This window comes from Phragmites australis, chromosome 1, assembly GCF_958298935.1.
Source record: "Phragmites australis chromosome 1, lpPhrAust1.1, whole genome shotgun sequence".
Taxonomy (NCBI): Eukaryota; Viridiplantae; Streptophyta; class Magnoliopsida; order Poales; family Poaceae; genus Phragmites; species Phragmites australis.
Genome location: NC_084921.1, coordinates 26,000,857 through 26,072,945, shown reverse-complemented (window position 1 = coordinate 26,072,945; position 72,089 = coordinate 26,000,857). Strand labels below are relative to the sequence as shown.

At 44.6% G+C, this 72,089-nt stretch overlaps 2 protein-coding genes across 2 annotated transcripts; both read left to right on the top strand.

Annotated features, from left to right (window-relative positions):
* The first annotated feature begins 3,678 nt into the window (after nt 1-3,678).
* Nucleotides 3,679-4,756, top strand: LOC133913371 (uncharacterized). The gene has a single exon (XM_062356506.1). The coding sequence runs from the start codon at nt 3,694-3,696 to the stop codon at nt 4,444-4,446; it is 753 nt and encodes a 250-aa protein (XP_062212490.1). The 5' UTR covers nt 3,679-3,693; the 3' UTR covers nt 4,447-4,756.
* A 24,403-nt stretch (nt 4,757-29,159) lies between these two features.
* On the top strand, nt 29,160-49,687 carry LOC133913360 (pre-mRNA-processing protein 40A-like). Its single transcript, XM_062356494.1, has 31 exons — nt 29,160-29,390; nt 30,160-30,258; nt 30,342-30,410; nt 30,508-30,816; nt 31,217-31,345; nt 31,489-31,550; nt 31,665-31,734; nt 32,288-32,340; nt 32,437-32,494; nt 32,574-32,902; nt 32,998-33,100; nt 34,469-34,567; nt 34,656-34,724; nt 34,790-34,867; nt 34,987-35,073; nt 35,150-35,184; nt 35,295-35,400; nt 39,642-39,722; nt 39,804-39,896; nt 39,969-40,022; nt 40,098-40,214; nt 40,296-40,394; nt 41,470-41,517; nt 41,634-41,726; nt 41,830-41,937; nt 45,006-45,070; nt 45,718-45,820; nt 46,481-46,810; nt 48,333-48,487; nt 49,094-49,214; nt 49,325-49,687. The coding sequence occupies exons 2-29, from the start codon at nt 30,223-30,225 to the stop codon at nt 48,462-48,464; spliced, it is 3,015 nt and encodes a 1,004-aa protein (XP_062212478.1). The 5' UTR covers nt 29,160-29,390; nt 30,160-30,222; the 3' UTR covers nt 48,465-48,487; nt 49,094-49,214; nt 49,325-49,687.
* The last annotated feature ends 22,402 nt before the right edge of the window (nt 49,688-72,089 follow it).

Below are 72,089 nucleotides of genomic sequence, written 5' to 3'. Positions count from 1 at the left end.
TGAAGCTAAGAGGGACTTGTTCGATAATATCATCAAGGAGTATTTAGAGTACCCTAGAAACATGAGCGAGTGTCAAACGATCTCCATGGTCAATGCAGCAATGAAAGCGATAGCAAAACTTCACCGAAGCTTTAAGAGCAAGCTTGTGAATCGATACTTGGATAAAGGGGTGGCGCACTTCGAGAGCTACAAGCACTTGAAAGAGGAAGATTGGGATGCTTTTGTGCAGATGAAGAACTCAGAGATATTCAAAATGGAGAGTGAGGAGAAGAAGCAACTTCGGGCTAGGAGCAAGCACAACCATAGAACCGACACAATTAGGTACGCTAGGAAAAGGCCAAAATGGCATGCAGAGGATGAATAGTTAGCCAGAGAAGGCTATGAGAATCCTTGGATGCAATTCCCAGGACGATCGCGGTCATTTTTGTGTCCAAAGGGTGAGCTATTCGAAAGTGAGGAAATCATATTTAGAAATAGCGAAACCCAATTAGTTGCAGAAAAAGTAAAAGAAAAGGCAGCCGAAGCTAGCCAAGGTTCTTTCACCGGGGTCAAGGAACATGATGTTCTCTTAGCGGTGCTAGAAAAACCAGAGCACCTAAGTCGAGTGCGAGGTGTATCAAGTTCACAGGGCTGGAAATACGGCTTTCCCAAAGACCTCAGGATGTACAAGAAAAGGAAGAGGTCTATAGTGGATGTGGATGTTTTGACACAGGCATTGACATAGGACATCACCTGAAAAGTTTACGCAAACGTCATGTATCAGCTTGCATAAGAGGGAATACATATTTCCATGCCAGCGGCAGCTAGCCTCAGAGCTATAGGGAAGAGTATTTGCGCCTCTAAGGAGGTCGATCAACAAGTAGCTACTACAAGGACTGAGCTAGATATGATTGACCTGCTAGAAGGGCCCATGCCCTGCAGCCTTGTAACCAGGTCTGATGGGTATCACATCGAGGTTGCAAGGGGCTAGGTGCTTTCAGGCGTCCGTATCTTACATATGGTCCCAATACATGTATGGTTACGGTGGACATGGTACATAGCAATGCCACTGATCACGTGTTGGAGCTCCCCCCAATGATGAAGTCACAACTCTAGGTGAAGCTGTTCGTCAGAGGATCCAGTGGAAGAGAGACAACATCGTGGTCTCCAGTGCATCCTAGTCTGGACAAGCTCTAAGTGCACCGCTGTCGCGCCCCCACTTCTAGAGAAGGCAGCTTCACTGCCTTCTCCTCCTCGAGAGAAGCTGGCTTCACTACCTTCTCCTTCGTATCCAACAACCTTGCTTCTAGATCCAATTCTGTCTCCTCTAGAGAGTCCAAAGAAGAAGGAAAAGGAGGCCGAGAAGATGGGCTCTAAGAAGCACCTATGAAGATGTCGAAGGCCATTGTACCGGCAAAGAAGTCTACGAACATTGGAGCAGCGTGGACTAGTGCCAACCCGAAATTCCAATGTGGGAAGCCCATGATGATGGTAGATGGCTTAGCAAGGACAGGAAAAGCATGTGTCGACCTGTATAATTAATACAAGCAGGCTTCTAGAGACAATAATACCACATCCATAGTCATACAAGACAAACGACGACACCTCTTAAGTAATGACGACAGCTACTTCGTTGTGTGTTTCAATAACTTATATGATCTCTTCAACCTTGATGGTCTGGACGTTTAGTTATTACGAATCTTCATATTATAAGTCTCTTGAAACTGAATATTCATAAATTAATACCACTAAGTCTTGAATCTAACTATATTATTATCTGTAGACATTTGATGAAAGAAACAAAGAAGATCAAAGTTTCCATCGCATGTCTTGACCCTAAGGCCATTACAATATCGGTCATCCAACTTCACCCCGACTACGTTGTGGACCTTGTGAACAGGGAAATGCAACAATATTCTAAAATGCAGTACCTGATGGGCGTCCATAACATTGGTACCCATTGGATCTTACTTGCCTCAAGTGGGACTTGGTGTTCTACCTCGACTCATCAAGACCAGTAGGACCAAAAGGCAAACTTAGACAGTGTGATTACAACGCTGTAAAAGTAATCCTCGATGCGTAAGTTCTGCCTGACTTAGTTTACATATTTAACTTTGCTAACATTCAAATGCTCTCTAATTGATCCATCTTTTTGCATGGCTTTTGACAAGTACTTTTGAGCTCAACCTGAGTATAATGAGAAACACGGCCGTAGACTGACACACAAGACCGGCTTTGCGGTAAGTGCTACCAAACAGATTAATAAATGTTCTTTGTTGCTATTTTTTCCTTTGATCTAACACTAAATTTTCTTTCCAGTAGTGCCACCAACAACCATTATGCAATGCTTGCGGATTCTATATTTCGTGGAACATGCTCCTCACACTCCGTGTGAAGGATATCAAATCCTCCGATGTAAGTTCAATACGAGATTATTCGTAACTAATTTCAGTAATTAGTTTAATTCCATGATAATATGGCATTGGTTACGTGTCAAATTATGCAGAAATTTGATGCTCTTTTTTCGACGACGGTGCACTCCCAGAGATTCGACGACAGATCGCCGAGTTCTTGGTGTCTGAAGTCATCAGCCCACAGAACGAGTTCCACTATAGAACCCCTAGGTTATGAGATCTTATGTAATATGAGTTGATTGGAATTTTATAATATTTGTGATTCTGTAATGAATTGATTGAAACTTTGTAACATTTGCTATTCTGTGATCAATACTATTCGAGCTAGTGTTTTTCGATATGGATTTGGATGCGTTACTGTTATTTGCAGTGAGAAAATGGCTGCCAAATCCTAGCTATGCTCTAGAATGGAGCCAGGAAGCAGGTCAATCTTGCATGATAACCTACACATAAGTGACGAATAACCTAGGTTACCCGTCACTTATATATTCCTCCATAGCACATGGGCGACAAACATAAGTGATGGGTGAAGAGGTTACATGTCACTTGTCTCTATCAACCTAATATATGGGAGACGCTTATAGGTGATAGCCGATGACCTTATTAGTGATTGATCTTTATCCGTCACTAATGGCTAATCATCAGTGATGCGTTCGGGATGACAGGTGTAGGACCCGTCACCCATATCCATTATGACATGTCACCCTTGACGTTTTTTCAGTAGTGACACTTGCATCCCTAAACATTACTGAAATCGGGCTAGCTACATATATGGCACAAATTAAGAATCCATTATATTTCACAAGAATCAGACGTGGAAAATATATAGTAGATGAGAAGATATATATACATATGCACATTGGACATGCATGCAGGTATATATATATCTGTCGATATATCCCTACGTACCCTGTACCACCGTACAAAACTTGAGTGATCTGAGACCAGTGACAAAAAGCAGAGGAGAAAAAGGTAGAGCATAAAAGTTTCCAGGATATATATACCAAGTGGGAGCCGCCATGCCGGCTGGAATGGTCCCAGGATCGTCCGTATCGCACATCGCAAGGCGAGAAACGCTTCGTCAAAAAGGTGGCCGGAATATGCTCACCTTCACCGACCTTGCCCCACAACTCCACATCTGCACACTAGTGCTTACTCACATCAACTCATCCGATCACGATGCCTGAAAGGAAATCTCTCTCTCTCACGCAAGAAACCACTTTGAGATTGATCTAGAACAGCAGTGCACATGCACTACAGTACCCCCTGTGGTGTCTATATATAGACGGCCAGCCTTTCGATGCCACTACTACTCGATCTTCCTCTTCTTCCTGCTCCTAGCTACCAGAGTCTTCTCGATATAATGATCATGGAGAAGAAGAGGCAGCTCCCATCACTAACCCAGCTGGCCAAGATAGCCGTTCTCCTCCTCCTCTTCCTCCTCACGCCCTTCGTGCCTTCCTCCCTCAGGTCCCCCTACCTCTACCTCCTCTTCAACGTCCTCGTCGTCTCCCTGGGCGTTGAGGCCGGCTTCCTCGCTGCCATCTCTGGTCCACGCGACGATAAGAAGCCGCCTTCGTCGTCGACCACGGCATCAGCATCCAGAAACCTTGTCAAGCCAAGTGACAGCCATGCTGCTGTGGCCAACGCTCGCTTGGTTAGTAGCACTACTAGTCCTACCAATACTCAAACCCTGCCCAACTCGCCCATCAAGCTGCTTGCAGATGCCGTATCGGCCAAAGACGTTGTCGTGGCGACCAGCACGGCATCGACGGCAATGAAGAAGAAGATCAAGAAGTGTCCATCGAGGGCGAGCATCTTCTTCATCGGTAGCGTGGATGGGGAAGACGTGGACGTGACGGTTCATGAGGAGGAGGAAGAGAAGGAAGGGAGGAAGGGTGCCGGGGAGCTGATGACCAAGCAGGAGCTGTTCACCAAGGCGGAGGCGTTCATCGGCAACTTCTACAAGCAGCTCAAGATGCAGCGGGAGGAGTCCTGGAACAAGCTGCAGGATCTCTACTACCACCACCACTACAAGGCCAAGGCCTTGTAGCTAGGCTTTCTCTAGTCTCTAGCTTTCAAGAACTCAAGTAGCTCATAATAGATAGCATATGCATGCATGAATCAGATCAGTACTAGCTCATAATTTATATATTTGTGATGTATGTCTGGTGCAGAGCATTAGGAAACACATGTTTGCATTTGTTGGAAAGAGGCATGCGCCTGTAGTGGAGGAGCAGAGAGGAGCCAACATATATTTTGTTGTTGGGTCTCCCTCATTCTTTCCTTCATCCATAAATTACTTTGGATGATCCACTAATTATTTTCGGGTTAATTACAAGGTTAAAGGAGTTCTTCTTTAATTTCCCCTTTAATACAAATTCATATATATAGGTCCTCATGGCATACATATGCATGTTGTACATATACATACATACATACATATATATATATACACACACCTATGTCGATCCAATGTCGCATTAAATTAATGGTTATGCATGGTTTCTAGTTTCAAAATTGTACTCATTTTCATTGTAGCCCCGTCAGATATCAGATAAGCAGATCTAAAACTTCATCATTCGAGCTTCTTAATTACCTCTTTGAAGTAACATATAAGTACTTGAAAAAAATAATAAAACTTGGAATGCTCTATACATGGCTTGATTAACCTTTGCTTTCATAGATAGTATTATTTCAAAGAACTTTTTTTTCTTTTAAATAAAAAATTGCAAACATATACGCCTATTTTGAAAAATTACAAATCTAGACTCCTACGCCCGTTGAAAGGGCGACAAAGATCTATTGCACTTCCAACAAGCGATAGGTTTAAAAATAAAAAAAAATCGCGTTCCATTGCTCTCAAAATTCAAAATACTATTGAAATAGTCATGAAGAATTCTAAAAAAACTTATGTGCTGTAGAGAATGCCATCATCTAGGTCTCTTAAAAAATTTCAACTCAAACAATTAATTGTGCAATGAAAAACAAAAAAGACAAATTTCAGGATCCCTAAATTTTGTCTTTTTTGTTTCTCATTGTACAAATCATATTTTTTGTTTAAAAACTTTTGGAGAGCTAAATGATAGCATCCTATGTACCACAGAAATGTTTTAGAATTTTTTATGACCATTTTGATAGTGTTTTAAATTTTGAGAGCATTAGAACATAATATTTTTGTTATCTTGTATCTACATGTTATCCAAAGCAACAAGAAACAAAATATTGAGGGAGCTCCCTCGATAAGTACTTAATTTACCTTTCAATTATTGATGGAGGACTCAAACACTATTGGATAGTGGCATGCCTGATTAACGACTTCTGAACAATCAGACTGATCAAAGGAGATGGGAACTTCTACCCATTTATGGTCCTTGGGAACTATTGGAGTAACGGTAAGGATCTCTTGCTATGCACTCTTGATTTGTCTCTTGGACTTGTAACTAGATGACCCCCAAAGATACGATTTACCTAGCAAGGGCCCTCTTGAAATGGGATATTATCATCGTCACCCCCTAATGGCTTGGAATCAGAGACCTTCCCTGAGTGATGGCCCTTATGTCGTTGCTGCTCGAGCTATTTGAGCCAAGTATGGCAGAACTCTATATCGTGAGTGTCTGATTCATGGAAGGTACACCATATTTTCTTTGAGTTATCCCCCAATGCTGACTTATTCCCACTACTATAAACCTCCTATCATTGTTGGCTCCAAAATATTCTTCATTGCCGGTTCAATATTCTTCATTATCGGTTCCAAAACCGGCAGTGATCAATGGGCAGTGATAGTCCCGGATTATCGCTGCCGGCTTGGGGACCAGCAACTATCACTGCCAATTGAAGGCTTCAGCCGACAGAGATAGTCAGGCGTCGAATTGATGTTTTTATGGCCAGAAAAAATGAAAAAAAAATTGCACCCGAGGAACCCTCACGCCCGCGCCGTCGCACATCACATGATTTTTTTGTGTGAAATATGCACACGTACGGTTCGCGAAACTCAAATCTGAAACCTCTCAACTCGCGTGATACGTCCTCACCATCCCACCATAGAAGTACTAATGATAGTATTAGCATATGCAATCCTTTTGACATCTTCTGTCTAAAACTTCAAACGATTATTTGGATATCTAAATAACTTCAAATGAGACAAAATCAACTACAAAATTGTAGATCTCATCGAGGGTTATAATTTTGGTATAAAGTTTGTCCTCATCTGACTTCCATATGAAAAAAGTTATGAATTTTTTTAAATAAATTATCATCCACTATCACTAACAGCTCTAGCTACGAACCAGCATTGTTGGCTTGTAAGGAACCAGCAGTGATGGGCCAGTATATAAGCCTATTTTTTAGTAGTGTCCCCTTGTTGTAGGTCTTGCGGGAAGTGTAAGTCTTGTCGTAGGATGTGGCAATGATGTCGTGCTCCCCGGTCTTGTTCTTCTTCTTGGCTCGTACGACTTCTTGTTAGACTTGCACTTCTCAGTCGACTTGGAGCCCTCAAGTTCCTTGTCCGATTGAGACAATCGGTCACCTCTATTTATCGACTAGTACTAGGTGATTGCCTCTTTGGCAGATGCACAGTTGTTAGAGAACTCAAATAACATCTCAGGGAGGTTGCATGGCCGTGTCTTTGATCAACCTAAGACTTGTACACATTATCTAAAGGCACGAATTATTGAAGAATTGGTAATCTCCGAGATCGTGTTCGTTATAATACTGAACCATTTGATGAACTCCCGGAGCAACTCTTTGGGTTCCTGTAGGAGGTAGTGGAGATCGTCCTCCTTCCCATGGCATTTGTATATCCCCTAGAAATTGGCACGGAAAATGTCACAAAGTCGTTCCTATGAGTTGATAGAATCTAGAGGTAGATTTGTCAGCCACGAATAGGCCGACCAGTCAAGAGCTATGGGGAGGTAATTAGTCATGACATGTTCATCCCTAGCTGCTTGGATAGTCATGGTGTAGATATGAAGAAATTCCATTGGATTAGTACTTCTGTTGCATTTTTCATTGGAATCAGGTTGTAATTGGTGCGACCAACACACAGATCTAAGTTGAGGAGTGAAAGTCCAACAACCGGTAACCACAAGAATTCTCTGACCGGTGTCATCCCAGCCTCCAAAATCTAGTCGAGTCTGAATTCCAAGTAACTAGAAAAGTCTTTTGGAGGGTTCTCCATGATCCCTTATCTTGTTATATTAATTGTTGACATCACGGTGTGCGTCCTCCCTCGAGTTTTTTATAGGGGTTGTAACACCCTGAATTTTAGTATATTAAAATATAGCAAAATTTGCTCCAAATCAATTTTTTTAATTATTAAACTAGTATAAAATCGAGAAAATATATATTTGAATGTGTATATACTTGTATGTATATATTCAAATATATTATTTAGGCTAAGTATTCCAAATAGCACCAAGTTAATCTCTCCATTCTCTCCCATGCTCCTCTCTCTCTCTTCTCAGATCTTTCTCCTCCCTGCTCTCTCTCATTTGCACCAGCAAAATATCTCACCATGCCCATCCCCCTCTCTGATCTTTCCATCAAGCAGGCCAAAGCAGCTTTGCTCTTCTCCTCTCAAGCTTCACCTGCAAGCAACCACCACTCTCATACATACACACAAGCAAGCTTCTCCACACACATACACAAAGCATAGCAGCAGCACCTTCATTGCTCCTCTCTCACATGAGCATACATACACGCAAACATGCATACATACACACCAGCATACACACAGAGCACAACGCCAGCATCTGCTGCTCCTTCGCGCCACCGCTGAAGCCACTCGACCGCTCGCCACCCCGCGCCACCGGACCGAGCACCACCAGCCGTGATGCACTCAGTCGTGCTTCGCCGCCCGCGCGTCGGTCCGCCTCAAGCCGCCTCATCGCCGTGAGCCCTGGCCGTCTCCGGTGGACACTTCCATCTCCTCCGGTTGCCGTCTGCTCCACTCCGGCCTCCATCTCCGTCGCGCCGATAGCAGCTCGACTGGGCATGCCATGAGCACGTCGTCTCGTGCGTGCCACGTACGCGCCTCTGAGCCATTCCTCGCGCGCCTCCCCGGCGTAGCCCCCCATGTGCGTCGCTGCTCGGCCAAGGAGTCCGCCGGCCTCCACTCTTCTCCCTCGGCGGCGCCGCCCGTGCTGCTGACCGCCGCATCGCTCGGCCACCGTCCGCATGTCACACCGCAGCCTCGTAGTTTCCCTGCGGCCGCGCCGTGCTGTCCTCAACCCCTCCTTCACAGCGCCGTCGTGTCGTAGCCGGCCCGCCGCTAGGGCATCGCGCTCCCTTTCTCACTCCGCCGGCACATCCTCCCACAGCCCGACCTCAAGTCGACGCGCTATCATCCTGCGCGTGCCGTCTCGCCCTGGCCCGCGCCTCCACCGCGCCTAAACAGAACGCGCAGCGCCATCGTGAGCGCATCCGCGCTACCCCTCTGGCCTTCTCCATCTCCCTGCCACCGCGCTGCTTGGCCGAGAACCTCGGCTGGCCATTTCTCTCCCACGCCGCCCCTGCGCATCACCGCTGCGCTGCGCTGCCGGCTCGAGCTGCCACCGTGCCGACTACCCTTTCTTCCTCCGGCACGGTGTGAATCTCCTCCGGCCTCTCTTCCTCCGCGCTGTCGGCCCGAATCCGAGCCACCGTCGCCGAGCTCTCCATCCCCGGTTGCCCCTCACTCTGGTGCTTCCCCTCCCTTTCTCCGCCGACGAACCCTCTCTCCGGCCGTGCCCTCCACTCCCTCACTCCGGCGCCTCCCTCTCTCTCTCCTTTCTCTGGCTCCCTCTTGACCTCCCTGTGTGAGCCGCATGGGCCAATGACCCGGCTAGCCTTATCCGTAGCCCCCCTCACTTCCTTGTGGGCCCACAGGCTGGTCCACCAGCCACGGTCCGTGGTGGACCGCCCACCGTAAGCCCCCCAATCCACAATCCCCTAGAACAAGTCCACAAATTCGGTCCATGGTGAACTCCCTTTACATTCTCCCTCCGGTTCACCAATCCCGTAGACCAAGTCCACAGAATAGTGCTTCTTTTTAATTTCCTGGAATTATTATTTTTGGCAAATCTTCCGTTGTCCATAACTCATCCGTTTTAACTCCGATTTTGGTGATTCTTTCGCTAATATTCCTCTAAAATCATAATCTATCTTCCGTCCAAATCTTATAGTTTTTGGAGTTCATTTATTTTCTCATCCGGTATTTATTTCGTGTCGCAGCGTTTAATCTAAATTTAGATTTCGTCTTTTAAAAATAAAGTCAAGTTAGATAATTCGATAAATATGTTTAGCTTGCAATCATGTATAAGTTGCTTATATTACTCTCGCTTAAATGTAGATTAATCATCATATGAGTTAAAGGGTAGTTTTTAGATTAATCTTTTAATCAATGTTGCAATATATTGTTATTTCATGTGATTGGTTATAAATTAATCTTAGCTCAATTAAGGTAATAAATTAACCCATGTAGCGGTTGAATAAATAAGTACATGTTAATAGAATATGACAAAATAGTTTAACATTGGTAATTAATTAATTGAATACTCTTTTAGTAAATAATTAATTATATTCAAAGGATAGATTAATCTAATTAATTAATTGCATACATGCTTTTATGATAGCAATAAATTGTAACTTAATTTGTGTGGAAATTAAACAACACTAGGTAATTAAGATTAATCACTAAATAACCATATTTAGTGCTATAGATTAGAATAATTAATCTCCACACTTAAGCACGGATAATCATCTAGATTTATACTTACGTATATATGTATACATGCCCATATACATATAGACGTAAGTATTACATATATATTCATGCATGTACACGTGCACTCACCTACACGTAGAATCTCTAGCTGTCGTCTTTCGACAGTTAATCTAATAAACACTCACCTAGTTAATCGTGATTTGTTTAGGTTTTCTCTTAAGTTGATAAAACAACTAGTTTAATAGCCTAGCCTAGCTTCGCTAGATGATCCCGCTATTCTCTATGTATTAGCTTCGTATTGCTTAGAGTTGCCAATTGTCTTTTCGCTAGGTTTAGCTTTCGTCTTTTTCCCTCAGTCTTTCTTCTTCTACTTTGGTATTTCTTGTTTTTATTCTAGTGTTCATTTGCTTAGTCGTTGTGCGTTTTTTGTCGTTAATCTGCATAGGCTCGAAGTCAAGGTTCTAAGCAAGAACGCGAGGAAGGAACTGAAGGCAAGGTCCAACGATGAAGAAGAACCCCGGGAAACTCAAGCTACAAGACCAATCATAAATTGACCCTTCAGGAAGGCATGTCCTATTTCCTTGATCATATTGAACCTATGTTTTCAAATAATATACATGATCAACTAAAATTGGACTTATTATCACATGTGCTATATATTGCGTTTTCTTTCAAACTACTTGTAGTAGTTAATCCTATCAACACTGCCATGCCTTACATGTCCTCACCTAGAATACATATCACCCTAGGAATACCTATTGTTAAATATATAAACGATAGACGACGCCTTGATATCTAGCATGCTTAGGATGGAATACGTCTCCTCGGAGACGTCGCTTTTAAAAACATTTCTCTTCGGAGGAAAGAGTTACAGTTATCAATGACAACTCATATACCGTGCCTCCTTGATGGTTGTGAATTCCGTGATGATCATGAAATCCTTGATGCCATGTGGGACATGGTTGGTGATGTATAAAAATGGGTGAAAATTGTTTTGGCGCGGGCAGATAGAGTAGTCCTTCGGGGAAGCTCTTGGGGGATTGAGTTACATGATGTTATTCATTTCCCATGAAGATACCTAGCCCGACCGCTTAAGGACCGAGTCATTTCACCACCATGCCTTAGCGACCCCGTGCAACCATGCGTCCTGTATGGGCAGGACTTGACTTTTCCTTCACCGGACTAAGTTGGGTATCATACCAGGAGGCTGAGAGCAACGAGCAACCAAGGGTTTATCTGTCCCACTGTTTGGAGGTTTCAGGGACCGACTTAGGCTTAAAAAGGGAGGCTGGCCTTCGGAACATGCAGCTCTAGGACTTGGCGTGTCTCGTGGAAAAGCCCGGCAGGAAATATGTTTGGAGAGTCTCGGTATGATTCGCTCCTCCACTAGCTACAGTTGAAGGCTGAGCATATCGCGTGGGTAAAGCTGTACAACCTCTGCAGAGTGTAAATCTATTCGAATAGCTGTGTCTAAGGTCATGGACATGCGAAGGCAGAACCTTTTTTACTAGACTTGGGAGCGTGTGTCTTGATGAGTGAGTGTGTGGACTAAATGTCCGTGTGATGTGGTTCCTAGATCAATTCGCCAAAAACTGTGTGGTACTAGAGGTACATCAGATGTGATCAAAGGGACTGCGGAGTGAGGTATAGCCCCTCCCAGGACTGAAAACCCCCAGATATAACTTGTTACCCTGATTTTGGTTTTTAAAATATTTCGACAGCTTTGTTACCAGGTCACCTTCTAATGCGTTGGGGACTTGAGGTGATACTCAGTACCAATAGAAGATGCCTGCAATTGTTACCTTTAAAACCGTTTTGACAGCTTGTTACCAAGTTACCTTCTAATACGTTGGGGACTAGAAGTGATACTCAGTACCAACAGAAGATGCCTGCAGTTGTTTTCAAAAGTTTTGTTACGTTTATTTTAAAAGGTTAACAATGGATAATATAACTAGATACATGCATAAAACATGCTTTACGCTTAAAACTATGCCATAAAGCCTTATCCTTAAAATATCCATTATGCATCTATCAACCCCTTGAAGTAGTATAGGACTTGTTGAGTACCTTCTATACTCAGTCTTGTTGCTTTCAAATTGTTGAATTGGAGATCAGCCTCAACCTTGATGAAGTCAAAGAGAAGAAGTCTAAGGTCACGTTCGCACCTGAGTTGCGTGTGGCATTGGGTTGCATCGTCGTTTCGCTCTGCTGCGCTGTAGGCTCTTCTGCCTGGCTGGTCTGCTGTGGATTCTTATCCACCGGACCATCTTTTCTCTTTTTAGGTATTTATTTTACTTATTTGTATTTGAAGTATGTATTTGATATCATTCTATTGAATTCTGTGCGTATCAGCTACTTGATACAGAGACTGATACAGGAGGCACAGGGGAACCCGGGTTCGGGGTCCTGACAGGGGTCTTGCGACTAGGATCTCATAGGGGGGAGGAGAGAGGTTCTCAAGTGCACTCCTCGACTCACCTCCTTTTAAAGGGCACTAACTACCATGAGGCATTCTGCTCTTCAACTGAGCAAAAGCCTCGGCTAGCTGCTAAGCTCCAATGATACATCCAATGCACAGCTCCAGCTTCACCCAATCCCTCGGGAGGGGCGGAAATTAATATCCTAGCATGCTCCACCAGTCTTGCCATATTGGATGCGTACTGAGTGTAGGAGAACTAGCCGAACATGTTCCTAGGGATTAAAGTGGTCTTGTTGCCTCGACTTGGAGTCAAGACAGTCACCACAAGGGGGTTCACCGGAGGAGCTGGAGTGATGAGTTGTCTGTTTACTATGGCAGGAGTTGTAGGAAACCCCCTTGTGGTGTGATGGTAGCAAGTTTGTTGCCCGCCCATGGCATAGGGGTTAGATGGGATCTCAGGATTATCCTTGTCCCCTTGGTTCCCTACTTCCAGGGTGTTAACCTCACGATGTTCCTCCTCGTCATTAGATGAATCTGAACAGGAAGCATCGAACTCGGTAAATCGAGGCTCATCCTATGGAAAACCCTCATCCAAGCCCTAGATTCTTCGGTAGCTTACATCACTGATAGCTAAAAAAGGCACAAAGGTCAAGTGATTCAACCCCGCTACACGATCGCTTGGGAGACCACCTTGGTCGACTGTCGGAGGGTGAACTCCTAAAGCAGGGATCCATAGGGACCCCCTTTGAGATTCGACCGGGGGAATGATTCTGAATCTGTTTGTGGGGGAAATAAATGGGCATAAATGCGATGGCAGGTGGGATGGAATGATCGAATGCAGGATGAAGTAAATGCACTGGAGGTTTTTAGACAGGTTCGGGCTGCACTGAGCGTAATACCCTACTCCTGTGTGGATGCTATAAATGCACTTAGAATGTCTCTCAGGGATGTTGCTGGTTACAAGAATGTTTGTCTATCCTAGAGCTTCGGGCTCCTTGTTCTTCGGTGGTCTCAGCTTCTATGCTTGTACTGGGGTGCTCTTCTGTCTTCGGTCTTCGTTCCCGTCCGAGAGAGAGAGAGTCAGAGAGCTCGATCTGTCTGGATTCGGCCTCCTCCTTTGTGTCCACCGGCTCCTCTTTAAATACCCGCCGGCGGTAGCGTACCCCGAAGGGGAGGGCACGAGTTCCAAGGCGCCATAAATGGAAAAGCAGCCATTATGGGCTGCTGCGCGAAGTGACGACGGGGTTGAAAACGCGCCCCCCGCCCGGTCTCGGTTGTCATGATGGCATTGGCAACGGGCGCCGCGGAGCGGGCCCACCGGGCAGCCACAGAGCAACCCAGCGTGCCCGCCCGGTCTTGTTCGCCTGACACAGCAGGGTGGCAGGAGAGGCGCCTTGGGCCTCGTGATGCTATCCCGAGGCGCGTCTGATGACGCGGGATGAGACCCGTGCATTAAATATCCACACACCTCTCTGCCAAGCCGTGGCAAGGGCTGACACCGAGCGTGGCAGGAGCAGTTGGAAGTGAAAGACCACGCGCCCTCTTAAATGTGGCAATGTGCCTTTCACTGGTTGACACCTCACCGCTGGGCTTCTGTGGGGGCCACCGGTGAAGGACTTCTTAGGCCGTCTGGGAACCGAGTACTCGGGGGGTCACTGTTCACAGCCCCGAGCACTCTCTCCCGGATATGCCCTTTCTTGGTCCTCGGGGAACCGAGTGCTCGGGGGCCGCTGTTCACGGCTCCGCGCACTTTCTCCCGGAATCGACTGTTTAGATCCTCGGGGAACCGAGTGCTCGGGGGCCACTGTTCACGGCCCCGAGCATTCTCTCCCGGAACTACCTTCCTTGAGTCCTCGAGGTACTCGGGTGCTCGGGGGTCACTGTTCGCAGCCCTGAGCACACCCTTCCCGGTACTCGGCTTTTCTGGTCGTCGGGGGACTTGGGTGCTCGGGGGACACTGTTCATGACTCCGAGCACTCTCTTCCCGGCACTTGGTCTTCGCATATCATCGGGGAACTTGGGTACTCGGGGACCACTGTTCATGGCCCTGAGCGCCCTCTCCCTGGAGTTAGTCTTCTCGCACTTCGGGGAGATCATCCCTGCGGGAGGTCGCCACGTGGCAACCTGCTGGTTTGGCCTCGGGACTCGGGGACCCCTGGTTCCTGTGTCATCGACATCGACCGACTCAGAAGTCAATTGGTCATAGATGCCTTTGGAGATTGGATAATCTCCAATAACTCATTTGGCATGATATAGATGTCGGGATAGAAGTCGCTAAAGGACCCAAAATTGGAATATGCCATGCCAGGAAGTGTGATATCTTCTGATGTTAACTGATCTGCTCGTATCCCCACGGATGGTGCCAGTTGTTGAGGATTTGTACTCGATTATCTATAGTATGTAATGAAAATAAGGATACATGCGTGTAGTCATTGAAGAGTATCGTAAAAAGTCACAAATTTATACATGTCCAGACCTTCGAGTTGGATAATAGCCCTACATCCTATCTTGCCTTGATTATTCTTAGGATCACATAGTACAATAAAATACATGGATGGATCTAACCCTAATAATTAGGCGGATTTATGTGTATATACTACTAAAGACCTAGTCTGGACATGGATTGCTTATGCTGTAGATCTTTAATTTCTATTAGACTATACTTGATGATGGGTTTGGGACTTTGGATATCTGAAGGTGTGAGTTGCTTGTTCTGAGGCTTGTTGGCTTGATTTCACTCTTGTTGATTTTGCTTTGGACGTAACCGTCTCCCTGTCTTATATAGTCGAGGGAACCTAGGGCATCTTACTCAGACTCTCTCGGGAGTAACCTACCCGGATCTTTAGACTCTCGAATATCTAGGAATCCTTTCGAATAAGGGATAACTTTCTTATCCAGGACAATTAGCTTTCAATTATGTTGTCTCTATATCCTACTCCATGGCGGCTACGTCTAGCCCCATATCAAATAAGATACAGATCATCCTCACATACCTTTTACAGATATATGATATTTACATAATATATATTATTAATTATCTATCCTTGTCATGAATGGTTATATTTTTTAACTAGATATCACACAAATCATTTGCATCAAAACCTGTTTTATGCTTAAAACTATGCCTTATAGCTCCGTATCAAGTAAGATACAAACCATCCTCACATACCTTTTACAGATATATGATATTTACAGAATATATAATATTAATTATCTATCCTTGTCATGAATGGTTATACATTTTTAACTAGATATCACACAAATCATTTGCATCAAAACCTATTTTATGCTCAAAACTATGCCTTATAGCCTTAATCGTTGTTATTCCCTTACGTATCTATTAAACTTTTGAGTAATATTAGGGCTTTTTAGTACCTTCCGTACTTATTCTTGCTTGTTGATCAGATAAGAAGCCTGAGTTTGACTTTGTCGAAGATGGAGATGATGAGTAGCAAGCTAAGGATGCATCCACACCCAAGTTGCATGTGGCATTAGACCATTATTTTAGTTTCCATTATTGTTTGCTTGGCCAATCGGCCATGGATGTAGTGAATCATATGGATTAAGACTTTTGTATTGGTAGGCCTTTATGTTGTAATCTTATTCGAAATATGACTATAATATTATTCTATTGTAATATATGTGTATCAGCTCAAATACATGGATTGATATATTAACTACATGGAAACCCAAGATCAGGCTCTGCTAACACTAATTAAGCAGAAAATAAATTCATCTATGTGCACATTTCATGATATGTAATATGACCAACATAAAACTTGATAATTGCTCAATGATCATTAGAATAATACATAAACATATGAAGTAATAGATGGCTAGTGGTATTAACAAATGCGGATAGAGAAATTGCTTATTTGCTACTAGATTTAGATAGATAAATTTGTTGCAGCAGCCTTCGTGGTTGAACCATTTTGACATTTTTTAAATTAAAAAATTACAAATATATTTGTCTATTTTAATTTTTTATTTTTTAAATTAAAACCTAAGGCTTGTTGGCTTGATTTTGCTTTGGACGTACATGTCTCCCCGGCTTAAATAGTCGAGGGAACCTAGGGTGTATCTTACTCGGACTCTCTCGGGAGTAACCTACCCGGATCTTTAGACTCTTGAATATCTAGGAATCCTTCCGAATAAGGGATAACTTTCTTATCTAGGACAATTAGCTTTCATTTATGTTGTCTCAATATCCTACTCCATGATGCCTACATCTAGCCCCGTATCAAGTAAGATACATACCATCCTCATATACCTTTTACAGATATATGATATTTACAGAATATATAATGTCAAAGATTAGTTCGCGACAATATATCCGTAAATTGATTGGGTACCTTCGAGTGCAGGGATTGATCATTAAATGAGACACACGATGTATACAGGTTCGGGCCTCCGATTGGAGTAATACCCTACGTCCTGTGGGGGTGTTGCTGTTGTATGTTGATGATCTCGAGTACAAGCGATGTGGCTAAAACAATTACAAGGAGTAGATCGGATCTAATCTAATCTAGGGCTAAAGTTACCGAGTATCTCCTCTTCTAGGGTCTTGATGCTTGCGTCCCCTCCTCTTTCTTCACCCCCAGCCTTTCCGCCTTATATAGGGGTGATGTACCGACTCCTATCTACTCGTAGCCGATAGGGAGTTATCTTCCTTGGCGTCCAAGTAGATAGATCTATTTTGGATACTAATCGTTCTGAGTTGGGTAACTAATCTGGACCTTCCTAGTATGTACTTCAGGTACTGCTGATTCAGTTCCGTGATATCTGGAGCTGCCTAATATGTGTTGTTCATACCCTGTCTGTGTATGGTATACTCCTTATGCGCATATACCCTATAGCTCGATATTCGACAGTAGCCCCCTAACTCTACCTAGGAGGAGGGGTTTCCATAAGCGGCCACTCGAGTGCCACCAAGTTCAAGCTTTGTCGAGTAAATTGGATCAGGCTTATAGTCAAAAGAATTGAGCATCGACGGATCCTTCCTCAAGTATCGAGTCGAAGCTCAGTCAGGTCAAGCGCTCTGTTGCTAACTGTACTCGAGACTCAAAGAAAAATATTAAAGAACTCAACTGATAGACACACGACTCTGAGTATAGTTAAAAATATTTTGAAATTTGAAACTATGGTATAGGTGCATTTAATGCGGGCAAAAGGGCATGCATAGATTCACATGTCGTCATCATACCTCTTTTTGTGCCGCTTGAAGCGTTGTAAAGATGGGAGTGGTTGAAGAGACGGTAATTTTTTTATTATTTACCTGTATGAACCGGACTTGGATCGGCCATTCCTCGCCATTGTCACCGGTCTTCTTGCACAAGCTCCTCAGCTTTCTCCGCCCCTTCATGCACCACTGCCAAAAGAAATTCAGATTCATGGATCCTAGTTCTTCTTCGAAGATCTCGGCTCCCTCTTCGCTGGAGAAGTGGTCAGATGCAGAAGCCGCTGGTGCCTTGCCCGATCAGTACGACGAAGCGTGGTTCATGATCAAGGCCTGGACACCCTCGGCGATGCAAGAGTCACGACTGGCGGAACTTGAAGTAGAAGGAGTGGTGCCGACACGCAGTCTGGTTGAATGGAGGATGGCATATGGTGAGAGATTCCCTTCCTGCAAAATTGAGCATGAGTTTTTAGTTTTTGAATCGTTCTTCCATTGTGGATTCAACATCCCTCCTTCCAAAATTTCTTCTCAATGTGCTTGATCGGTATCAAATTGCGCTTCACCATCTGAACCCCAACTTCGTCACCATGCTTAGTGTTCTTGTCCATCTGTGTGAGGCTTTCCTTTGCATCGAGCTAAGTTTAAATCCTTTCTAGTACTTTTATAAACTGAAGAGGATTACGAAGAATAAATGTGTTGGGGGTGTGGTTTCCCATTGAGGAATGGAATGAAGAATTCCTATATCTTGGTTCCTCTAACCTCCTCGTGGTCGAAGGATTGGAAAAAACTTTGGTTTTATGTCTCCAATCCCGACCCAATTGGTTCTCCTTTAGTTTACAAAGGCCTTTTCCTCGTCCAAAGTCTATCTTGGACACAAGAACACCGCGAGTCCGACCACACCACCTATTACGCCAACAGAATTGGCATGCTAAGGCAGTTTGGCTTAACCAGATGGCATGTGGCTAAAGATTTCATTAGCAAGAGATTGAGCCCCTTGAAGGTGCAGACACGCTTGACTTGGGAATATAGTGGAGATGAGGATGCCTCGAGGGACGTGACCGAATGTAAGTCTTAGTCAGCACTTTGCCCTTTTCTTTTTGCCATGACCTTCGAGCTTTATCGAATAACCTTTCTTCTCTTTTTCAGCCCTACTTGCACAAGATGTCACTGCTCGATTAAACAAGCTATTCTCTACTGAAGCATCGAAATGTGGCATTCTGCCTTATTCCCTTACGAATCTTCGACCAGATGTGAGGATTTTCTTAATGGAAAAGCAGGACCGATCATTGTCCATTTGATCTGATCTGTCTGTATCAATGCAGGCTCCAGTCTGACCACATCCTTTCGAGCAAAGTCTTTGATCTCGATGGCACTTCTTTTGCTGACGTTGTCGGCAAGAGGAAAAGATCAGCCAATGAGGAGGCTGAGGGGTCTCTTCGACCGAAAAGATCGTCCTCATCTTCTGACCAACTGCATGACCCGAACCCTCTCAAGCGCAAGCGAAGGAGCCCACAAGCACTAAAATTGAAATTCCCATTACCTTCTTATTAATTTTCCTTTCAAATTATCAAGTGGATACTTGAATCCGTTCGGTTTGGATGGGTGGCCTTTGTTAGGGGACGGCGAGCATACCCCCTCAATCACCTCCTCGAGCAACTGTCACACTCGATGACTTGGCCGAAAAGGTAACTCTTCTTGAGTTATCAATTTTCTCTTGGTCATTATACTAACAATGAACCAGCGTGGGTGGCTCTTTTAGGGGACGTCTGGCGCGTCCTCATAATCACCAACTCGAGAGACCATCATTCCCGATGACTCGATCAAAGAGGTAATTTCAATCGAATCATCGCTCTTTAATTGGTCATACTTTCACTTGATAAACTTAAGATAATAATTTTTTATCATCTAGTTCTTTGCAGGCTACAGATGCCTTGACTTTGCCTGTCCCACGTGTACCTACTCCACCAGCTCCGCCTGCCGATCCAAGAACAAAGAAGGTGACCACCAAAAGATCAAAGTCAAGCATCATTTCGTACTTCCCGATTTCAAAGAGGTTTGACCTGGGTCCTAATCTCGACTGGCAGTTTTTTCTTTTCCTCCTCCCTTATTCTATTGATTACAGACTATCGACAGAGGCGAAAACCCAGACTGCAAGCGTCTTGACCAGCCATCCGGGATTGACTTCCCCGGTTGACTCAGCCTCGACTCCAACTCTTCAGATTAAAGATCCTGCCTCGAGCACGCCCAAAGAAGACCTATAGCTCAAGGGAAATGAAACCTCAATATCGATCCCAACCAATGACCCATGGCCAGCGATAAAGGTTCTTCTCCAAGTCACAGGTGCTCAGGCAGGTGCCGTCGAGGCCAACCACCAAAACAAGCTCGAAGCCAAGAGAGAGAAAATCAAACATAAGTCTGTCCCCGATCACAAGTGCGTGATTCGATTATTGGGTGACTAACAAAAGTTACTTTCTGGTTTGCCTTCTTCGGGCCTTGAGTCCTCCTGTAACAGCAAGGAAAAAACTTCTTTCTGACGTGGTGAAAAAAATTGACGATGACGCCAAATATCAGGAGAAACTCAGGAACCAAGTGAAGACCATGCGGGCCGAAATGAAGGACAAGAAGACTGAACGGAATGCTGCTATTGCTCAACGGAATGCTGCGGTTCTTTATCTTCAAGAGCTGAAGGAGCAGACACTCGACCGCATGACCCAATTAGCCTCTGCAAACGCCACTACATTGCTCGATATCCTCAATACTTACAATCCCACGCTCGATACCTCATTGGTGACAGTCAGGTTCAATTGTACTAGCAAGGAGGCCGCAAAGCTTGTTCAAATCATTCAGTCGGTGGTCCCAGCCTTAATTGAGTTGTTAAGGCTTAGCCTGCCTAATGATGATAGTGAGGGGAGTCCCTCGCACTAATGATTCATTTGGCTCTGATACTTTTAGAACATTTTATGATATGAGAATACCTGTAACAATACTACATTTTGCTAATCTATTATGCTTTTGTCTGCTATTCCCTTTTCGATGAAATAGGATTAGCAAAAGTAGATACAATAACTGATATGTACGTGTTGTCATCATTCTCAAGGCCATATGATTACGCATCTGTCAACACCTAAAATCTTAACTAGATAAGCCATTAGATGTGCGGCCCTCGAATACTCGAGAAGACCGTAATAATGAGGAAAAGACTAGTACAGAACTAGAAAAAGAAAGAGCATATTGAATTTTCTACGAACTTTTATCAACTTGCGCATTCAATCAGGATACAAATATGAACTCGATAGAGAGCACACGCGAGACAGACTAGGACTTCAAAACCCTTTTGACCGTTAGGCGTGAGATGTCTGACAATCTTTGTGCTGTTATGCCTCCTAAGGTATAGTTGTCCATCATCGACCCAACACATGCTTCCGTTGGTTCTATTCAATGTGATCAAAGCAGAGCCAGATAAAATTTTGCAAAAAAGACATATAAAAGGAATATGGTATTGTGATGTAGCCCCCGACTCTATGGTCGAGGAAGAAATTACTTGATCAAAGAGTAGAAAAGGACATACCTGTACCATTGATGACATATAGTGTTATAGCTCTCAACTATGTACTTGATGACAGAGTCAAACGAAGAGTAAAGCTCTAGCATCGAAAGTATGCGATGTAGCCCCCGACTCTCTGTTTGATGTGATAATCATGATAGAGAGTAAAGCATATGCATCAATATATACTTGGTGTGGCCCCCTATCTTTTCGCTCAATGATTGAATTCGAGTGTAAAGTGGAACATAAACACTAACATCATACGATGTAGCTCCCGGTTCTTCAACTGATATTATAACCACACGAAGAGCAAAGAAGAAGCATCAAAAACTCGATGTGATAATCAGAACAAGTAGTAGAGCATGAGTATCAATGCATCGTTCTCGACTGAATACTCGAGAGTGCAAGCCTCCGAGCGTTATGGTTTTAACTGCAATGCGGTTACTCAAGTAAACTCAAACCGCCGGGTAGGTGGGCATTAAAAACCCACTCCCATTTGTGCTTGTTTTCACCGCAACCCTAATTTGACACGTCGTAATGACCATCCATCCCTCTTTGCAGAGATGAGACAAGCCATGACGCCATCATGACGTCTCGACTTCCCCCCATTATAAATAGAGGGGATTCGAAGCCATTTGTTCTTCATGTCATCTCCTTTGTTTCCTTTGCCCATTGCCTCATAGGACTCGTAGAGCTTGAAGCCATGGACTCCACTCCATCTTCGCCTCTTGATCCAATTCCAGAAGTCCTCTCCCCTAGGCCTCTCACCTTGGTCCCTCCCATGATCATCATCGCTTCCTCCGATGAAGAGTACTCGAGTGGCAGACCTAAGAAGGAGAGGGAAGAAGCGCCGACCGCAGATCATCGTCGTTACATCAAGACCTATGCTTCAAGCCATATTGTGCAGCGCTCCGCACCAGAGAGGAATAAGGATGGTGGTGATCTCAACCGGATCATCGACCAAGCCAACATCAAGGTCTTCGGCGGTGGAACCCTAGAGTCATCGCCTATGCGCCACGCAGAAGACCACTCGGCATCACCAGCGCCGGCCAGCAGCTCCAGCAAGGTCTTCGCCTCGACCACTTTCCTTGGTCCTTATGCTGGTCAGCGGCCAGTTCCTAGAGTGACCACCTGTCGCCGACGGAGGAGTATAACAGATTCCTCGACTCGTTCAAGGGCGAATAAGGGTCCATAAGCTTCCAAACTCTTGGAGGTTGTGGATCTTCATTATTTGCAAGAGCTAAGTGGATCCTTTCTGCCAATTTTTCTCTAGCCACACAGATTAGAGTGAAAAGAAAAAATTATATAATCGAGTAGCTAACCGAATCAAATGTAATTGACTTACCTTTAACCTACCATTTCCATGAATAAAACTTTCTGAGTTGATCGATGTTCCATGAGTGCTCGAGTATATCGCCATTTGAAGTAGATAGCCGTACTGATCCAGGTCGAGTGACTTTGACTACTATGTAAGGTCCTTCCCACTTAGGCGATAACTTGTGGTGCTGGGCCTACTTCTGCACCTTTCGCAGGACGAGGTCCCCAGCAGCAGTTTCCTAGCTGGATTCTCTGGCTTTGGCATCTACACAAGGCCTACTGATACTTAGCTGCTCGAATAGATGCTCGATCTTGGTACTTCTCAAGCAAATTTATGTCGTCCACTCATAATTGCTCCTGCCCTTCTTTGGAGTAACTTTCCACTCGAGGTGATCTGAACTGCAACTCAATCTGGAGCACCGCTTCCACTCCATAAACCAAGAAGAATAGAGTTTCACCGGTGGCCCTATTGGTTGAAGTACAAATGGCCCATAGTACCAAGAGAAGTTCTTTTACTCAGCATTTCGAGTAAGCTTTTAGCCTGTCGAAAACCCGAGTTTTCATGCCCTGTAAGACTATACCATTAGCACATTCAACTTGACCATTACTCTGCGAGTGAGCTACCGAAGCGAAATGGGTTTTGATACCAAATTCTTCGTAGAATGCTGTCGGAGGATGAACTTCTCAAGCGGGGATCCGGAGGGACCCCCTTTGAGATTCGACCGGGGGGATGATTCTGAATCTGCCTCGTACGTGAAATAAATGGGAGTAAATGAGATGCAGGTGGGAAATAAATGCTCTGGGGATTTTAGACAGGTTCGGGCCGCTCGGAGCGTAATATCCTACTCCTGTGTGTATGCTATAAATGCTCAGGGAATGCCTCTCTGAGGATCTCTTGTGTTACAAGGATGTTTGTCTAAAACTAGAGCTTCGTAAGCTTGTTTCGGTCTTGAAGAAGCCGTTGTCTTCTGTGTGTCTCGATCTTCTCAGTTCGATCTATCAATCCAGAGTTTGAACTCAAAGACCCCCCTCTCTCCGGGGAGCCCGCCCCCCTTTTATACCCCGTCGGGGCGAATGGCGTGCCCAGAAAGGATGGCGTGAGTTCCAAGGCACCATAAATAGAAAGCAACCATCATGTGCTGCAGCTTGATGTTACGGGGAGGGTTGAAAACGCGCCCCCATCCGGTCTTGTCGTCATCATCCTGCTTTTCGGCGGGTGCTGCGGGGAGGGCCCACCGGGCAGCCACCGAGCACCCCGCGTGCCCGCACGATCAGAGCGAGTCTGACACAGTAGAGCGGCAGGCGATATGCCTCGAGCTCTGCGATGTTATCCCGAGGCGCGCCGGATGTCGCGCGATGGGACTCGCCGCATTAAATGACCCCATGCCTCCCTGCCAGGGAGTGGCAGGGGCTGACAGCAGGCGTGGGGGGAGTGGTTGGAAGTGACAGGCCACACGTCCTCTTAAATGCAGCATCGGGCCTCTCACCAATTGACACCTCATCACTGAGCCCCTGCGGGGACCACCGGCGAAGGACTTCTCAGGTCCTCGGGGAACTGTGAGTGCTCAGGGACTACTGTTCATAGCCCCGAGCACTCTCTCCCGGATATGCCCTTTCTTGGTCCTCGGGGAACTCGGGTGCTCGGGGACTACTGTTCATGGCACCGAGTGCCCTCTCCCGGAACTTGACTGCTCGGTCCTCGGAGAACTCGGGTACTCGGGGACCACTGTTCATGGCCCCGAGCACCCTCTCCCAGAATTTGGCCTTCTCGGGTCATCGGGGAACTCAGGTACTAGATGACCACTATTCATGGCCCCGAGCACCCTCTCCCGGAACTTGGTCTTCTCGGACCTCGGGGAGATAATCCCCGAGGGAGGGCGCCACGTGACACTCTGCTGTCCTGGCCCCGGGACTCGGAGACCCCTGGTTCCCATGTCACCGACAAATGCAATAAAGGTCCTGCTTCTAAATTGGCTTCCATTATCCGTAAGTATCCGATGCGGAATGCCAAATCGAGTAATTATGCTCCTCATGAACTTCTTGTCCACTTCTGCGGTTATTTTTCCTACGAGTTCGGCCTTTATCCACTTGTGAACATGTCGATAGCCACAAATAGGAACTTGTAACTACCTTTGGCCCTTGAGAACGATCCTAAGATATCCAAGCCCCAGACGGAGAAAGATCAAGAAAGAGGAATTATTTGCAGAGCTTGGGCTAGTCGAGTGGTTTGCCTTCCAAAAAATTGGCAGCTCTACACTTTTTTACCAGCTCGGAAGCATCTTAGAGGGTTGTGCCAATAGAATTCCTGGCGAAAAACTTTTCCGACCAAGATGCGAGAAGACACATGAGTACCACACGTGCCTCCATTGATATCAAGCAATATTTTATTGCCCTCTTCCTGAGTGATGCACGTCATCAAGATTTTATTACTCCTCTTTTGGTAGAGCTTGTCGTTTACCAAAACATAAAGCTTGGATTTATGAGCAATTTTCTCTGTAGACGCATCATCATCAGGGATGCCTCGACCCTCGAGATAGGCTTGGTACAGAGTCATCCAAGTTGGGTTGCATTCAAGTAGCGCAGCATCCGTGTCTACAGGTTCTGCCTTGCTGACCTAGACTGACTGCTGGTCGGGTTGGGCAGCATCTGTTCGTTGAACTATCGGGATAGATGGTTTAAGAAGTTTCTCAACGAAGACCCCTATGGGTATCGATGCTCGAGAAGAAGTGAGTCTAGCAAGTTCATTTGCACTAGAGTTATCACTCCTTCTGATGTGCGTTACTTCTAGCCCTTTGAACTTCTACTCGAACTTTCGTACCTCGAGTAAGTAACCCACCATATTGTCATCCGAGCACTGGTACTCCTTTTGAACTTGGTTCACAACTAGCTGTGAGTCTCCTTTCACAAGAAGTCGTCTAATTCCAAACGATGCAGCTATGCGAAGCCCGTTTACCAGTCCTTCATATTCTGCAACATTGTTGGAAGCTTTAAAGTCTAATTGAACAATGTAACTGAGTTCGTCGCCCGTTGAAGATTTTAGTACAATGCCAGCCCCCGAGCCCTGGAGCATGAGCGATCCATCAAAGAAGAGTGTCTAGTGATCTTCAACCATGTTTGGCCTTATTCTTCAACGCTTGTCCATTCCGCTAATATTCCGGATTTCACGCTTATGTGCGGTGCGTAGCTTACGTCAAACTCATTTAGCTGTACCACCCATTGTGTGATTCGTCCAGTAGCTTCCTGATTGCATATTACATCCTTCAGCGGGTGCGTCATCATGACGGTGATCATGTGCACTTGAAAGTAGTGCCATAATTTCCGGGAAGACATCAAGGCTACATATATCAGCTTCTATACTTGCGGGTATCGTAGCTTAGCATCGTGTAGAACCTTGCTCATGTAATAAACAGATTTCTGGACCTTGGCATTTTTCTTGGGACATTCCCGTTCGACCGCTAGTACCATGCTTACAACTTGTGGGGTAGATGCAATATACAAAAAGAGCTCATCTTTTTTGTTAGGTGGTGTAAGGATTAAAGGAGATTATAAGTACCTTTTTAAGTCCTGGAAGGCGTATTCTGCTTCTTCTGTCCACTCGAACCGGTCTTGTTTCTTCAACAGCTTGAAGAAAGACATCCCTCGCTCGCCCATCCTGGAAATGAATGAACTAAGAACAGCAATGCAACCTCTCAGTTTCTGAACCTCCTTCAGTATTCGAGGTGACCCATCTGGTCGAGAGCCTCAATTTTGAGCGAGTTGACCTCAATGCTATGACTTGACACCAGGAAGCCAAGAAGCTTGTTGGATGGCACACCAAACATGCATTTTTCGGTGTTAAGCATCATGCGGTACTTCCTGAGGTCGTAGAATGTTTCCTTGAGATCGTGAACCAAGGCATTTCTTGTTTTTGATTTGACTACAACATCATCGACGTATGCTTCTACATTGCACCTAGTTTGGGGTTGTAGACAGTTTTGAATAAACCTTTGATACATAGCACTACCGTTTTTAAACCGAAATGCATCTTTACATAGCAAAATACACCGAAGGGAGTAGTAAAAGTTGTTTTCTCCTCATCCTCTAATCCCATGCTAATTTGGTGATACCCTTAATAGGCATCTAGAAAACATAGTAACGCGCAGTTTGCCGTAGAGTTGATGATCTAGTCGATGCGCGGGAGAGGAAAATGAGCCTTGGGACAAGCCTTGAGCCATCTAGGAAGAAGTTTAAAGAATGAAGGCTAAGTTACTTGTGGAGATCAAGTAACAAAAGGTATGCCATTATCAATAGAGTTTTATGGATTAACTCATATGCTTTGTGCTTCAGAGTGAGTTGGGGTTAGGATCCATAACAAGACATAAGTTGAATTGAAATCAAATATACCAATAGTGAAGAACAAGATTGGACCTCATATATGATAAAGTGAATGTATTGAAGGTGTCAGATACAAAATGATTTTCTATGGCAAGACATGAAGGGTAAGTAAGACTCGGTTGCAATGGACCATCCGGTGGTGAAGGGTAAATAAATAGTTTGACGTCGAAGGACCAAGACGATGGTGAAGAGCGAGTGAAGGCTTTGCGCCAATGTACCGTGTGAGGCCATAAGAAACTATGGGTGACTCGCATCAATCATATGAAGAATTAAGAGGAGATGGGGTGAAAATTATATGAAAGTTGGCAACCCTCAAGGTTTGAAAGAAAGAAGCGGTACTTGAAAGTATTCAAAAGCTCAAATTGGTTCAAATGAGTTTTACATTTGAATTTGAGTATAAGTATGCCACACTATTAAGAGGGATCCAATATATAGCTAATTGTCGTGTCTCAGTGCTCAAGTGTTTTCTAACCAATACAAAGTGAGAATTAGCTTAAGGAGCCTGGTGCGGAAAGTATGGAAGTATCAAAATTGGGTTTTAGAGTGTTCCTAGTTTGATCCAATGTGTTTAAGGTTATGAGTTCAGTTGGGATGTATAGCATTCTGAATAAGTTTTCATAGAGTCTAAAATCGTCAAAATCGAACTTCGGGATCAAGAGTTATCACCATTTTTAGAGGGTCAGATGTACTAAACTCGGATACTTCAGGCTAGCCGGAGTCTCCGGGTTTAGCTCAGAGCTAGGTAGTTTGTTAGAGACTGAGTGTTTCACGCGAATACTCCATGTTGACCCATATACTCCGGGTTCTGGTGTTCTGTCTAGAGTCTCCGTGATGAGCTTCGGCCAGGGTTCTCAGTTAAACGTGCTAGTGCCAACCCGAAGTCTCCAGATTGACTCGGATACTCCAGGTCAGTTAATAAAACTGTATAATAACTAGTTTTTAGGAGTTGAGTATATATACCATCTCACCCCCATTGTTTGCTGCTGTTACAAGAACACAAAAAAGAACATCTTTAGAGCCAAAAGAGCTCATTCCCACTTCAATTTAGTGTGTGATTTGAGAAAAAGATGAGTTGGATTAAGAGATTGAAAGATTGAGTGCAAGTGAGCTAAATCCCATTTGAGCACTCGAGTTCATCGGCAAAAAGTTCATCAACACGTTTGTTACTCGTGGAGCTTTTAGCTCTTAGGTGGCTAGGTGTTACCGACGAGCACTCAATGTTGTGGTGTGCCGTGTGAAGTTTGTGAAGGCTTCGATTTCGCTTCCGTAAGGAAAGAAATCAAGAGTGAAAATCAAACTCAAGGGTGATCGAGCTTAAAGAGGATAATGATTGAGAGAAACTCGGCTCAAGTGTGACCGAGATCCTCAATGGAGATATAGGAACCTCTAAAGGAGGTGTCTAAACTTTAGGAAATAAATTGTGTGTCTCCTCTTTTATTTTTATGTTTGTGTTCTTGCTTAATATATGCGCATTTTGTTCGATCTACTTGTTCGTGTTATTTGATTGTAGGTTCTCTGTGGTGTATTTGGAATGTTCACTTAGAACACACGAGTTCACTTGGTTTGACCTAGTACCCTTTAAGCGATGTTTAATTTCAATTTTGAGTTCATTCTCTATTGAATCCGGAGGTTCCGGATTGAACCTGGATACTCCAGATATTATATAATCAGATCTGAACCCGGAGTATCTGATAAATAGTATTTTTAGGATTTTTAATTAATATTTTCTTGTATATCATTTGCTAGATTTGAGCAATCTTTGTTATCTTAGGATCGTAAATTTCACACTTATTTAAAATAATTGTGTACTTAGTTAAGCCTACCATATTTATGATTTTCTTATGAAAAATCTGTTAGTTTATTTTTGCTACAAGTTTGAACCAATGATAAAAAAAGGATGAATTTTTTTAAAAAGTTTATTTACCTCATGTAAGAGTTATGAGGTGGGGATGAATAGGCAGAGGGAGGGAGGGGGCTCGCCATGAGCACTACCTTTGCAGAGGCGTGTGCGTGGGGGGGGGGGGGTTGTGGATGACGATTACGGGAAAGTTGGGAGGAGGAGGACTGGCGTCCATGGCGCGTGCCGCAGGGCTAGGGCAGCAGTGCGCGTGCATGTGGGGTGAGCAGAGGGCGTTGATTCGGTTATGGGGTTAGATTGAGCATAAAGATAGAAAAATGTTACGGTGGTACGAAAGGACTACTAGATTTCATCTAAAAAGTTAGATGTGATATTCGATACCAAACATATTCACACGTTTATAATGTAGATTAAAGTGTTTAGGACGCTCCAGCGCCTCTTTAACCCCACCCCAGCAGCTGCCTCCTCCGCCTCTGGACTCGCTCTCCAGTTGGGCACCGCCTTGCGCCGACTCAACCCCTTGCCCTAAACCGTACCCGGGCGCTCCCGACCCTCGCCGCCGGCGGTGGAGCGCCGTCCCTCCTCCTCGCTCCGCTGCACGCTGGTGAGTGCCTCTCGCTGCTACCAGCCCGTACGATCTCCGCCCTGCCGCGCCGCGCTGCGCCGCTTCGCAGGTTCTAGGGTTTCGATTCGCTCGCCTGCGCGCTTGTCCGTTGCGGTTGCTAGGGTTTCTAGGTCTGGGTTCCGGCGCAAGCTTTCGGTTGTTAAATGTGGAGCTAGTTTCTGGTCGGAAAGCAGTTTTTTTCGTTTTCTTTGATGGAGGAGGGGAGGAGAGGGATTGAAACCTAGACTTATTGCCCCTGTAGCTAATCCGGGCTTGTTTCAAGCACAATCCGACTCTAAATCTTGTCCGCAACAGAATGGCATGATTTTTTTTTTATCGTAGAATTGGATGTCTTGGTGCAGAGGAGTCGCCCCGTCATCCCAAAGGAAAGCCCAGATTTTTTTTTGTCATAGGTAGGCGTATGAATGCACACGCTGGGGGATCTTTTGGTTCAAGTTGGCTGGTCTGTAGCATCTAATGGTCACTGGGTTGGAGTGAGCCTGATCCGACGCCATGTTTGACTCGCCGACAAAAGGAAAAACAGGCAGGTTCGTTAATAAAGGAAGGTGGTTTACCCTTTTTCCCGTGGGGAAGCGATGGGAAAGTGCCAAAACCTACAGTTTCTTGCCCATGTACAAATAGATAATAGATAGCGAGCACGTGGCAAGGAGGTCTTTTAAGTTAGCTATTGCAGTTCTTCTTAAGTAGCTGATTGATTATCCACGTGTTATGTTCTAACCAGTCTTTGTTCCTCCATTCCTTTTGGCAGTTGACAGTTGTGATCTCTGGAGACACTCTTCCCGTTTTTTGTGTCGTTGTTTGATGTGGTTTGATGGCGAGTAATATGCAGCCTTCTGGGCTGCCTCAGGCAAGTGCCGCCCTTTGGTGTAAATTGAATTTTGTTGTCTGTAGTGTACCATGTGGTAAGCTTCTTTATTGTCTTAAAAGCAGCCTCCCAGGCCTTCCATGATGGGTTCTAGTGCTCCACCACAAAATCTCGGACCACCAATGCCTATGCAGGTAAACTGAAACTTCAGACTTTTTCTTCTTTCTGCATTTGACACCTCCAGATTTGTGTATTATGTGTCTAACGTTGTTCTTCATGCTCCAATTTCAGTTTAGGCCAGTGGGTCCTCCACAACAACCTCCTCAGTTCATGCAACCAGCGGCACAGCAGTTTCGACCTGTTGGTCAGCCTATGCCTGGAGCTAACATTGGCATGCCGGGGCAGATGCAACATTTTGCGCAACCTGGGCAGCATTTGCCTCACTCCGATCAAGTTCCACCCTCATCCCAAGCGGTTCCTATGGCATATCAGCCAGCTAGACCAATGTCATCAGCACCTCTGCAGCTGCAGCAACAAGCTGCATATCATGGTGGCCATTTGCCCACCATGGGTGCCCCTATGCCACCCCCGTCCTACACTGTAAGGACCTGTTTGGATCTCGCAGTTTCCAAAAACCGTGGTATTGAGAAACTTCAGTTTTAGAAACTAGAGCTATGTAACACCACGGTTTAGAAAAAAGAGGTCCTGGGTGGAGTTTCCAAAGCTCCAAAATGACTGCAGTTTTAGCAATACTGTGGTTTTCAAAACTACAGTATTTGATACACCCAAACACATCATTGTTTTCCAAAACCAAAGTATTTTAAAAAATCATAGTGTTTTTCCAAAACTAAAAAATGGCTATCCAAACAAGGCCTAAGTCTTATTTGTCATTTTTTACAAGTTCACTATTTTCGTTATGTATGTATTTCTAGTTTTGGGCTTTTGGCTATTGGTGATCTCCCTTCTTATAAGTTAACAATTCTTATACGGTACATTTCAGTATCAACCAACATCAGTTCCTCCTGTAATGCAACCCTGGGGTACAGCTCCAGGCCAGAGTGTACCTCATGTGACAGCTCTGGTGCAGCCTGGGCATCAGCCAGTGTCTGCTCCAGCAACTTTGCCCTCAGTAAGTATTGTAGGACCTCTGCTCCATCACTTGATTTCTGTCTATTATAAAAATTTTATGACCTCTGCTGCATCATTGTATCTGTTTGCTATGTACAATTTTATATCCTTTACCTTGCAATAACTGAGTTCGATAATGACAAGGTCAACTCGTCTCAGCCTAGCTCTTTGGATTGGCAAGAGCACACTGCGACCAATGGAAAAAAGTTAGTTGTCTTCAAATTAGTTTCTGTTATTAACTTCATGATGCTCTAGTATTTTAATTATTCCATGTTTTGGTTTTCCCCTCATTTGTCTTGCTTCCCTCACCATTTATCCAGGTACTACTTTAATAAGAAGACAAGGCAATCAAGTTGGGAGAAACCTGTTGAGTTGATGACACACTTGGAGGTTAGTTGTACTTTGTGCTTATAGCCTTATATGCATCATTTATACTTTTATTTGTGGTGCTATCCTTTAAGTGCCTAAGCTGGAATTTCGACTCGATGTTCTGGTGCATTGATGGTCGTTTTAATGAATTATATGTGACTGCAGTTGCTGCTTAACCTTATGATTATCATCTCTTCAGTTCGTGCAATGCAAATTTTGGGTTTCATGCCTGCATTTGATGTCATATTTCACTATTAAAGTTCAGAGTCCAAAAAATTGCTAAGCACAATATAACAATTCTTACATGGCTGTGCTTTCTTATATAAGCAGCATTGTCACCCAAAGTACCTCCACACAGAAGCGGTGCATGTTTCTTGCCATTTTGCCTAATTTAGGCTTTCAATCTCTTTATGTCCTTCTTTGTTAATTTGTTTGAGGAGCATTTACAATGAACCAAGAAAACATTCTTAATTCTTTTCGCTCTAGAGTGCAGTTCATTCTCTAATATAAGTAATGTACTGAATGCATCCTTGCTGTGTTAAATGCACTTCTCTTGTTTTGGTGTTTTTAACAGAGAGCTGATGCCTCAACTGAATGGAAAGAATTTACTACACCAGAGGGTCGAAAGTAAGTTCATATTGAAAATAATTGCCACTTAGATTTTATTATTTTTCAATGATTCTTTCACTTTCTCTTCGTATTCTGACTGTTCTATCATTCCAGGTATTATTACAACAAAGTGACAAAGCAGTCGAAATGGACTATTCCTGATCAGTTAAAGGTTTTCTTCTCTCTTTTCAGGTGAAATCTATATTTGTCTAGTTACAATTACAGTATTGCTATGATTACTTTGTTTTTAGGTTGCTCGTGAATTGGCAGAAAAGGCATCAAATCAACAACCTGACCAAGAAACGGGAACAACTGCTGGTGCTCTTGTTGGATCTACTTCTGCGGAACCTTCTACTGTACCTGCTAATCAGTCTTCATCTGCAGTTGGTATAATTGCTTCCAGCTTGCATGATGCATCAGGAAACTCTGTTCCTCCTGATGCTGGCCCATCAAATAATGTAGACAACACGTCCAGTTCTTCCAATGTTAGCATGCAAAACGGTGGTCCAAGTACTGCTGTTGTTCCTGTTACAAGAAGCACTGAAGTTACATTAGTTGCAACCGATGCAGGGACTAGCAGGTTTTCACAGATATTTACCATTTTCTCTCCAATAATTTATACTAACAGCACTGTTCAAATGCCAGCTAATATGCTGTATCTGTTGAACCGTGCAGAACGTATAACATGTCTCTGCCATTCCGCTTACACAACAATGATAATTCATCTATAGTAAGCGCTGCTGACACAGAAGACGGTACATCTGCTGCAGATTTAGAGGTATGCTTGCTTTCCATGTGCTATTTTGTTTGGTAAGATTAGCAAGTGCTTCATAATTACCTTTCCTCTATTTTGTTCAAATCAATGACTCCACGTTGTTACAATTTGTCTCTGATTGCCTCTTTGTTGTAGTTAACTTCTTAGGTGTTGTTCCATTGCTCAGATTTGTATTTGAAATATTCTCCTTGTCGACATCCTTACCAAGCCTGTTTTTACACGCCTGTTAGCACTTCCTTTGTTTTCGTTATTCTTTGATAGATGATAGTCTTTTGCTGTAATTATTTTTATTAGCCTATTTATTTATGAAACTAGAGTAACTAGACATATCCTGTACGTTAATGTATTTTTTTCCTTTTGGAAAAATTTGTGATGATACAATTATTGTGGAACACTTATCTGATTGCTGTGTGCTTGAGATAAGGACATAGTAGAGAGTTTTGAACTTGTGATATGGTTGGGGAAGAAGAGTAGAGGGTGGCAGAGAGATGAACAGATTGGAGAGGTGCTTGCTAGGAAGAAAATGGATACATGGGAGGTCGATCAAAGATAGGTACAAATTACTTTGGTACACTAGATTCAGACTTGACAGGATTTCTAATCAAACTGGATCCCTAGTGGAACGTGACTTCTCAATGAAACCAATATCTCATGATGACAGACTCATCCTCTGCTCCACTCCCTTCATTCGGCACTGGTGCTGCCTCGTGCAATAGTGATGTGTGCCACAACACTGATAAACAGATTAGAGATTTTCCGAACATCAGGTAGCTTAGTCTATGGAAGGATGTTCCTGTACTGTTGAAGTAGATTTCTTATTAAAATTATCTAGTTGCATCACCCCGGTCAGGACTTGTGCATGTTACTTCTCAGTTGGCACTTAGAGAAAGTGTGTTGAGACTTCAGAGTCTTCAGGGAGTGCTGGGAGTGCTGTTGTATAAAATCCTATACTGTGACCCAGACTCAGTGTGTAGAAGGAACCAAGGAGAGTCACTTTTTTGCTTCCGTTAGTTGGACAGGACAATCCTTTTGATAGTGGATGTGATCACATTTTTCCACTTATATTATTGCATTTGTAAAGGCTTTGCTGTTGTATATTATTGCATTTGATAGTGGTTAGTGGACTAAGAGCAGCCGAGTCCCCCTCTCTCCCTCCCTCTATGTGGATGTCATCATATTTTTCCACTTATATTATTGCATTTGTAAAGGCTTTGTTGTTGTATATTATTGCATTTGATAGTGGTTAGTGGACTAAGAGCAGCCGAGTCCCCTCTATCACCCTCTCTCTCTCTCTCTATGTGTGTGTGTGTGTGTGTGTGAGCGTGCACGAGCAACTGTATGTTGATGCTGCTTACTGATACTTCTTTGTAGGAGGCCAAAAAGACCATGCCAGTCGCAGGGAAGATCAATGTCATGCCACTGGAGGAGAAATCCAGTGAAGAAGAACCTGCAGTCTATGCCAATAAGTTGGTGAGAATGGCTCAAACAATTAAATTGAGAATTGGATGTTCGTTCTTGCAAATCTCATTTATGTATGCATATGTTTTTTGATATATAGGATGCAAAAAATGCATTCAAATCCTTGCTTGAGTCGGTAAATGTCGAGTCTGATTGGACATGGGATCAGGTATGCAACTCTAGTTAACTTAACATCAACTAATGAATTGCGTAACACTGACATAATATTTCCAGGCTATGAGAGTTATCATAAATGACAATCGATATGGTGCTTTGAAAACTCTTGGAGAGAGAAAGCAAGCTTTTAATGAGGTTAGTCTTTAAGGTTTCTTGTAAGATCCCAACTCTTTCTTAGCAATATCGTGGACTCCTTCAGGTCTCTGTAGTAAATGGTTCACCAAGGCTCAGATCTGATGATTTTGTTTCTGCAGTACTTGAACCAGCGCAAAAAGTTTGAAGCCGAAGAAAAACGTGTCAAACAGAGGAAAGCACGTGATGATTTTCTTGCAATGCTGGAAGTAAGATAGCTCTAGTAAGTTTCCCGCCCTTTTTTTATTACTTGTACCATATTGAACGTTTTGTTGTGTAATTCAGGAATGCAAGGAGCTTACATCATCGACAAGATGGAGGTATACCCTCCAATTCCAGGCTATGCTTTGAATATAACAATCAAACCCACTGTTCTGTGCTTCTCCTTTTTGTTGGAGGTGCACTTAATTCTTTGTTGTTCACTGTGCAGCAAAGCAATACTTATGTTTGAAGATGCTGAAAGGTTCAAAGCTGTTGAGCGTCCAAGGGAGCGTGAAGATTTATTTGAGAACTATGTTGTGGAACTACATAAAAAGGTTCTATGATATTAAACTTTATGCCTTGTAACTCTTGTCATTGTGGTAGTTCTTACTATTAAGCTAGGAAGATTCTTATAACTTCATTGAGACTAGTTTTGAAGCCTGTGCCGCCTTTGTTCACACTCTTCTATCCTAGTATTAGGCTTTTGAAATAGAAAAGTTTAGTTGCAATTTATCGATGGTGTTATGCCCCATGGACTTTTTAATGCTAAATCTCAAATACAAGATATTTGATACCATTATTTACTTATTTACTCTGTCAAACTATTTTTCTAGGTTCACAATTAGTCTTCATCTGAATATAGGTAATTGGAGCATTTCTCCTTTATGTTTTTGGTTACTTTGTTTTTTTTGTGTGAATCTATTTGCCTCTGGTGTACTTTATCATAAGCGCTTCATTTAGCACCTATTTGTTTTAGGGAACGGACTTATCCTAGGATGGGTTGTCCTTGTTGGAATTAATCCTGCGAGAGGTGGGTCGTATGAACACACACCAGACACAGGAGTTTTCTTCGCTGCCAGTAGCTTTTGATGTTTATTCAAACATCCAAAAGCCTATAGCTGCTAATAGCCTCTAGTATTCTTGTTGCCAGCAGCTTCTGATGTTATTAGAACATCCAAAAGCCTATACCTGCTAAGAACCTCGAATTGGACGGAGTTTAGCCTGAACTTCCATCCGGTGCACTCTGCACATTGTAGGGGGGGGGGCAGTGCAATATATAGGCTACAAGATGGCCTACCGACGCTACAGTAAGTGACGTAATGGGTACAATAATCGACATACTGTTGCAAACAGTATCGACCTAATGTTATACAAGGATTATCCTAACAATACTCTCCCTAGGCCTTGTGTGTAGCCAACCAGCCATCCCTCCTTTGCCAATCCTGTGATGATCAAGTCATCGACGTAGACCCAAGGAGCAACGTGTTTCCATGGCCGCGCTGGTACATCACATGTTCCGTGCGCGCGGTGCTTATCGCAGGTCGTAGAGCGCCTTCCACAATTGTAGGACCTTGTGCTTTTCTCCAATGACGATGAACCTCGGCTGCTGTGCAACATACACTTCCTCCAATTTGCTATTGAGAAAGGCTGATTCTACATCATGCGATGGACCAACCACTCCCTCTTAGGCAACTAGCACCATCAGTAGGCGCACGAACTCCCGACGGACTCCAACATGGATTTCACATCTAGTGCAAATACATCGTCGAAGTCCACGCTCGGCTACTGCACATAGCTCTTGGCGACGAGACATGCTTTGTGCATGATCACAACCCCGACTTCATCTTTTTTGAGCTTGAACACCCATTTGAGTTCGATTGGGCGGTGTCCATGCGGTAGCTCCACCAGCGTTCATGTCCTGTTCTCCTCAACAGCGTCGACGCCGTGCCTGTATCCCACAGCCTTGCGCCTGCAACATGACCTTCATGAGGGACAAGTCAGCATAATTGGTCAGCGTCAGGTACGCAGTCAATCTGCCAATCTCCTTCATCACTCGCCCCTACAACCAGGTCGTCGCTATTGTCGACGCCACTTCCGCTTGCGCCGTTGTTACGGACCCTGGGACGCGGTGGCGATTGCGATTGCGATTGTGAATCGCCAGATGTTCCTCCTCTGGCTGAGGTGGGCTGACCGCCCTCAGCCATCGGGAGTTGGACTTGACTCACCATGAACTCTATGGTGAAATCGCTCGACAAAGCCACACTCCCAGCTCCATCCGTCGTCCTCGTCGAAGATCACATCTCGCAACACGCGGATGCTCTTGGTGCTCGGGTCGTAGAGGCGGTACGCCTTCGTGCCACGCTCGTAGCCGATGAAGACACAGGGTGCTCCTGTGATCAAGCTTCCACATATGCGGTCACGCCTCCTTGATGCCTCGCCTTGAAGTTCACCGCCTGCTTCCGGACGTGCCACACCTTGAACTACGTCATGCCATCTAGGCTCTTCGTCAGTGCGCGATTGAGCAGGAAGACGACGGTGCTCACCGTCTCTCCTTAAAACTTCGCCAGCATGTCCCTCTGTTTTAGGAGCGTGCGCCGTCGCGACGATCGACTGGTTGCGCCTCTCCACCACGTCGTTTTGCTGTGGGATGTACAACACGAAGAAGTGTCACTGTATGCCGCGATCCACGTTGTGGCGCATGAATTCAATGGACGTGAATTAGCCGCTGTTGTCGGTGCGGAGGACGCGAAGCTTCTGATCACTCCACCTCCGCCGCCGCCGCATTGCTCTTCGCAGCCAGGAGCGTTAGTCACATATAGCGACTGGCGTCGTCCACCGACCTGTGACGAACTTTGGCTAGGAGGCAGCACTGGTGGTCTTTAGGTCCGCAAGATGCCGTCCTCGATTAGCACCTTGGAGAGCGCCTTGTGCTTTCCATTCTTCCCAACGAACAGAATGGTGCCATAGCCGCAGATGTTAATCATCGAGCCATCTTCGCGAAGACATCGTGGTGCCCCGTCATGTGGTTGGTGGCGCTGGTGTCGACGTACCAACCCTCCAGATGGTCGTTGTTGTCACTGGCACCAAGGTGGACTTGCGTGCGTGGCTTGTCGAGGTGGACGTGGCTTGGCGGTGACTCCTGCGCATCACTGAGTGCGCACACCTACGCCATCAGAAGCGTAGGCTCGTCTTCTTCCTCGCCTTGGGCTAAATAAGCATGTGCCTTGCCTTTGTGCAATCTGCGAAAATCTCTTGGGGACTACTCGCAGATATCTGTCTACCCCATTCAGTTCGTCTATCATTTCTCCGAGTGTGACGAGGTTGGTGAGGAGGCCGGAGAGACGATTCTTCACCGCCTTTAGCCTTCTAGTCACTTCCTCTAGCGTGAGCGAGGTTCATGACGAGGCTGGAGGGATGATCCTCCGCCGCCTTTAGCCTTCTAGTCACTTCCTCAAGCGTGAGTAAGGTTGGTGACGAGGCTGTAGAGATGATCCTCCACCGCTACGGACGCCCACCGCTATGGACGCGATTATTGCCAACGCGCATCGATGTGATGGCATCCAAGCCTGCTTGGCGCTTGTTTTGACAGCGAGCGTGCCGATCATCTCTTGGGTCATGGCCCAGAGGATGGCCTTCGGTGCCATGCGGTCTTCCTGGAAATCCGCATCGTCAAACTCCACTGCATCCTAGAGGTTGTGAGCCTGCAACGTGACTTCATGAGCAGGCTCCAGTCGGAGTAGTTGCTCCGTGTGCGGATCGGGTACAATGCACCACCAACCTCTTTGACCACACGCTGGATGACCACATCGCGACCACCGACGTCTCTGTGTCGCAATCGTTGTGGCGGCGGCGATGGGAGTTGCGGTGGTTGAAGTGTCACTCGGGACTCAGAGTCGCACCACTCATAGGAGCCGACATTGTCGGGATTGATCAACTTTGGCTTTGGTCAAACATACCCGCACTTGGGCAAATGACCAGAAATGTTCCCTCTTAGCACACATCCGTGCGTCTAGTGCCGACATATATGCCATGCCGTGTGATCACTCAAGGCCGACATGCGCCATGCGCTCTATGCCCGCGCCCATGGCCCGCACGAGCCCGTGTAACCGCGAGGGTAGGCTCTGATACCAATTGTTGGAATTGATCCTGTGAGAGGTGGGTCCGTATGAACACATGCGAGCACACACTGGACACAAGAGTTTTCTTCGCTGCCAGCAGCTTCTGATGTTTATTCAAACATCTAAAAGCCTATAGCTGCTAACTGACTCTAGTATTATTCCTGTCGGCAGCTTCTGATGTTATTAGAATATCGAAAAGTCTATAGCTGCTAACAACCTCTAGTATTCTTGCTGCCAGCAACTTTTGATGTTATTAGAACATCCAAAAGCCTATAGCTGCTAACAACCTCTAATGGGATGAAGCTCATCTCGAGCTTCCATCTGGTGCACTCCACATTGCAATAACCGACATACTGCTGCAAACAGTACCGACCTACTGTTACACAAGGAACCTAACAGACCTCGTTATGAGCTTAGCTTTTATCTGTAGCATGCCCCTGTTGTTTTTTGCGGCATTATGGCCAAGAGGTATCGCATGGCGAAAGATCGACCCATTCCTTTAACCTTACAGGGAGATAAAGTTTAGAGTTAGGATTGGGTTGAAGCATCTCATTATTTTCCAATAACGATGGTGTTTTGTGCTTCAGAATGTCACATTTTGTTGCCAGAAATTGATTATCATTTATGGCACGATTGTACTGTATACTAAGCATGATCTAATGCGTATCCTATTGTAGGAAAAAGCCAAGGCTGCTGAAGAACACAAAAGGCATGTAGCGGAGTACAGAGCTTTTCTGGAATCATGTGACTTCATCAAGGTTATTTCTTTGATGTTCTTATTTAGTCAATTAATACACACAAAGCTCCATAAATGAAAATATCATTTTTCATGCCTGCAGGCAACTACCCAATGGAGAAAAGTTCAAGAGCGGCTGGAAGATGATGAACGCTGTTCCCGACTTGAAAAGATCGATCGCTTGGATATTTTTCAAGTTAGTATTTAACTATGTCAACTTTTGCCATTCTGTGGTTGAAGTTCAACTATACATTTTTGTTTATTGCAGGAGTACATACGTCATCTGGAGAAAGAAGACGAAGAGCAAAAGCGGATACAAAAGGTACTACATTCCCTTACATTTATTGTAATGTTCCGTTCCTATTTAGATGAAAATTAAGCTAGCTTACACATGCAGGAGCAAGCAAGGAAACGAGAGAGAAAAAATCGTGATGAGTTTCGTAAAATGTTGGAAGAACATGTCGCTGATGGCACACTTACTGCAAGAACTTGGTGGCGTGATTACTGTACACAGGTTCTTGAAATATTGATTTTTGCAAATAGATAAAATAATAAAAAAATTCTTACCGATCCTTTACATTTTATCATTTCACAGATAAAGGAGTCACATGCTTACTTGGCAGTAGCCTCAAACTCGTCTGGTTCCACGCCAAAAGAGCTCTTTGACGATGTGATGGAGGAGCTTGACAAACAGGTTATCTTCTGAAAATTCTGATTATGTCCTTGTAACAGATTATCCTATGTATAAGTTGTTGTTATACTATTATTCTTTATTTTTGCACTTGTATGAGGATGTTCCTATAAGGCTATAGTCCATCATATATTTATGAACATAGACTGCACTGAAGATATTTGGAAAGCATGTAACCAAGTACTTAGCTAATGATTGGAGCTCTTCATTGCCGTGGTCATTGCTATGGATTCATTCACTTAAAAAAGATGTCAATACAGGAATACTACGTATTAGCTTCACCGTACCTGGGTTATTGCTGGGATACACTAAGCTTTAGTACTCATTTTGTCAATTTTCTATTTAGTTATATTTAGCACAAACTCGCCTTGTTTCTCAATTTTATACCCTGCTATCTTCGTTGTACATATTTTGTCTAATCTATAGCCTCGAAATTTGCTTGTATATTAAATTGTTCTGCATAAACCTTTAGGTTGCCCACTGCTTTCAACATTTGCAAGGTTGATGTTAATTTATCTGATGTTGTCACTAATTAAAGTGCAAAAAGTTGTGTTGTGTTGTTGGTGTTAGACCCTGGGCCTCACTGGCAATGAGGAACCGTGGTGTTGATGGTGTGGAGAAGTGAATGTGAAGAGAGGAAAAGAGGGTGTGCAGAGCGGAAGGGAGAGAATGGGAAGGGGTTAGAGATAACTTCTTGCTTGCCTTGATTGATAGTTAGTGCCCTCCTTAATTTGAACCCTAGCAAATGAATCTCTAACCAAAGGTTTATCTAAAATATTACGTAAACCAAACTAACTGGTGCTGACCAGGCCAGGTGCTACTGCTGGGCCCCGCCCCTTTTTGCACCCGTCCCGAATGTCATATGTTGACTCACTATTTCATTCTCAAATGAATATCTTCTGGAAAAATTCTTAACTGTTAATTTATGTTGATGTTTGTGATAAAAAATTCCACCATCCATATAGAAAGCTGCCATGTTATTTATGTTGTGCTATTCATGAAATAAGTTCATATAGAAAGCTGCAATTTTGTTTATTTACGCACACTTATACGGTATCGATGCTATATTTTCTTTCAGTATCAAGATGACAAGGCCCAAATTAAAGCAGCAGTGAAATCTGGGAAGGTACCTCCTTTTTATACAATCCATGGTCTACAGTTTTCCTCTTGTGCAGAATAGTATGCTTTGTTTTTACCACATTGTTCCATATTTATGGTTTGCAACCTTCGTGATTCTTCTAGATTCCTATGATGACCTCATGGGCATTAGAGGAATTCCAAACTGCTGTTGTGGAGGATGACACTCTTAAAGGAATATCGACAATCAACATCAAGGTATTCTGTTGATCTGAAGTTTTGGTCGATGTCTGAATATATGTTATCGCTATGTTGTATTTTTGCCAGATACAGTTGATTTACTTTGCTGGATTGGTTGCAGCTTATTTATGATGATCAGATTGAAAGGTTCAGGGAAAAGGAGCAAAAGGAGGCTAAGAAGCGCCAGCGATTGGGTGAAAATTTTTCAGATCTTCTGTATTCAATCAAGGTATTGCAGCTAACTGTAAGCATGTTACTGTATTAGCCTTACCGTTGCCTACATTGCATGGTCCTACTATGCTGAGAAACAAAGGTTGTCACCCTTTTTCTGGAAATTATAGAGAAAGCGAGACAAAATGAAGGATTGTTGGACACAGCATGCCTGAAGTCTAGCATCTGAAGAAGCTTTTCTTGTGAATTGCCAACTTATGTTTCCTGTAGTATTATCCTGCAAGCAGTTAGTATAAAAATGTGGTAAACATGCAAGATAATAGTATGGGCATGTTTGGTTTTGTTACCCAAACATACCTATCCCTGCTAGTGCTGGTTGGGCAAGGAATAGCTTGCCCGTGAAGGTGGGCCAAATCAAATGGAAGAAAAGGCTTGTTTACCTTGCCCCAAAAAAGGCAAGCTGAGCGAACCAAACATGTATCCTCCCTATCCTCGCCAGGCATTGTTAGACAAAGGATTTGAGCATGCCCTATGTTGATTAAGTGTTCTGAACTTATGATATTGTCTGTATGGTAAACTGCGATTATAAAATATCATAAAGAATTGTCTATTACTTATCGGCTAACTTGATATGCTTCTATATACGTCAATCCATAACTCTTTGATTTGATTGTTTTAGACCTATTTTCATATATACACAGTGGATCAGTTTGAACTAGAAAATGCTATTGGTATTTGTGGAGTGAAAAAAGAAGTTTTTAAATTTAGAGTAAATTTTATGGGTGCTTTAAAACTCTCAAAATCGAATGGGGTGCTTTCCTGAAGTGTCACTTCTGTGCCTTTCAAATTTGATAATTGATTTTGCATCAACTAATCGACTACACTGGTATGGTTCTTGCGAGGTTTGATAATTCCCAATATCAGTCCTTATCTGAGATCCTTTGGCCCTGGAATTTGGCCTGAACCAGAAAAATAGATTCCTGCTCTTTTAGATTGCCTTTTATGGTTTAGTTTTCGAAAGCTTATTTGCTCTGAACATAGTGGGACTGGTTTGGGAAAAATGGTTGGTTTCTTGTTATGATCTGATATCATAACGAGGATAAACATCCGTCGGGAGGATTGGGCGCCGTCAGTTGCTAGGGATGAGAGATTAGACTATAGACGAGAGAGACTTAGAATATTAGGGGAGATTAGATTAATTCTTCTTGCTTGCTTGCTTGATCCCTAAAGGGGGGTGCGACTGCTCTTTATATCTAGAGCTTGGCTGACTCTAAACCTACTAGGACTTGAGTCCTAAACAGACTCTATCTTGAGTCCTCTCTGATCACAGCTTATCTCTTTTCATCTACTGACTCTACTTCTCCTAGCCGAGTTTAACTATGTCCTACGTTGACGAACGGTTGTAGCGCCAGCACGACACACTGGAAGGTGCATGGCAGCACATACATGACATTTGTTTCCTAAACAGACGATGACGTTAATGTGGCACTTGTTGATAGACACTGAAATCTTAGCTTCCTTGACGTGCCTGATGCATGCCTTTTCCTTCCCATGGAAGATGGTGTTGGAGCTGGTGGGTTTTCGTGGTGGGCGGCAATGGAGGTAGGCATGGCGTGGCGGTGACTAGAGGTAGGGTTGACGCCGCTGACGGAGACGCTGTGTTGGATGACATACCACTTTGCAGGATGCTAGATGTGTTGATGGTTGTCACCGATGAAGGTGTCGGCGGTACACTGGAAGTTGTGCTGCTGTGTAGCACTGATGGTTGGTTGGCAGCATCCAACAGGCGCTGTTCCACCACCGAAAGTCGCAAGGACACGATGACCAGCTGCCGAATCACCTTGCCTAGCTATTGCATGATGGTGGTGAAGCCCTCCTTGATCTCCTTTTGCAGCCGCTCTTCCTGCGCGGCGAGAAGCGCCTTAGTTGCTTGTTCTTAGCATCAGAAGTCATGGGTCTGATACCAATTTGTTATGATCCTAAATCATAACGAGGGTAAACATTCGCCGGGAGGATAGCCGAGCGGCGTCAGCTGTTAGGGACGAGAGATTAGACTAGATGATAGAGACTTAGAATATTAGAGGAGACTAGGTTAATTCTTCTTGCTTGCTTGCTTGATCCCTAAGGTGGCGTTTGGATGCTCACTTGGATTGGGATACGGATATGAAATGGGTTATGAGACTGGGTTAGGGGTAGGGATATCAAAATCTATTCCATATCCAGTGTTTGGTATGAAATGGGTTAGGGAGTAGGATACGATTTTGATTTTACCAAAATGCCCCTCACAAAATTAAAGCTGAAAACATTGCTCGGCTGGTTCTTTTCTTCCCCACTGGGTAATTGAGGGCAAGCTCCCATATCCCAGCCATAACCCACCTCCCCCACTGGGTTTCAATGTGTGGGAAATGAGCCACTCATATCCCATTCCCAAACCCCTCTCATATCCCATTCCCTCAAACCAAACATGGGTTCAATTCTATCCCAGCCATCATATCCCATTCCCTCCTTTCATTTCCAAATATCCAAACGCCACCTAAAGGAGGGTGCGTTTGCTCTATATATCCAGATCTTGGTTGACTCTAAACCTACTAGGACTTGAGTCCTAAACAGATTCTATCTCGAGTCCTCCATGATTACAACTTACCTCTTTCCATTTACTGACTCTACTTCTCCTAGCCGAGCGTAACTATGCTAACATATCTAATCCGATTTCTAACTTTATCTCAGTCTTTCCTAAACCGAATCCAACTTGCCTATTCAACTTTACTTTTCTAATACCGCACATAACATTTCCAATGCAAGTCTGAATCCTTTCCGAGGCCGCTTTTATGAATATATGTTTTGCTTGCAACTGTTAGGAATAGCAACTTGTGTTCAATAGTAACCTCTGTGGGCAATGTATAGAGAGTACATGAGTACAGGATAAAGACTCTAGTAACCTATACGTAAGGGATTAGGACTCTATATTCCTAGCACCCCCCTCAAATGCAACGTTATGAGCAACATGTATATTTATTCCAGTGTTCTGTGTTCCTAATGGGGTGGTGGCATAAATCGCCATACAATATTGTTCTGGACATGCCATTCTTTTGATTTGATTTATTTTTGTGCTTCGAAATATTGTAGGAAATATCAGCTTCTTCAACATGGGATGATTCTAAACAACTATTCGAAGACAGCCAAGAATTCAGGTACTTGTAATCCTCCTTAAGCATTATAACATCACTTCGCCATACTACCTGGATACACTCCACTGGTTGATGTACTGACATTGCCTGTAGGAAAACAAAATTTGCTTTAATAGTCCTGGCTGTTTCCTGGGTATAGTACAGAGAAATTAATACTTGTGGTAACTGTCCCTGGTAACAGGTTGAATAGATTCAGTTTGGCTTAAAACATACAATTGAGTTGTTACTTCTGGGGAAAAATTGTTGGTTTGTGGTGAACCTGGACACAAGTGATTTTTTTCATGAATTATTTCAAAAATCTTGGAAACTAGATTCTCTGATATAACTACACGAGTCCCGTCTTTTCCAGATTATTTTGGGCCCTCGTATAAGTGAAATCAAGGTGTCCTATACAATACTTGACTCATTTAATTCAAGCCAAACAATGATGATGCTGGATTGCCAATAACTATTTACAAAGCTGTCATGAAAAATGTTGTTCTGGGCCTCAGAGGCAAACATGAGAATTTCATCTATAAATCAAATGTTTCTTGCATATTTGGGCATGACAGGTCTTAGATGTTTGAAAATTTGCATGACAGTGCCTGTTATCAGATTTTGCTATTTGTTATTTGGGATAGGGAATGGTATGTTTGATTTGTTTGCAATAGGGCCTTGGACAGCGAGATTTACGCTAAAGAGCTTTTTGAAGAGTGTGTTGTCCACCTTAAAGAAAGGTTAAAAGAGAAAGAGCGTCTGAGGGAGGAAGAAAAGGTATGTTGTATTGTCATGTCATCATTTATCTGCGGTGCTCATAACTTATTTAGTTTGCTCTTTGTATTTTGTAATGTTACATGGCTGCAAGCACACATACCTGGAATAGTATACATCTTGATGTATTCACTTGTGGTACTTATCAGAGGTGGGCAAAAACTGACTGAGCAAAAACTGACTGAGCCTAATTAATCAACCTAACAGAGCCGAAATGCGGATAACTTCGCCATTGCGGTTCTTTTGGTTTAGTTCGGTTGTAACTTACAAAACCTATGTAACCGACAAGCGGAATTATTAGAGCCAGTCTTTTCACCTAAATTTAGTATGTTGTAGATATGATACATTCATTCATAATGTTAAATTCAATAGTCATGAGTATTTTAAGCTACTTGCTTTCTTTTAACTACTAGGTGCACGATTCACATCTATATGTTATGATCGTGCAGGCAAGTCATGCATTTTAATTGAATTAATATTATGTAAATATTAAATCAAATTAAGCACTTACACTTCAATTAATTTGGTTTGAGACAGTGCAAAACCAAATTTAAATTTCGATTAACATTTGTAAAAAAAAACCAATTGAACTAACCACTACTTGTAGTAGTTGCAGCATACGATTCACTTCTCCCTTTTTTATGCAATTTTTACTCTTTGTAGGCAAAAAGAGAGAAAGAGCGTGAAGAGAAAGAGAGAGAGAAAGAGAAAGAGAAAGAAAGGAAGGAGAAAGAACGCAAAGAAAAAGAAAGAGACCGGGAAAAAGAAAGAGAAAAGGAAAAAGGGAAGGATCGATCAAGGAGAGATGACATGGAGATTGATGGTGCTGATGTGGACACCCATGGTTCAAAAGATAAGAAAAGAGAGAAAGATAAAGAAAAGAAGCATAAGAGACGCTACCATGACACAGATGATGTAAGCTCTGAAAGGGATGATAAGGGCTACTCTAAGAAGTCTCGGAGGCATAGCAGTGATCGCAAGAAATCTAGGAAGGTATAACATTTGTTATTCTGTGCAAATCAAGCTAAACACTGGGGATGTGACTCTGATTTACTGTTATATCGTTCATACAACCCATGGTGCTAAGACTACGGAAATGAGAAATCAACAGGATTTAGTTTATTTGTGACTTAATGTGTTTAGTTCCAGTATATCAGCACACCTTGCTGCAGCTGTTGCAAGACCATCTCTTTTCCAGTCTTCACCTAATTTTAGTGCTTTTCTGTTTCCTGCTTGTGTTATTGGACTTAAAACATGCTTTCCTTTTTCTTGTGATTTTTATTAATTGTATAATTACCAGGATTTTTTGGTGATGCAGTTATTGTTGCTAATTTTATTTGTTAGTATACTTTATAACTGCTATACTGTAGAAGAGAAAATTGCTGTTGGACAGCTATCGTAGAATTGTTGCAAAGCAACACTAGCATTACTCTATCCTGTCTACAAAATGTTTATTGTAGTAGTTATAGTATTTATTCTAAAGTTATGTCTACTAGACTGCATACTCGGCCATCTGCAAGGAATATACCTACCGACTCTGATATAATCGGTCGGATAGGTCACAAAAATCAGCCGATTTGGCCATTTTCTCTATTAGGTGGGCTGTTGATAGAATATTTACTGTTTTCTTAGAACATTGAACATTTGTGAGGTGTACTATATATTGTTCGAAGGGATAATTGGCTGTAGGACAATAAATTTTTTTTTGCACGGCTTTGGAGTATTGTTGCAGGATAACACTATTGTCACTGACCCATTCTACCAAAGTACGGGTTACTATGTTGTTTTACTAGTGCATTGCTGCAGGGGTCCTTCAAACTTGTTAGATCCTCTTTTGTTCTTTAAACATCAATTTTAGCTTGGTTGGTTTCCGGATTTTCACAAATGAGCCATGTAAATGCATCTATCATACGGGTAAAAAATTAACATGGCAAGGAAGCTTGTCATCTATTCATTGCTTAATTGATGGATGTACCTATTTGGCAAAGAACATGTTTGGTTAAAGTTAACTTTCTGTACTCTAGTAAGATAACCAGGCTAAGGACCTTTTGTGCAATGTTTGTTAGTGATATATAACTTTATAGAGCTAAGGAAGAAATGATTACATAAAGATACCAGTTCCAACATTTACTGGCACATGTATCAGTAAATGAAACCCTGACACTGGTTGTGACTGTATGCTATTTATATTCTTAGTTCTGCAAATTGAAAATTTTCAAAAATTTGAAAGGAAGTTAGCAAAAATGAAGTGTGGACAGCTACCGGCACATATCCAAGAAAAAATGCCCATACTAGGATTTCAAACTTAGTATGGGAGCATCATAATCGATCTGTTCACTACCTAAACTCCTACTCCATCAAAATTAACGGAAATGCTGACGATAGCTGCAATCAATATGTAATTGTTGTATTGTGTTGCATATTTTCTGCAATCTGCATAGATCACTTCAAATATTATCATGGTTGAATACATATGGTTAAGTGTGTGATAAGATCATGATTGTCATTCATGCAGCATACACATACTTCAGACTCTGATAGTGAAAACCGGCACAAAAGACATAAAAAGGATCGAGATAGTTGCCGAAGAAATGGTGCACATGAGCTTGAAGATGGTGAACTTGGAGAAGATGGGGAGGTTCATTAGTCTTTCCTTGTGCTACCAAGATAGTCAGTACTTACTGTCCCTTGTCATGTTCTCCATTTCTGGTATTTTGCTTCTTTGGGCAAAGTAGTGCCTTTTCTTAACAATCTACTAGTGTTATAATTACTGACTTTAGTTCTACATATTCTGAAATACATTCGTTACTGTCCTACTTTTCTGGAGTAGTATATTGCTGTTTCCTTCCTTTTTAAATAAACAATGCGTGATTCTTTGGCAGTACAAATATTATTCTCTGGAAAAGATACAGCATGTTAAGCATGTGGTTGGTATGTCATGGTTTGGGTCGGTGTGAGTGAATATTAACCTCTATTGTCTGGACATGCAAAATGTAGCCATGTATTTTGTAGCGTTATCAAACTACTTTTGTTGACTTCCTATACACTTTTTTACTTCTTTCTCTGCCTTTCCACTTTGCTTTGTTCTTTTCTGTGTAGGCGTGAAAAGTGTGAGTGAGGCTTAAATATCCTTTGGAAGTCTTGGTCAGACATGCAACTTTTAGCATATCAATAGCTCTAACCATCATTTGTCTTCATTCCAGACTTAAGCTTATTGTCTCCTGTTGAAGTTCAATGCTGATAATTTTGACTGAAACATCAACGTGTTACCTGTAGCATTGATCTCCAGACTTGTGACACATCATGGATTTGTTGCCATCTCTTGCCTGTTGGCTTTGCCTTGAAGCTTGGCAGCTGCTGGTCCTTTTGGTCAGACATGGCAATAACACCAGCACAAGTATGACACCCTTTTGCTGGTCCTTTCGCATCTCTTCTGACTTCACATGTGGCAAATTTTGCATCCCATCTGAAGTTTGCAGTGCCACTGCTATTATTTGATCTTAACAGGGTGGTTTGTGATTGAAGTAACCCAATTTGTGACAAGTCTGGTACTTATCCTGCTTTGTGAACGGATGTACTTTTGGACGACGCTGCTGATCTTGTCACGATGATGTTCTGAGCGTTTGCTTTTGTTGCAAATATGTCAGGATAGTTGATGTTGGAAGAGTCAGTGTTCATTGTAGTACGGTTTTCAGGTACCAATTTATTCAGGTTATGCTCTTAAGTCGTAAGGTTTCCTGTTTATGGAGGTGATAGCGTTTCATAATGCATTCTTTCAGTGTTGTTGGCTCATGCCGATATGTGGTCTGTACTCTCGAATTGTACACTATTACAGCCTTTGGTTAACCTTCCATTCTTTTCGTCTGAAAACCGTTGTTCTTTGCTGCGTTGATTGAGTGATCAACGAAACTAATCGAGTTTTCCTCCGGCGTAACACTTGTTTTTCCTCATTTGTGTTGCCCTTGTGTCCCAGGAGACGGTTCTTTGTTGCCACTGAACATTCCTGGCCACTGGTGATCTTGGCTGGGTCTTATGTGGCACCTCACGTTTGGTATTTAGAAGCTATATGAACGGACGTGCATTTTCACGTATCAAACATTGGATACATAAGAATTCTGAGGAAATATGAAAATGAAATTTTCCTTTTTTTTGAGAGATAGAAACTCGCCTAGCTGGCGAGCAACTTGGCATTGGGCAGTACAACCCTTCGTAATACCAGGCCCAAGTAGACACTAGCCAGGTCATCACGTAGATCCGGATGGCCTAATCAATACTATATATTAAAGCTTCAAGAATGGGTGCGATTCCAAGGTGTTAAGGCACTGTAGCTATGTATGTATACATGTATATATATGGATATATATATATGTGTATGTATGCATATATATATATATATATATATATATATATATATATATATATATATATATATATATATATATATATGCATACATACACACACATATATATATATATATACACACATGTATAATATAATTTTTTCGGAAAATTTCAGAAAAATAGCGAAAGGTGTAATAGTTATATTGATAAATCGGCTGAAATAATCTAAAATGCATAGAAAAATATCTAAAAATAAAAATATATGAAATAAATTTTGTTAGGTTTGTATTACTGTCGTCTATGTATTAAAATTATGTGCATGCATAAAAATAATACTGTTTTCCCTATAATTAAATGAATGTGTTAAATATTAATAAATTTATAAATAAATATTGAGATGTTCAAAATTAGTGAATCTAATTTTTTAGTCTTCTATTGCCATACTCTGTTTAACAAAGAAACAGAGGCAGTGTAAGCGTGCCAATCCGTCTAGTTTAACTTGGACACCCAGAAGATTGGCAAGTGACGAGAGGCCTTTGACTTGGAGGCTGATGAACCGTGGTGATCATTTTTTTTAACAATAGAACAACATTTAACAAGCTATCTTGCTCCCTAACACGTAGATATATGCAACCAATAATTAATATAAAGTTTTTTTTATGATGTAAACTCCATCTAACACGTAGCCATAACTTGCTCCCTAAGAAAAAGGAGATATAACAAATAGCAAATGTTCATTATGGTGCACCTATTCTATTGCTAAACCTCCATCCATTCCTGACGAAAATATCCATTTTTGTTGTCTCCAAAAGTTGACACGTGGTACACATATTTTTCCGCTCCTTATTTTTTGAAGCATCTACTATGAGATATAAGATGCAGTATTTGAACGTGCACACAAATACACCACACTAAATGCACACCTCCAACTCACACCGCCTATGCGCATGATAGATCTACATCCTATACTCACGCACACGTTGCTGATGCATCTAGTGGCCTCTGTTTCGAAACATCTCCCTCTAGGGAAGGCCAAATGCATGGGTATGTTGTGCACCAGGAAGTAGTGCTGGAGCTTTCGGGAGACCATTACTAGGGCGTATGCCAATTTCTCCAGCTTGGAGTATCCGGTCTTGGCCTTGGCTAGAGTCTTAGAGACAAAGTACATAGGATTTTGGACCATCCTCCCCTCATCATTCTCTTTCTCCTTTACCAACATGGTGCTAACTGCCGTCAGCGATGCCGCCACATACAAAGTAAGGGGTCCCTGTGTCATGGACTAGCCAATCCCCATCTTCGTGAGGTATTTGCTTCAGCTGATTGAACGCCTGTTGACACTCTAGGGTCCACTCAAACCCGTTCACCCTCATAGCGTCTTGAAGAAAGGTAGGCTGCGCTCAGAGGACCGCACCCTGTTAATCATTGCATATCCTTAGAGTTCTTGGGGGCTCAGTCGCCAGCACAGATCTAACTTTCTTAGGAGTCGCCTTGATCCCCCATTTCAACACAAGGAATCTAAGGAGCTTTCTAGGACGCACACTGAATACACACTTTTCTGGGTTCAGCTTGATTCCAGTGGCCTAAAGGTTGGTGAAAGTTTTGGCCAGGTCAGCCACATGACAGGCTTCAAGGAGGCTCTTTACCATGATGTCATCGATGCACACATCCATGTTCCACCCGAGTTGCTATGCTAGGACCTTGTACACTAGGCAGGTGAAGGTGGCTCTAGTGTTCTGGAGCCTGAAGGGCATCCGAAAAAAGCAATAGGTGCCGAAGGGGTGATAAACTCATCTTGTCTTCATCCTCCTTCGCCATCCGTGGAATCTTACAACTGGTCTATCCTTGGTAGTGGGAATGGGTCATGTGGGCATGCCTTGTTGAGATTTGTGAATTCAACGCACATGCACAACTTGTAGTTGGCCTTCTTCACCAGGAGCTTGGATTTGGCCTCTAGGGTCATGTCAGCTCCGACCTGCATGGTCTAATCTGGTCAGTCTTGGTAGAGGAGAATCATCTTGGTTTCTCCGTCCAGTCTCTCCTTTGGCACCCAAGGGGGAGGGGAGGTTAGGGGACAAGGACATGCTCCTTCGTTGTGCCCTTCCCTGACGGTGTGAATGTTCATCCAGCCCAGTTGGAGTTCTATACTCAAAACACCTCGCTAGGTCCTGATTGCCTCGAATGGTGGTGAGCCCCTAGGGCCCAGGTATCTTCATGTAGTGGTAGTAGTGATGCGTGACCACCCTGAACTTGTTGAAGGTGGCTCTCCCTAGTTCCACGCTCGCAGCCTCGACCCCGGTCGCCTCTGCCTACACAACCATGGGCTTGCTGTTGGGACCCTCGAGTTTTGTCCCCGGTGGTGTCAATGTTGAATACCTTAAATCGGCAATGGTGTCACTGCATGGAACCTTTGGCATCAGGCTTGACCACCTGTTTTGCATCTAAGACCCACCCTGAGACCTTGGCCTCCAAAGCGAGGGCCTTGGTGGACCGCGAGACCAAAACCAAGCTTGGCTCTAGGGCCAACATGTGGACCCAAAACAAGCACTCCTCATCCGCACGTGCATACTTGTCAAATTTGTTCATCAGATTGGTGATTGTGGTCGACGAGGCACCCTAGCTATTACCCTTGCCACATTGCGCGATGATCGTGGCCGCCACCACACCTCAAAGCTAGAAGTTCACCTTTGAGAACCATAAAAAATAATTGCGTATGTCTCATCCAGCGGCTGTTGGGTGGCAAAGGGGTTCCCAAAGCTCACCGACACAATTAGCTCCCCTAGAAATTGTTTTAGAAGGTGTGGCAGAGCTACAACTAGGAGAACATGGAGCTTGTGTCAAGCGTGAAGTACCATGTCTGTGCCACCCATTCGAGGGTGAAGGGGAAACACTTTCCTATGGACGGTAATTCCCCCAACAGCCTCTATCACCACCTTGTACGCCTTCATGAACTGCTTTGGGTCCCTCCCCATTGTACTTGTCGAGCTTGGGTAGGCGGAAACACTCTGGGTAATCATGCACATGTAATTCGAATGACGGGGGGGGGGGGGACTTTGAGTCAAAAGTCTGGCTCCATGGCTCATCATCGGTGCGAAGGTGGATGATTTGTGGCCTTCGCTTCTTGGGGGAGGTCTCCTTGCCCGACCGCCAATTGGAGCTAGGGTCATACTACAAAACATACGCTCACGGTTTGAGTGTTGACAACATGTTGGTGGCTACCTGCCGCGCCACATGTAGCTCGTTCTATAGTGCCTCGAACTACCCTTGTAATTCTTGGGTCCCTCGGTACTTGCCTTCTATGAGTAGGGGATACACTGTGGGTCCCAAACGTATGGGGGCTGGTGCAATACCTAGGGTGTCACCGATGACAGCCCCTGCTCGCTGGCCACTGCATTTAGGATCATCCTGTTCCTGGGGGCATTTATTGTGCCAACACACTATTAGGCAGTTCACCATGAACCTTTGTGTTGGCGGTCTCACGGTTTAGCACGCACCCTATCGGGGAGGCCTTGTTCTTCTTGGTCTACTTTGACTTTCAGAGTGGTATAGGCTTAGAGGTGGTGGCTGCTGTCTCTATCACTGGCGTGCTAGCATCCCCCTTCTTCTTCATCGGCTTCCTCTTGGGCTTCATGCCCTTTAGGCTTGCACATCTCTCCCATGGACAACACCAGCTATTGTGGCATGAATCCACCACAGCAAAGTGCTCCCAAGTTTCCATGGAGTGAGGAACAGAGAATGAGGAAGATGGAGGGAGAGAATGCAAGTGTTGAAGAATATCTCAATCAAAATTTCACTGAGGCCCTAGGGGCTATTTTATAGATGCTTACATTGTGTGGAATACAAGAATACCGCTCACAGGTATTACAAGAATGCCATTGAGCCACATTCCCCTTAGGTAGCACGAAGGTAATTTCAAAGGGCTCGAATTGGATAATCATGGTTATGCTCTGATGATAAATAATGGATAGTTAACATATTAGGGTACCCTAGAGTTTCCCATAATTCTCGGGGCAGACCTTTATTTCTAGGAAGGGGATCCCTAGAACAAAGGAAACTACTCGTGGATATCCAAGGTGTCCCATAACTGGGAAGGTCTATCTCCAAAAATAGGAAGGAGGAGTCTATAGGACATGCAACACCCCCATATATATATGGAGTCAAGGGTCCTTATGGAGGAGGAAGCACCACGACGAATGCAAGCAAGACAAGCTAATAGAAGTCAAGGAGGAAGTCGCCAACTAGGTTTAGATCCATCTAGGCTAGCCACACCCCCTATTAACAGGCTCAGATAAATACAAGAAAAACAAGATGTAGGTTTATTATCCTCAGAGAGGTCCGAACCTGTCTAAAACCCCTGTGTGTGTAACACCTGATTTTAAAGGAACAAAACCAGGTACAACACATGTATGCTAGGATCAAGTTTTCATACATGCGCTACATCATCAGTGTATCATCACAGTGCCATTATTACATTAACGTTATAACTTATTAAAAAAGACCCGAGGGTCTAGAAGAAAAACACAGCGGAAAAGAAAACTCCAGCGCCAGAGGGTCTTCCATCTTCCATAGGCGTTAACTGGGGGATCACTAGCTTAGAAAAGGAGCTTCGGATCAATGTCATTTCCATCGAAGAGTGCAGCTTCATTGATGGCTTCTGAACAACAGAAGAATGCAAGAAAGGAGGCAACGATTGTGAGTACATAATGTACCCCACAAGTGTAGGGAAATCATGCTATGGGGGTTAAGGCAAGAAAATGCTAGATATTGGTTTACTGCACTATGCAACCTTGACCTATAACTTTAACAACAGACATCCTATTTACTAAGTGAGACGCAACTATAACAAAGGGATAACTCAACGGATCTTATCCGACTACCAAGACTCACCCAACAATCTCATTACCTGGCTACCCAACCCTCCAAACTAGAACCCTGATCCCAACTAATCAAGAAAAAGTCTAAGCCGCTCTTGACCATGAGCACAGTTGATCGATCAGTTTTATACTCTGCAGAGTATACACATTTTACCCATGAGTCGTGATCCACTCTTTTCTCGATACCCGTCAGTACCTTACACGCTTCCAAGGTGTGCACCAAGAGATCACTATAAGGCCGTTACAAAGCTCCCACCGACCCGTAAGCACACACTGAGGTTTCACCGCTAATAGTGATTCCATCACTGCAGAAGCCCCCTCTTGTGCTATTCAACTGTCCATTAGTGCCCATAGAATCGGAGAGGTGTATAATTAATTGGTTAGGCCGTACCCATATAAGCCTTGTTGTTGCGCTGTTCAGCTGGGTTATTTGCTTCAAGAACCGGTCCTTAGGATCCCACATAGGAATATACACATTCTCACCGTGCAGCGCAACACATGCGCCTTCTTGCACTATCCTCACACCAATCATCCTATTAGGATCCCTATACCATGTTGCTACAAATGATTACCACACCCAGTTCATATTGCATAATCATTAGTCAAGTTTAACTTATAACCCAACCATGACAGCGACTAGCATATCTACCCTTTATTTCTGATGACTCATCAACGGCGACAAGGATAATCATACAAAAATCTAGTTAACCCTAATCATAGGCTTTCATTTTAGACAAGCATTCAATGAAGGATAAACAACTACATATGCCCTCTAAAATAGGAGTAAGACATTCAAGGATACTTGCCTTCAGCGGAGGGTTGCTCGAAGTCTTCAAAAGCTTGGTCTTGCAGGTTTAGGAACTGCTCACCTCCTAATCAGCACATCAAAAAAGCATACAAGAGAAACTACTAAGAACAGTACACTAAACAGTACTAAAACTAGGTAAAAACCCTATAAAAAGATTCTACACACCTCTACAAGAATTTGAGTGCAAAACCACCCAAATCGGAGCTACGAGCAAAAAGTTATGAGGTTTTGAAGGTAAAAGGGCTTATTTGAAAGCAAACTAAACTACAGGGGCTAAACTATAAAAAAGATATGAGCTAAAAGATTAATAAAAAACTAGGGGGTTTTCTATAAAAAGATAGGACCTAATCCAAAAAACCTAGGGTGATTTCTGCAAAAAGGATAGGACTAGAAAAGGCTAGGGGCTTAGATACAAAAGTTAGAGGGCTTAAACACAATTAAAAAGATATCCTAACTGTACAACAAGATCAGATGGCTCCCAAAGCACCACTGGTTTCTAAACACTGCTGGAAGCTCGCGATGGTAGTGCCACCGCAGACATCGTCGGAGGTTCGTTGGAGATGCTCAATCTAGCGCATCCGGGCATGGGTCTTGATGGGATCTACCGCAAAAGGAAGAGGAGCACACATGGATCATCACTGAGGGGTTCTTAATGGCCGAAAAATTCTTGGGGAGGGTGGGCGATGGGGAACAACGACGATGATTGTTGGAGCCCAATGAGGATGGTGCTCTAGGGGTCATGCAACATCGAGGAGCAGCTGGAAGTCCTTCTGGTGGCCCTACAAAGCCAGTGAGGGAAAAAACACGGTCAGAGGGGGCTTGACTACTGAGAAAAATAGTGGCGGAGCTCTCACCAGAGGTAGGGATTGAGAACATGATGACGACGCTATGGGTGAGAGAATGAGCTGTGAGAGGGTAGCTGGGGTGCGGAACCTCATCGTGAAGGTGGAGGGCGGCTTAAATAGGCACGAATGTGAGCAGGACGACCGAGGCTCAGAGAAACGACCGGCGGCACAAATGGCCATTAAGGCCGGCGGTTTTCCGCTTTGATTGAGCGACAGAGAGGGATAAAGGAGGGGGAAACGGGTGGGGTTCACTTGATGGATAGTTAAGGCATTGAATCTCGATGTTACAGGGAGGGTGTGGGGAGGCGCAGGAATCATGGTGGCGTCTGATAGAGGGGATTTAGCCGAGCGGAGGAGGAAGAAGGGGAGCCGGGGCTTGGCTCGGCTGCAGCTGCAACACAGGCCCATAGGATATGGATAGGGGGTGACTCGGGAGCAGGGAGCGGCTAGCTTGGCCAAGCGGCCAAGCCCAGCACGCGCGGGAGAAGGCCAGGCTTTGGCCCAAGCCGGGAGAGTGAGGGAGAGTGGCTCAGGCTAGGCTGAGAGGAGAGGGGAGTGGCCCAAAAAAGAGAAAAAGAGATAGGGAAAAGGGAAAAGGACTGAGCTTTAGGAGGGAATTCGACCCTGGATAACTTAGGAAAAAGGAAATCCTTTTGTTTTTTTTTTACTTTTAAACTATTTTCACAAAGATCATTTAAATGAGTGCCTTGTAGCGAACTTATGCAAATATTTTTCCACACATAAAAACCTATTGCAACTACTACAGCATGAATGCATCAAACAAGAATATAACCAATGACAATTTAAATTTAGAAATTAATTTATTTAAATATAGAAATTAATTTCCTTATTTAATGAATAAAATCTACAACTTATATTTAATTCTAGCAATATTTCAAACTATTATGAAAATTGAAAATTTAGGATGTTACAGTGTGTTCCCCTTCTAATTCATCTTCTCAAAGCATCCCCAACTCTTCAACAAGTTTGTTAGATCGGCGGTTCACCAATCGTCGACAGCTGGTGCTGTCTGTAGGGATCATGACAAAAGGTATTGAAGAGTCTATACAAAACATGCCATCGACATCGCCTAAAGCTTCGCTAAAAACCTATTTTTCGGATGAGGGGTTCTATGACAACTTTGCCTCTCTTCTCGACAAACCGATGATCGATCAGGTGGATTTCAGCGATGAACTTTCTGATGATGATTCAATCGACGAGGCAAGTCGATTAATGGATCAATGAGCCAGAGATTGCAACATTGAGTTTGAACCACTCGGCTGCTAAGACAATTGTAAATGTCCAATTCACAACAAGTCAGGATCAATCCCCGTAGCTTTTGACAACATGGATTGTCAAGATACCAACCTGGAGCAATTTGATGAAGCATCCATGATGGATCTAGACACCTCCTCCGGTGGAGATTACCCCCGAGAAGTTTTCACTATCGGAGACATGGGGTAATGAATTGGATCATCATGATGATGACCTTGCAAACGATTGGGGTCCTCTAGCCTCGGCGGCAGGCAATGGTCAGCCTCAGGTAGGCACCACCTCTGGTTCTTATTGGGACCACAATCATACAGTCTCCTGATTATCATTAGGGGGTTGACCTCTTTAAATCTGCAACTGCAAAAAGGATCCTCCTTCTACAAGAGCACCTTATGCACTCTCCGACCACAAATCTCGCTACCCCGGCTGGTAAGAATTGGATGAACTCGGTGATTGACTTAACAAAGGAGATCATCATCTTGGAGGAGAACTGTCATCAGGCGCAAGCCAGAAACAATGCTAATCAGGATAGACAAGACAATCCCCTATCGTGAGACGCATCAAACCCAGAGAGGTGTAACCCCAGAAACAAGCCTTCTTGAGATGACAATTGGGCAAACAACTACCGTCGGATCTCACCGGTCATAGGTCATCAACGACTGGCGAAGATGCCCGTGGGCTTCTAAAGAGGCTTCATCTACCACTCATCGATCTAATCAGGGAACATCCTGACATCGATCAATTGGGATCAACCTCCGATCATTGTGGGAAAGATTCTCAAGAATGCTAGAACCAACAAGGCCATCAACGGATGCCTGGCCTTCTCTCCAGATCTACGGAACATAAGCTAGCCAACAAGGTGTCGACTTCAAGGATCTCAACAAAGCCTACCCTATGGACCCTTTTCCTCTATCATGAATAGATCAGATAGTTGACTCCACATCTAGTTGCAACTATCTAGCCTTCTTGATGCCTATTTTGGTTATCACCATATTAGCATGCATCCAGATGATGAGAAGGAGACCTCCTTTATTATTCCATTTGGAGTTCATTGCTATGTTAAAATGCCCTTTGAATTGAAGAATACTGGTGCCACATACTAATGAGGAATGCAAATAATACTCCATGATTAGATCAGCCAAAACAGGCCTATGTCAATGATCTGTCACACCCAGTTTTAACGGCCAAAACTGGATGCGGCTTATGTGTGCCCAGGATGTTCAACACACATAAGGACGTCACCGGTGAAGTAACAAAAAGCAATACTTTAACTTACAATCGTCAAACTCTTACACAAAGTCTTCACCTAAACAACTCTACTAACCAATCTATAACTATTAAACGACGGCAGCGGAACGAAAGCATCGGCGACCAAGCACTCCACAGGCACCAACTAGAAGACACGCTCCTAGAACACCAGGTCGTCATCTTGAAAGTCTTCCACTGAGCAGCATATGTATTGTGGGAGATAGCAAGGGTGAGCACATGAAGTACTCAGCAAGTGTGGGAGAATAATGATATGCAAGCTTTCAACAAGAATAGGCTAACACATGGTATTTTTGCATAAATGCAAGTAAAGAAAACATATTTGGACTCAAAAGCATTAAACAGTTATTAAGTGAATGTAACCCATACAGTCCAACACCCAGTATACAAGGCTCCCCACCTTGCATACCATAACCGTCTAGTACTCCCTGTACTATAACCAAAACCATAACCATCTAGTACTCCCTGTACCAGAACCTTAACCAAACTCATAACCATTCCACCACCAACTAATCATGTGAGGATCCAAGTCTCTCATGACCGTGAGAATGGCTGTTATAAAAGTTTTACACTCTGTAGAGGTTGTACAACTTTCCCACGAGTCGTGATTTCATCACCTGCAAGCAGATGACTAAAGTCTCCATGTTGCAATGCCGGCCAAGCACTATAAACACGCCAGTGGTGTGTTTCCAGGAGATCACTACGAAGCCTTTACAAAGAATCCTCCCAGTATGTGTCACCAACACTCCAGGTTTCACCGCTAGGTGCTGTCACCTAGAAGCCCCCTCTTGTGCCATGAGGTTTCTGAGAATTACCTTCCCTCATCCACGCCTCCCATCTGGCCCACACAACACTGGAAGAACCGTAATTAATCGGCTAAGCCTTCCCATATTTGTCTCGTGTTTGTACGAAACTTCTCGGGTTGTCGCTCCACGAACCGGTCCTTACTTAGGTTACTTGAGCAAACACTAAACCAACATCATAACCATGACAACCATCAAAATCACTTTACTCAAGGCCTAAGGTTCCATGTTGCTAGACCATTAACCAGTTAACCACTATTGTTGCATATGTTCGTTAGTCAAGTATATGACACTTCCCAATATCCCAAAAGCATGGCTAAGCAATCTACTCAACAAAGACATCTAACCATAAACCATCTAGGTTCCAAGGGATGATAAGGGAAAAAATCTAGGGAAAACCCTAACATAGGTGACTACCCATCATATTGACACTGCATGCAATTTTGTAAAACAAAACATTTAAAAACATAGATTCAATATGATCAAGGACACTTGCCTTCTCCTTGCTGCTGCTCAGTGTACACTTGCTCCTGGTCTTGATATTCTTTAAACTGATCCGAGGCATTGACGACTAATCGCACAATAACTGGCAAAGTACGCAAACAAAACACACTAAGAACAGAGCACAAACCAGAGAAACAACAAGACAAAACCTATCTAGAAAGATAGAGCTCGGAATCTATCGGCACAAGAATCGCTTAAAACGGAGCTACGACGAAAAAGTTAGGGCTAAAACAAATCTAGGGTTTATTCTGAAAAAGAAAAGGGCTTATTTTGAATAAAATAGAAAGTTCAGGCACCTTTTTGTAAAAATAGGGGACCTAACTGTAAAAAGACAGGGCTCTTTTGTTATGACAGAAAAGTCTAGGGGTCTTTCTGCAAAAAGGTTAGGGTTAAAAACCTAATTTGTTTAAAGTCGAGGGAGTTTTCTGTAAAAAGACAGGCCCTAAAACTAATATTTAGAAAGTCTAAGGGGTTTACTGCAAGGACTTAGGGCCTAGACTTAATTATTTAATACTCTAGGGTGTTTATTGTAAAACTCATGACCTAGATCTAATTATTTAAATTAGACAGGGGCCTATTCGTAAAACTAGGGCTGACAAGGCTCTGCTGAGTTGTGTGGCGCACACGTGGCACCCACGTGCCAAAGATGTGGCATGATGACATGGCGGAGTGTTGACTGGATTACAGGATGGACATGTGGCAGCACGGCAAAGGCAGATGAAGGGGTATCCTATGTTTTAATCTAGACCGCATGTTGCTAATCGGACGACTAAGGATGGATTAGGCGGCCGGAGGTGAGCGGGACGGCGGCGCCAGGGCAGGCACGGCGGCACACGGCCGTACTTCTCGTTGGAATTGGGCTCCGGCAGGCTAGACACTCCGGCGAGCGGCGGTTCACTAAGAGAGGAGCTCGGGGAACTCACCTAGGGCTTCGACAGAGACGGTGGAGCACCGGAACGGCTTGGCGATGAGCGTTGGCGGCCACGGGCAGCGGAGCTCCGGCGTTGAGGCGCTATGGTGTCAGAATCAAGTCAGCGAGTTGGGGAAAAGATACGACATGCTTCGGGGAGGGCATAGGAGCTGCTATTTATAGGCGAGGAGGACTAAAGGGGCCGAAAAGAGTTTGTTTAGGGCTCGGTGGTGGCGGCACAAATTCGAGCTCGATTTTCCCCATTTAAACACGGATTTGCTGGAGATAAGCCGTCAAAAGATCACGTGAATCATGGGACGAGCTTCCAGATGTTTTCCCCCTTGGATAGGGCTCGGATTTGTGCGGGATTCGACGGCCGGTCTTGGTCTTGTGCTCGGTTCGGACTCCGTCCTGAGGTAGGAGACAGTCGTGACCTGCGGGACCCACATGGTAGAGGCTCGGGCGAAGGCGGCACGGGCGTAAGGCTTGTCTCGGCGCGGGCTTGGCGGAGCGTGCGGCGCTGGTTCGTTCAGCTGGCTGGGCCAGCTCGGGCGCGCAGCGCGGCCCAGGAGGAGCGGCGTGAGGCGGGGAAAGGAATGGGCCGGCATGGGAGAGTGGGCCGAAGGAGGAAAGGCGGCCCTGGAGGGAGTTTTAATCTTTTTCTTTTTTTTCTTTCCTTTTTCCAAATCTATTTTCTATTCTTTTCTAAACATTGCTAAATCTATTCTCAAGTAACCAATTCAAACAAGCCAAACAAAAATCTAAATGCCTAACTCCAGCATGAATGCATTCAAACAAATAATAATCCTAATTCAAATTTGAGTTTAAATTTAGAAATTAGGTTTTATCCTATGCTATTTGTTTAAACTCAAATTAAATCTAGGAAAATTTTAGAGAATTGCAAAATTTGAAAATTAGGGTGTGACATGATCTCATCGTCAAAACCAAAAATAGGGAAGATCTCATCTCTGACCTACAAGAAACATGCAACAAACTGCACAATAATTGAGTCATGCTGAACTTGGAGAAGTGCGCATTTGGAGTTAATGCGGAGAAATTACTTGGATATCTAGTGTCCCACTGGGGAATAGAAGTCAATCCCGAGAAGATCAAAGCTATTGAAGAGATGTAACCCCCCAAGTCAGTGTCAGAAGTTTAGAGACTAACTAGATGTATGGCAACCCTTAGTCGGTTTATTTCCAAGCTCAGAGATCGAGAACTTCCCTTCTTCAAGTTGTTAAGACAATATGACAAGTTTGAATGGTCAAAAGAAGCAGACGAGACATTCAACAATTTAAAGAGATATCTTTCTTCCCCCCTATGCTACTCGCTCCCAACCCTAATAAAGATTTACTTTTATACATCATGGCCGAACCATGAGCTGTAAGTGGGGTATTGGTGGTGGAAAGAGAAGCGCAAGACACGAGATAAAAACCAATGACCGGTGTACTACATCAGTGAAGTACTCCACAGTTCTAAAGAACACTATCCAGAGGTGCAGAAGCTATTATATACAATACTGATGATCTCTTGTAAGTTACAACATTGCTTCCAGGCTCACAAGATTACCATACCATCAATATTCCCACTAGGTGAGATCCTGCACAACAAAGATGCAATCAGCTGAATCGCCAAATGGTTAGTTGAACTTGGAGAATTCGATGTCTGTTTCGTGCCTCGAACAACAATTAAGTCTCAAGCACTTGCTGACTTCATGGCTGAATGGACATAACCAGATCAACCCTAGGATGACCGTGGCAACCTATTGGATGTATGGACTTTATTCTTTGATGGATCACTAACGCTTTAAGGCACGAGGACTAGGATTATACTGATCTCTCCAATAAGAGAAAGCCTGTAATATGCTTTGCAGATCAATTTTTCGGCCACGAATAACGTAGCCAAATATGAGGGTCTGCCAGTCGTACTTTGAGTAGCTTCTGCTCTTGGCATCCGTCGCCTCCTTGTGAAAGGGAATTTACAGTTGGTGGTAAAGCAAGTTAGAAAGGAGTATCAAACCTCAGAGAAGACCATTGCAGACTACCTCGTGAAGGTGAGGAAGCTGAAAAAGATTTGTCGGACTCGAGGTCAATTATATCCCAAGGAAGGATAATTGCCTCGCTGATAGTCTTGCCCACACGACATCCTCAAGGCCTCTAGGATAACCCGGGACTTTCATAAAGAAACTCTCAAAGCCGTCTGTGAAATCATCAGAGGACGCAACTGAGGGAGTGGTGGTCTATGAGACCTATAACCAGCTCGGGGGCTCCAGAAGGAGTCACAGGGGGAACTCATGGCTTAGCTCAAAAGAAAAGTTTCATGGATGACCGCAATCCACAAGTACCTTCAAGATCGAGTTGTGCCTAAGGATGATGCACTGACTGAGCAAATTTCCCATTGATCCAAGATGTATACCTTGGTGGATGGTATTCTTTATCAAAAAGGTGCTCACAAAGTACTCATAAAATGCATCTCTCAGAAGTAGGGTAGAGAACTACTCAAAGAAATCATTGGAGGGGTCTGTGGAGCTCACACTTCCTTCTGAACCCTGTTTGTAAAGGTATTCAGATAAGGTTTCTATTGGCCTACGGATCTTCATGATGCAAGCGAGTTGGTAAAAAAGTGCTCAAGCTATTAATTTCACAATAGAAGAGTATATCAACCTGCTCAAGCCTTATAGATGATCCCTTTATCATGGCCATTCATGACTTGAGGGCTGGATATTCTAGGGCCCTTCCCGGTAGCACTCGGGGGCTTCAAGTTCCTATTCATTGCAATTGACACCTTAACCAAGTGGATTGTAGCTGAGCCAGTCAAAAAAATCATGTTAGCGGTTGCTAAAAAAATCAACATGAAAAGCGTCATGATAAGATTCAGTGTCTCGAGTAGGATCATCACCAACAACGGTATTCAGTTCTCCAGCACGATGTTCATTGATTACTATGGGGAACTTGGAACTACAGTCTACTTTGTGTCGTGGCACACCCAAAAACAACGGATAGGTCAAGCATGCAAATAGCCTAGTACTTCAGGGAATCAAAACCTGTGTCTTCAACCGCTTTTTCGCCTATGATAAATCCTGGGCTTCTGAGTTGCCTAACGTACTCTGGGTACTTCGAACGATGTCCAACAGGGCGACGGGTGAAACACCCTTCTTCCTAGTCTATAGGGCCAAAGAAATGTTGCCATGTGAACTAAAGATCAAATCTCCCCGAGTTGAACTATACTCCAATAAGGACAAAATCCCGAGAAGATAGGATGACCTCAATGTTCTTGAGGAAAAAAGGACGCAAGTGTTGATAAGATCAATGCAGTACCAACAAGCTCTCCGACACTACCACCATGAAAACATCCGCAAAATATCTTTCAAACCTGGAGGTCTGGTTCTACAACTTGTACAAAGCTAGAAAAATAGCAAAAAGCTGTCTCCAAAGTGGGAATGTCCCTATAGGGTGGTCTAATCCAATCGACCATGTTCGTATAGGTTAGCTATGGAAGATGGTCAAGACCTTAAAAATTCTTGGAATATCGACCAGCTTCATAAGTTCTATGTGTAAGTACTAGAATATCTTTTGTAATATTCATTATCATATTATTAATATACATCCTTTTGCCTATCCGCGAATGAATACCTTAAAAAAACTAAGATAAGCTGCAATTCGGGAACTTATACCCACGCGTGCGCTCGGTTTTTGGACTACCCATCTGGGGATCCTTCCCCAATAGCCAGTTGGGGCCTTCATGTATACTAAGAGTACAAAACGTATAGTGCATATCTTTTTTTTAATGAGACGAGAAGCAATTTTCTTTTAGGGACTACAGAGAACCTTATTAGGTCCCCGAGTGCTTGAAAACTCAGATGTTTTCTGACTAAGGTCGTCACGAAAAACATCCCAGCAAGAAATTCCACAAACCTCAAAATTATCCGAAAGAAATGCTAGACACTTGTTAAAACTTCCTTGTATTCAAAAGAAGGCTCACAATCATACACATGTATTCTAGTAGAAATAGGATCTTCCATTAAGATTTTTTAAGCTCTTTTACAGATAAGCTAATAGAGAGATGATTAAAAAAGTCCTAATAGATCTACTCCAAGAGGAAGGAGAAACTGCACTAACTCTCTTGCCCAATGAGAGGCCAAGTAATATGAACAAGGGTTCCCGATCTTCCGAAAGGTTCTGGTAACTCTCGATTTGGTGGAAACTCAAGTCGATCCGGCTTCCGAACAACACGATCTGAAACCCCGCAATCGCAGCACCACGTCTCCTCTGGTTATCAACCGGCGTTGCACGGTTGACCTCGCCAAGAAGGCTAAAATCCTTGTAGAGGCTGAGGGAGTGGTCGAGGCTGAGGGAGAGGCCGCCCGGGTAGCGGTCCGGAGTACCGCCGCCGTGGTGGCGGCCGGCTTGAGGCGAGAGGTGCCGCCGCCGCCAGCCCCTGGGGACGACTCAGAGGATTCAGCTGACGCCTCTGCTGCCGACTAGATCTTTTGTAGTCTTTTTTCTTTTGTTGTCTTGATGAATGTAGAGGTAGGAGTGAACTTTTAGAAAAGGCCTTGTATCTATCCTGTGAATATTAATGGCAGTTTTTCCTTGAGCTCGCAACTCCAATTTCTTTGAGTGTTTGATGCTTCTTCTGGAGTTTTGTCCGGAAGTCCCGGGGAGTACTCAGTCGGGCCGTTCCCGACCTTCCCATCCCCGAGAATGAAGTTATCCGGATCGCTGCTGCTGGCGTAGTCGGCCTTCGAGCTCTCGCGAGTCCGCATTTGCCTAAGTTAAGAAACAAAGACACAGACTTCCTTGCCCGGGAGATAGATCGATCCTGCTCGGAACACGCCATACCTAGTGAACACTTTTTCACCTTGCGACCACTCAGTTAGTAGAAGGGAGACGCGTGCGGGCGAGAATGTGACCAAGAGTCCTCGTGGTCCGGTGGTGCCCGGGCTTTAAAACGGGCCGGACCGAGCACTGACAGCCCGCCCCCGAGGCCTGAGCTCCGGACTACTCGAGCAGCGCGAGTGATAGGATTACCCAGGGTACCCGAGGACTCGGTAGTGCTCGGGGTCCTTAAAAGCGGACCGAACACAACGACCACCACGAAGGGCTTCGGTCAGACATTACCGCACGCGCGCTACTCCTTTCTACAAACCGCTCTGTCGTTCTGAAAAAAAAAGTAGACACGTGGTAGGGTTTTTGCGTGCGAGGAGACCACCTCGCCGAACAGATTAAAGCGCGAGAGCCCCCGAGAGTGACTCGAGGACATAAATTTACTTAAAGCAGACTTGTCTGAATATAACCACTCACCGGACAGCTGTTGGTCTTCCGGCCAACCGATCCAGGAGGGGTGTGCTTCCGAGCTCGGGTGCCCGGGGACTTGATTCTTTCAACGGAGCGCCCGAGTGCCCAGAGGCATACGAGGCTCCTGGGGTCGGGTGATCTCGACCACCCATGCATAAGTGGTAGGATCACCTGAGGACCCTTGGGGCCGACCAGAGACCGGGGCATCGAAGCCCTCGCGGCCGAACTGCTCGCGATTGCCAGCCTGTGACTTAAGAGAGAATATAGAATTTCTTTGTCTGGTGCGCTCTGTTAGTGTGGTACTTGCTATAGACTGCTCTCGTTTTCGACCCGAGACCTCTCGAACACCCAAACCGACGGACAAGAGCGGGTAGAGGCATAACCCAGAGGTCCTATGGTTCGATGGCGCCCGGGCATGACAGACCAGACCGAGCACCAACAGCCCGCTCCGGGGGCCCGAGCTCCGGACTACTCGAGCGGCTCGAGCGATTGGATTACCCATTGCACCCCGAAACTTGGTAGTGCCCGGGAGCCTGCCACGACACCGAACACCACAGCCTACCATGCCGAACGTAAGTCAGCGGCGACTGCTCGCATGCATACCGATTGGGATTCTTTTATCAGCGGGGAAAATGAGAGAGCGAACTTTTTCTCGCACAACCGAGCACCTCACCAGACAGATTAAACATACGGAATCCAGAAAAAATATGTTGACATAGTGATTGCTTATCGAAATACTGAATGTGCAATATTTACAAGGTTGGGCGACAACGACTTACCCAAGGGGCGAAGCCCTCGGACTGCTTGGGCGGGGAGAAGCCCCCGGCCTTGCTGACTTGAGCCGCGAGCACGACCATCTACGGGTAGAAGCGTCGGAGATGCTCGATGTTCCACGGATTCGGGAGTGGCTGTCCTTCCTCCGTCGCCAACCTGAAAGAACCTGCCCGCGGGACCGCGATCACGGTGAAAGGACCTTCCCACACAGGGGATAGCTTATTCATTCCTTCGCGCGACTGGACGCGTCGGAGAACTAGGTCCCCCACCTCGAGAGACCGGGCCCGGACATGGCGCAGATGATACCACCGTAGACTCTGCTGATACCGAGCCGCCCGGACAGCGGCACACCGCCGGCGCTCTTCCAGGTAGTCCACGTCGTCGCGTCTTTGCCGCTCCTGCTCACCCTCAGAGTATGCATGCACTCGAGGGGAGCCCAGAGTGAGCTCGGAGGGGAGGACTGCTTCGGCGCCATAGACGAGGAAGAACGGAGTCTCCCCGGTGGCGCGGCTTGGCGTAGTCCGATTGGCCCACAGCACGGCTGGCAGCTCGTCCACCCATCCCTTCCCGTGCTTAGCGAGCACGTTATGGGTCCGGGTTTTGAGGCCCTTTAGTATCTCCGCGTTGGTGCGCTCGACCTGCCCGTTACTCCGAGGATGAGCGACGGAAGCGAAGCAGAGCTTGATGCCGAGATCTTTGCAATAGTCCCCGAACAAGGCACTTGTGAACTGGGTGCCGTTGTCGGTGATGATCCGGTTCGGGATGCCAAAACGGCTGGTGATGCCGTGGATAAACTGGAGCGCCGTGTTTTTGGTCACCTTGATGACTGGGACCGCCTCCGGCCATTTGGTGAATTTGTCGATAGCGACATATAGGTATGCATAGCCCCCGACTGCTCGGGGGAATGGACCCAGAATGTCCAAACCCCAGACCGCGAAAGGCCACGACAGGGGAATGGTATGAAGAGCCTGAGCTGGCTGGTGAATCTGCTTTGCATGGAACTGGCACGCCCTGCAGCGCCGAACCAGCTCGGAAGCATCCTGGAGAGCTGTAGGCCAGTAGAAACCTTGCCGGAAGGCCTTCCCGACCAGCGTGCGGAACGATGAATGGCCATCACACTCGCCCTCGTGGACCTCAGCGAGAAGATCGCCGCCTTCTGCCCGGGAGATGCATTTCAGGAGGACACCTCCTGCGCTACGCCGGTAGAGATCCCCATCTACTATGGCATAGCGTCTGGACTGCCGAGCAACTCTTTCGGCAGACGCCTCATCGTCGGGTAGGAACTTTTCTTTCAAGTACCCTCGGATGTCAGACATCCACGAGGCATCTTGAGAACATTCGGCGAGCACAGTGCACTCGCCGGACGGCGGCGCCCTGACGGGGCTTCCCACTGAGGGCACCGCCGGGGTCCCCTGAATTGAGTTCGAGGTTTCCCCTTCATCCTGTTCGGCAGGCAGGACAGAAGGCCGTGCGAGTCTTTCTTCAAAGACTCCGGTGGGGACGCGCGCACGTGAGGAGGCCTGGCGAGAGAGCTCGTCGGCCGGAGCATTGTCGCGGCGAGGGATGTGTCGCAATTCGAGGCCGTCGAAGCGTCTCTCGAGCTTCCTGACTGCAGCCATGTACGCCGCCATTTGAGGATCCGTGCACTGGTACTCCTTGGATACCTGGTTGATGACCAGTTGGGAGTCCCCTTTGACCAGGAGGCGACGAATCCCGAGCCCCACCGCAGCCCGGAGGCCGGCGATGAGACCTTCATACTCCGCCATGTTGTTGGATGCGCGGAACTACAACTGTACGACGTACCGGAGCTCTTCACCCGTTGGGGAGGTGAGAACCACTCCGGCCCCTGCGCCTTTCAGCGAGAGGGAGCCGTCGAAGTGCATGACCTAGTACCCGGGCGCGTCGTGCCCGGGATAGGCAGATAATATGAACAAGGGTTCCCGATCTTCCGAAAGGTTCTGGTAACTCTCGATTTGGTGGAAACGAGACACAAGTCGATCCGGCTTCCGAACAACACGATCCGAAACCCCGCAATCGCAGCACCACGTCTCCTCTGGTTATCAACCGGCGTTGCACGGTTGACCTCGCCAAGAAGGCTAAAATCCTTGCCTGCGAATCGAAGAACACAAGCAAGAACAAGGAAGAATGCAACCAAATTGCAGATGAATGATTAATCTCACGAGTTGGGGTCTCACAAACCGACGAAAACGGCGAAACTGTTCTTGACAGAATAATCTAAGCAAAACCCAACCCTAATTAGGGCGGAGGCTACTGTATATAAAGGATTAAGGTCGGCCAAGGACCCCTGGACGCGTCACTAATGGACTCCAACACGATACATGGCCCAACGGACCAAAAACGGTGACGCAGCACCGGGACAGATTCTGGACGCTGACTTGTTTCGACGTTTCCTGTTGACTCAGAAGGAATTTGGACCTCAAACCAACTCCATTGGTTTCCTTATGAAATTATCTTTCCAACCATATGTGAATCGTCGAAAACGGAGTCCGGATGCGTCCTGGGCGTCCGTTTTACTGCTCGCTGGTCCTGAAGGTCGAGGCTGATTCGGACTCGAGTTGGACTGGACCTCCTGCTGTTGTTGGACGTCCTAGCTGCTCCTCCACGCCTCCAAGCCTTCCTCTATGTGTCTCCTTGTCCTCTCCATGATTCCTAAGCAACACATAATTATTAGGTAGTAATCTATTCTCAAAATTATATAAAGAGTTGCTTAGGAACGAGCTCACCTCTAAATTTAATTGTCGTGCGCGAGCCCTTGTGATTGGACCTTGAAAGTTCAATGGAGGATCATTGTATGTATCCGAGGGAGTGATGTCCTCATCACCAAGGTCAGTAGGGCCCCAACTCCCGGTGGAACTCGGCGGTGTCACAGTCCGAGATCATCGGCATCTCTGATGACGACGATTTTGGAGCGGCATTGACTCCCCACCACCAGTTGCTGCTCTACGACGACGGTTTAGGGGTGGTAGTTGCTCCCACCCGCCAAGTTGGGGCTGTCGCTTTGGCTACTCCCTCCGGTCACCCTCACTAGAATAACACGAGACGAAGAAGATGAAGTGGTGGGTGTCTTGCCGTATTTAATGGAGACGCTGCCGTATGCCTCCCTCTTCTCCGCCTCAGCCGCCGCTTCTTCCTCCTCTATTTCCACCTCCAAAAGGTCCCAGTCCACCTCATCTTAGACCTAAGGCACTGGGGACTTGCTGTCTCTAACAGGGACACCACAAGTCACAACCCTTTCTTCAGCATCCTTGTCGGAGGAGACGCCAATGACCTCCACCACTGAACCAGATTATGTGGGAGACGATGGAGGGGTGAGGGGTGTGTACTTGGGGGAAGAAGGTGAGTATTCGGGAGAAGAGGGCGTGTACTCAGGAAAAGGAGGATCCATAATTGAACTCAAGTTTGGTGTGCTTGAGATCTAGCACCCCAAGGTTTATATAGACCAACGGGTCAGGAGGCGAGACGCCTCACCTCCCAAACATTAATTCCAAACGCGGCTGCATTATGAGTCATGGGTGCCCAAGCGACGCTCGGTCATCAAGACTTCATCTTTTCTGCTGACCGACGTGGGTAAAGATGTAGACTTCGGTGTAGTCATTTACTTGCTGGGTTTTCCAGTGCATGGGAGCAATCAAAAGGATGGAATGATGATTCCTTCGGATTCATGATAGAGAATATTTTTCACCACCATGCAAACTTTCCGCTACCATGGTTCAACTTCTGAGCCTAGCCAACGACGTGTCCTATCTCCCTTGTACTTGGCAAGGATGGGATAATTTTTTGGGCCGACTAGAAAACCTACCTGGACGAGATAAAGAATCCAGTATTCTCTTCAGAACTCGAAGGCATTCGGAATCCCGAGTAGGTGATCTTAGAACCTAGGAAACCCGGTTAGATGCTTCATCCTAATCGGAAATTTGAGACTACTCAATGACATGGTCAGATAAAAAGGTTATCTTTGGTGGCCATGTATTTGAACCATTGAAGCCTTATTTCATGTACTGATGGGGGGTTTGATGTTGAATAATGGATAGTTGGTACCCTAGGGTTTTCTGTAATTCTTAGGGCATATATTTATCTCTGGGAAGGGGGTCCATGGAAGAAAGATAACTACCCATAGATACACAAGGTGTCTAGTAACCAGAAAGGATATCTCCAATAATAGGAAAGAGGAGTCTAGAGGACATACGGCACCCCCATATATACAAAGCCAAGGGCCGCTATACAAGCAAGACAAGTCAACAAAATTCAAGGAGGAAGTTGTTGACTCGGTTTAGATCCATCTAGGCTAGCCACCCTTGGTAACAGGCTTAGATCAATACTAGATAAACATGATATAGGGTTATTATCTTTAAGGAGGTCTAAACCTGTCTAAAAACCCATGTGTGAGTTACTTGTAATTCGTCTTCTCAAAGAATCCTCTAATTCTTCAACAAGTTCGTTAGACAGGTAGTTTTGACATACCCCTGCATACTAGGGCATATGGTTAGGGACGTGTGGTATGCTGTAGCGCATGTCCTGGGTCTCCTGCACTGTGGCCCATACTGCGACACCACACCGATA

What these genes read in the sequence shown, in the direction of transcription:
- LOC133913371 (XM_062356506.1), top strand. Translation starts at nt 3,694, where the DNA reads ATGCCACTACTACTCGATCTTCCTCTTCTTCCTGCTCCTAGCTACCAG.
- LOC133913360 (XM_062356494.1), top strand. Translation starts at nt 30,223, where the DNA reads ATGGCGAGTAATATGCAGCCTTCTGGGCTGCCTCAG. An exon ending in GAAAGCAAGCTTTTAATGAG is followed by an intron (nt 34,868 to 34,986) that starts GTTAGTCTTTAA and finishes TTGTTTCTGCAG; the next exon opens with TACTTGAACCAGCGCAAAAA. An exon ending in GTCTGAGGGAGGAAGAAAAG is followed by an intron (nt 45,821 to 46,480) that starts GTATGTTGTATT and finishes TACTCTTTGTAG; the next exon opens with GCAAAAAGAGAGAAAGAGCG.